This window comes from Chinchilla lanigera, unplaced genomic scaffold (genome assembly GCF_000276665.1).
Source record: "Chinchilla lanigera isolate Chin_1 unplaced genomic scaffold, ChiLan1.0 scaffold00002, whole genome shotgun sequence".
Lineage (NCBI taxonomy): Eukaryota > Metazoa > Chordata > Mammalia > Rodentia > Chinchillidae > Chinchilla > Chinchilla lanigera.
The window spans coordinates 381506-451321 of record NW_004955403.1 but is presented as its reverse complement, the minus strand read 5'-3'; the positions used below and the strand labels follow the sequence as shown (position 1 = coordinate 451321).

Sequence of the window (69816 nt, the reverse complement as noted above, 5' to 3'; positions counted from 1 at the left end):
CAGGAAGGGCAAGGTCCTTGGCAACCTGCTCAGGCCCCCTTCTGTCCCTCTCTTGGACAGAAGCGTTCTTTCCCTCATTAAATATATTCTGCTCTTAACCTCTGTTGTTCCTAAAATTCATTCTTCGATTTTAGAGAACACGAACTCGTCCCAGATACCGTTTGGGTTGGGAGTTTGTATTTTCCTGTATCACTAAGAGACCAGGGGATGATGAGACCGTCCCTCTGTTGGCGCGAACTCGAGCTGCTGTCCGGCTGCGTGCACTTGTGAATTGGCTGCTCTGTGCTGTTGGGCACCATCCCCACTGTGCGCCTCTTCCCCGCGGGCACCGGGGCGCACCAGGGGCTCTGCAGGCGCCAGGGCTGCGGCTCCGGAGCTTCTCCTCTGGCTTCTGGGACCCCTGCCCAGCCCCTGGGCCTCTGGACTCAGCCTCCTCACTGGCTGCCAGACCCTGGGACCTCTTCAGAGAGCAGTGAGCATGGCCTGGGCTCACGCCCTCCAGGTCAGGGTCAGGTCCTGGGGTCACCCCCTCCAGGGTGGGCGTCGGGGTCGGGTCCCAGGGTCACCCCCTCTAGGGTCAGGGCCGCGGTTGGGTCCCAGAAGCTGCCCTTGTGGATGCGCTCTAGGGCTGGGTGGGCTGGTGCTCCGAGGCAGCAAACCGGACACCGGAGTGCCCTTTCCTGAGCGCTCCTGTGGGCCCTCCCCACCGCACCCCCACGTGGTCGTCCCACCACCCTGCGTGGCCTGGCCCCTCTGCTCCCGACACCCTCGGAAGCTAGCCAAGCTAGCCTTGCGGGAAAACAACCGCACAGGGATCACCTGAACTCGTAGGAGTCACGAGGCGGTGCCTCCCACCCTCAGAAGCCTTTCTTCCTACTCCCTACTTTGGGGCTTAGGTTGTTAGAAATTCTTTCCTGGAACAAGGTGTTCGCCCATCTTATGGTCTGTGTCTGGATATCCCCCAAAGCCTCATGTGGTCATGGGGGGCGCTTTTCGGAGGCAGCTGAAGCTAGAGTGTGTGATTGGCGCCGGGATTAAGGGAGTGAGTGCTACACCTGCCCTGGAGCCGGTAGCCTGCCTACCGTGTAAGGGAGCTAAAGAGGCTGCGCTCCCCCCATGCCTCCTCTCCCCGGGCTTCCTCCCCGCTCCTCGCCTTCTCCTCCCCTCCCTCTTGCTCCTTGCTTTTGCTGTCTTGCACCACCATGAATGGATGCCCTCCGCCACACACCGCCCTGCCTTGGAGCCAGCCAGTTATGGACTGAGACCTCCACAAACTGAACTAAATAAGCCTTTCCCCTTCTTCCTTTTTTTTGGTAACAGAAATTGAACTCAGGACCTTGTGCTTGCCAGGCAGGTGCTGTGCCGCTGAGCTATATTCCTGGCTCTGCAGGTTTGTTTTCTTTTGTCTTTTCAGAATTCTTTGAGGACAAGGTGTCTATTTCTTTACATAGTAGCTGGAGCATAGTAAGAGCTCAAAAATGTTTGTTTAGTGAGTAAATAAATTAAGATATATTAGTCTATCCACTTTATGTGACAAGAACTTTTTAAAACTTATTTGCTCCTAAGCAAAAAAAAAAATAAATCAATAAATAAACCCACAAAAAACATATCCAGCCGGGCATGGTGGCACACGCCTGTAATCCCAGCATTCAGGAGGCAGAGGCAGGAGGATCACTGCAAGTTCAAGGCCAGCCTGAACTTCACAGTGAGAGCTTGTCTCAAAAACAAAACAAAACAACAAAAATAATTCAGTATGTATTTGATTCTTCTCAAGAGCCTGAACTTCCAGAGCACCAGAGTGGTGGGGCAGGACGTCCGACCGGGCGGAGTGTACATGGGCATCTGCTGCCGCCAGGAACTTCTGCCCTCGGCCACTGTGAAGTCAGCAAAAACTGGGGGTGAGTGGTTGGAGCCCGGGTCCTGCCAGTGGCTCCCCTTCAAACTTTCTGATCCCTTTCTTTCTTTCAGCCTGTGGTTGGTGGGGAGGTGGACAGAAACATCCGGGCTAGAGCAGGAGTCTGGATCTTGCTGTGTGGGACATCACCGGGGGAGCGCTAGCATCTGCTCACCCTGTGTCCTGAGCGGAGGATTCTGCTAATGTCAGGGTGGCCTGGGCCGCTGTTGTTTCAAAGTCTTCTGGGAGTCTAAGGACCAGAGTCCACAGAGCACTGCTGGGTCTCTGAACTGCAGAAAGGAAGTGCTGCGAGCAGTTCTGCCGGAGCCCTGACTTCTTCGGCCCTGTCCCTCCCCAAGGCAGGGACAGTGACCCTAGAGAGAGGGAGGGCCCACGGGGCCAGGGGAGCCACCCACAGGCCCTGTGCTGGAGCTCTGTGTTAAAGAGCAGTGGGCCTCCTTGGAGTCCACCGGGCTGCAGCCTGTGCCCAGGCCCCGGGGGGGCGGGGGTTTCGGGCACGGCCCCACCTCCCGGGGCGGCACAGTCTGAGGGCTGTGGGAGGTGGGCAGGTGCAGAGGAGTGGGTCGAGGCCTGGGCCTCCTGGTCTGTGCAGGGTGGCACCAGGGCAGGGTGGAGCACAGGGCAGATCGCGTGCCTGGCACGTGTGAGCCCAGGGTTCAATCTCCGGTGCCAAACAAAGTGGAATTTGTGCCGGCCCCCTAGAGCCGGCCCCAGGCAGGTCAGGGAGGCAGGGCCCAGAGGCTCCTCGGAGGCTCGTGGCCAGCGCAAGCACTGTCACGGGGCGGGTGCGTGGGGGTGACAGCGAGGCCTGGCGTCCAGAACCGCGGTCTCCAAGGTGAGGACAGGCACTGAACCGTGGAAAGATTCCCCTCATGTGGGACACAGTCCACCCTGAAGCACCGGCCGCTCAGGTCAAAGCACTCTTCACGCAGTCACCACTCTGACTTCCCCCTTGTGAACTTCGAGGACAGACCGAGCATATGTCATTGGGAAGTATGTTTGTTTTTAAGAATCCTGACTTTGCCTGGATAAAACTTGCCAACCACAGCCTCTGAGTGTGCTGCCTGTCTTGTGAAACCCAGAGGCACGGGCTGGGGCGGCAGGAGCTCAGGAGGGGCCTTGGCTGCCCTGGTTGTCTGGACGCAGCGCCCAGTGTCCTGGCAGAGGTGGGGCCTCCGCGTCCCCACAGGGCCACCTTCTGGGTAGCGCGGAGGAGGGATGAACTCCCTGGTTTGAACCCCACTCTGCACTGTCACTGGGACGGCTTCTCTGCCTGAATTCCGTAGCCTCCCTGCGTGTCCTGTCCCATTAGGAAATGGAGCTGGCAGCCCCAGGGGAGGACTCGGGACCAGCGGTGGAGAACCCTCCCGGGTGCCCACCACAGGCCCCGCCCCGCCGGGCGCAGCTGTGTGGCCGGGAGGGCTGTGCGGAGCCCTGTTCTCGGCTCTGTCAGGTACAGAGCAGGGCAGGGAGGCCCTCTGTGTGCAGCTGCCCGCATGTGCACAGCACTCCCTCCAGAAACATCTTACTCAAGAGGAAAGAAGACGACCCCGGGCCAAGGCCCTGTGTGCTGAGCAGAGGCTCCTGCCAGCAGCTGCAGAAAGAAGTAGGTCACCTCAAGGGCAGGACGGTGGGATGCAGCCCTCTGCCTCAGGTCTCCCCCCAAGCTGTGCCTCTGCCACGTGCTCCTCAGCCTGTTCCCTCAGGGCTCCGAGGCGGGTTCGGACGACAGCTGGGAGGAGCACGGCCAGGACCGGGAGGACAGCGAGGGAAGGAGGCTGCGCCCTCACGCACACGGGTCACTCAGGTGACAAGAAGAGCGGCGGGAACGGAACCAGCCCTTAAGGACAAACCCGGGGCTGAGGGCCGAAGAGAGCTGGAGGAGGGGTGAGGGGAGGCGAGAGGCGAGCCTGCAGGAAGGGGCGCTGGAGCAGCGGGGCCAAGGCAGCCCCCGAGCCGGCGGCGGCTGGCACCTGTGGCCGCGGCTGCTCAGGAGGCTGCGTGTGAGGCTGGCCGGGGCGCAGCAAGACCGGGTTAGGAAGTGCGTCAGTCTCCCACGCCCTGCTGGACGCCAGGCCTTTCCCGGGCAAGTAGTTCAGAAACCCATGCCCGGAGATCTAGAGTGACAGACCTCTGCAAGGAAAGGTGCGGGACTGGAGGAAGAGATTGGAAAGGGCACCGGAAAATGGAGAGCTGTCCGTGTTCCTGGATGGGCAGAACCAGCACCGTCAGAATGGCCACACCTCCAGAACCCGTAGACAGAGGTGAGGCAATCCCAATCAAAACACCAACAGAACCCTCACAGAACTGGAGAAAACACTCCTGAAATTCACACGGAGGCAGAAGAGACCCAGAATAGCAAAGCAATCCTGTGCAATAAGAGCAGAGCAGGACGCATCACAACGCCAGATTTGACGTTGTATTACAAAGCCACGGTGATAAAAAACAGCTTCACTGGGCGTAGTGGTGCACACCTTAGTCCCAGCACTAGGGAGGCTGAGGCAGGAGGATTGCTGTGAGTGTGAGGCCATTCTGTGAGACCCTGTCATTGTAGTCAGGGTTTTCAAGGGAATAGGTTTAATACAGGACACATGATTTATAGGATTATTTTATAACGTTCACCCAAAGAGTCAAATGCAGAAGAGAACCAGGATCTGTCCACGCACTAGAAACCCACAGAATCCAGCTGAGGGCCTGGATCTCATGGTAGTGTCCTCCACGAGTCCCACGGAAGCCCTCATGACAAAGTCTCATGCAGGCCTGTATCAAGGATCTGCACTGGGAAGGCCCAAAGGTCAGTGGTGGACGCTAGAAGGTCTGTGCCAGTGGGATGAAGGATCTGTGCCAGCAGCCTGAGGGATCTGCACTGGAGCCAGGAAGCGAGGCTTAAGGTAAGGACCAGAGCTCCCCTGAAAAGTACCACAGCATCCTCAGCGGCAGTGAGGTCCTGAGCTCCTCTGACGGTAACAGCAGAGCTCATATCTGGAGAACCAGTGCGGCTTCTGCAGCAACAGCACCCACCTTCCCTTCAGTTCTCTCTCTATCTTTGTTTTTTGTCTGTTTGAGACAGGGTCTCCCTGTGCAGTTCAGGCTGGCCTTGAGCTCACTCTGTAGCTCAGGCTTCTCTGGAACTCACAACGATCCTCCTGCCTCAGCCTCCCAAGTGCTGGGATCCCGTTCTCTTTTTATGCAACAGGTAACAATCTTCAGGTGGGCCTTCCACACCCAGCACCATGCTGACTCCGTTCAGGTGGGCGTTACGAGCTGATCATAGTTAATCCACCATACTGTCTCAGAACCAAAAAACCAAAGGGGGGGAACCCACCAAAAAAAAGCAACCCCCCTAATGAATAGCACGGTACTGGCACAAAAACAGGCATGTGGAACAGAACAGAGGCCACACCCCCAGGCACGTTCAGCCATCTGATCTTTGACAAAGGGGCTAAAAACACACACTGGAGGAAAGACAACCTCTTTAACGGTGCAGAGAAATGGGCTATCCACATGTAGAAGAATGAATATAGGCCTATATATCTCACCCCGTACTAAACTAAAATCAAAATAGAACACACAGCTAAATGTTAAAACAGGGCTGGGGATAGAGCTCAGTGGCACAAGCGCCTGCCTGGCAAGCGCAAGGTCCTGAGTTCGAGTCCTGGTACCAAAAAAAAAAATGTTAAAGCAGAAACTCTCAGTCTGCTGGAAGGAAGGTAAAACAGGTAAAACTCTTGAGAACTTTCTGAACGAACCTCAGCAGTGCAGATACTAGCACCAAGACCCAACAAATGGGATCACGTCAAATTAAAAACTTCTGCACAGCAAAGGAAACCTCCACCAGAGTGAAGAGATGACGTACAGAGTGGGAACAACTGCTTTTGTGGCTGCTCCTCAGACAGAGGATTACTATCTAGAATACATAAGTACCCCAAAAATTAGACTCCCCAAAATAAAAGGACCAATCAAAAAGTGGACAACTGGGCGGGGGTTATATAGCTCAGCGGCACAAACACCTGCCTGGCAGGAACAAGGTGCTGAGTTTGAGTCCTGGTACACACACACACACACACACAAAGTGGACAGCTGATCTAAATAAAGCATTTCCCAGAAGTACAAATGGCTCATAAACACATGAAAAAAATGCTCAGCATCTCCAGCCATTAGAGAAATGCAAATCGAAAAGACACTGAGGCTCTGGAAGAATAGCTGTTACCAAGAAATCAGAGGACAGCAGAGGCCAGCAAGGCCATGGGGAGAAAGGGCCCTTGTCCACTGTTGCAGAGGGCGTAAACTGTACAACCACTGCAGAAATTAGTGTGGGGAGTCCTCAAAAAACTAAAACTAGAAATTCTGTTTTACCCTCCTGTTCCCCTTCTAGGTATCTTCCTGAAAGAGTTACAGACATTTTACAGTGCACACCCATGCTCATAGCGGCACAGGTTTTTTTTTTGTTCGTTTATTTTCTGGTAGCCAGAATCGAACTCACAATGTTGTACTTCCCAGGCAGGCGCTGTGCCGCTCAGCTAAATCCCCAGCCATTACTGGCACAGTTTGAATAGATAAATCTTGGAAGCAGCCTGTATGTCCTTCAACAGATGAGTGGATAAAGAAAGTGTGGTGTTACAAGCAATGGAGTACTACTCTGCCATAAAGAAGGATAAACTTGAGGTATTTGTAGGAAAATGGATGCCCCTGGAGACCATAATGTTACGTGAAATAAATCAGGTGTACCAGCCTCAATATAGCATGATCTCTTTTCTTTAAAATGTCACGATCTCTCCTATATGAGAAACTCAGAGTAAAAATAAAAAGCAAAATAAAAAATAGACACTAGGAAGTAGGAGGGAGAAATAGACACTAGGAAGTAGGAGGGAGCTCTCAGCGGGAAGGGGCCGAGAGATGCGGGGAGGGGAGAGCTGCACCGCGCACGGCACGGGCTCCGCACCCGAGTGTGGCCTCTAGGCAGTGCAAGCGCGTCCTGATCACGCGAGGGCGGCCGCCCACGGGCCCTGCCGAGCGCAGCAGCGGCTCCGACAGGTCCTCCGCGCGAGGCACCCCGCGCTCCCGCTCCTGCCGCAGGGGCCACGAGCTCTTGGGGACTCAGGATTTGCTCGGATAAAACGCACGGTGTGGCCTTCCGTGTCTGGGTTCTTCCACTCCGCGCAGAGTTTTCTTCCCAAATAGTGCAGTGTGCAAATATCGATCAGGAAGCAAAGTGGGGAGAATGTCGCAGGCACACACGTTCCCACCATGTGCGTCCACCGATAAATTCTGGTACACCTGCTTTACACAGCCATTCGCCTGCCTTTTCCTGTAGATACACAACAGCACACACGCACACACGCACACACGCACACACACACATGCATGCACACGCAGGTTGGATCCTGGTCCTCACAAGTGCTGGGCATGTATTCTCCCACTAAGCTACATTCACCAGCCTTTACTTATTTATTTATTTATTTATTTGAGACGAGGTCTCACTGTGTAGCTCAAACGGGCGTTGAAATCACTGTGGAACCCAGTCTGGCCTCAGAATTGCTTTGACCCTCCTGACTCAGGCTCTTAGGGTTAGAGGCGTGCACTACCATGCTCCGCTTCACCAACCCCTTTTCATTTTATTTTGACATGGGGTCTTGTTAAATTGCTCAGGCTGGCCTCCAGTTTGTGATCCTCTTGGCTCAGCCCCTGACTACCTGTGAGTACAGTATCTGTCTTATTTTTCAAACGCATTTTGTAAAAAGAAATTTTTGTTTTTCAGGGCTAGGGATCTTCCTGCAAGAGTTACAGACATTTTACAGTGCAAGGCCTTGTGCATGCTAGGCAAAGCTCTCTGGCTGAGCTATGGCCCAGCGACCCTGTCATGGATCTTAGGCCCCTCCAGGTACTCATCCTGCAGGTCAGACAGCTATCCCGGCGCAGCAGTTGGCTCTACTCCTTACTGCCAGCAGTGTTCCTTTGTACCATTAACCCAAGAGGTGTTTATCTGCCTGTTGATAGATGTTATGATTTTTTTTTTTTTTTTTTTTTTTTTTTTTTTGTCTCTCTATGCAGTTCAGGCTCTCCTTGAGCTCACTTTGCAGCTCAGGCTGATCTTGAACTCTCAACGCTCCTCCTGCCTTAGCCTCCTGAGTGCTGGGATTACGGCCTGCGCCACCACACCCATCCCAATTTGTTGCTTTTTTTTGAGACAGGGTCTCTCTTTGCCGTTCAGGCTGACCTTGAAATCACTATGGAGCCCAGGCTGGCCTCGAACTCGCAACAACCCTCCTGCCTCAGCCTCCCAAGTGCTGGATAGCATGTGTGTGCCCCACGCCCAGTCTGTCCAAGGATAATTCGGTGACTCCCAGGCGCTGGTTATCCGCAGCAGCGCTGTGGTGACGCGGTGTGAGAGCCAGCTTGAAGGACCCGCGGCGCCCTTTGTAGCCAACGACAAAGCCTGCGGTTGCCAGGTTACAATCGGCCAGGCCCGCGGGCCTGGGGTAGCCGCCCCAGCACGCTGGAGCTGTGAGTGCCGCAGGTCATGGATATTCTGTAGGGGCCGCCTTCGCCCGGCCTTCCGGTGGTCTTTGATTTGCAAGGCCTTGGTCACAATGCTGCCGAGCAACTTTGCCCAAACTTGTCGGCCACTTGCGCGTCCCTTTTGGGAAGCTTCGGTTCACATCCTCTCCCCATTTAAACAGTGGGTCACTGGCCTCGGACGCACTTGGAAGAACTCTTTGTGTCTTCGGGCATTACGTTGTGAGACAGGCGCTGAACATGTGATTCGCCTTTTCGTTTTGTCAACAGTAGTCTCTCGGGCTGGGCGTGGTGGCACACACCTGTCATCCCAGTACTCAGGAGGCTGAGGCAGGAGGATTGCCACGAGTTCGAGGCTACCTGGAAGGCACCGGGAGACCCTGTCTCACAGAAAACTTCTTTAAAAGAGTGGAGCGGGGAGACGAGGTAGCTCCCGGAAAGCAAGTCGCAGAGATAGGCGGGGGTGGGGGGTGCCAGGCAGGAGAGAAAAGCTGGGGGATCCGCGCACTCCGCCCTCACCCCCGCCCCAGTCCCGGCCGCCCCAGGCCCTGGGTGTGGCTGGGGCACAGCGACCGGCCCCGCGTGGCACCGCCCTCGCTCTCCGCCTCTCCCTGCCTCGGCCTCCTCCCTCTTCCCGCTGCGGCTTCCGGGTCCGCGCCGCGGCCTGACCCCGCCCGGCTGTGCCCTCCGACCGGCTCCTCCGGGCCGCCGAGGGCTGGGGCTGGGGCTGGGCCGGGCCGGGCGCAGGTCGTCTCCTGGACCTTGCCCCCCCGCCAGGGCTCGCTGTGCGTGTCCTGGGCCACCGCGCGGGGCGGGCGCTCGAACGGCGCCGCGGCCTCCCCAGCCTGCCCGAGACTGACTCGGCCTCCGCGAAGGACCGGCACAGGTGGGTCCCCGCGCCGCCCAGCTTCCGGTCCGCTCCTCGGGGACCTCTGCTCCCGCCTCCGAGTTCCTTTTTCTCCGAACCCCGCGCCCTCCCGCGGAGCTCCGCCTCAGCCCATCTGTTATTTTTTTTATTTTGAGACGGAGTCTCTCAAGTCTAAGTTGACAGGCTGGGCTTGAACTTGCGATCCTCCTGCCTCAGCCTTCCAGAGCTGGGGTCGAGGCGGGTGCCTTTACACCCGGCTCCGCATTTCAGATGAAAATTTCTTTTCTCAAAATGCCTATTTTTGTTGTTTGTGAGGACGTCTGTCTGCAGGGCTTTGAGTCTCCCTGAGTGCAATCCAGGGCTTCGTGCCGGCAGCGCTGACCCGCTGGGTCTTGCCGAGCAGCGCGGGCTGGGGCCGCTCAGCAGAGGAGTGGATCTCAGGGGACTGCGGACAGCAGGACTGAAGCGCAGCTGGCTGCTGGGGAGGACTGTTCTTCCTTTTCTCCATGTGCTCGGCTTTTTGTAATTAGAAAAAATAGTTTTTATTTTTTTGTGGTACTGGGGGTTGAACCCATGGAGTGTCAAGCTACCGCCCCAGGGCTTTTTAAATTTTTCTTTGAGACAAGGTCTTGCCAGGTTGCCCAGACTGGCCTCAACCACATGATCCTCCTGCCTCAGCCTCCCGGGGAGCTGCAGATACAGGCGTGTATGACAGTGACTTCTGACGTTGGACAGTCTGTCCCCTAAGGGGTGACCCGCCCAGCTCCACCGCCCGGGGACGCACTGTGTACAGGCCTGCGGGAGACAGAGGCCGGGCCTCCTCTAGATGACCTCGGAGGACGCGCACACGCGCCACCGGCACCTCACCCTTTGAGATGGGAGCAGAGCACCTGGGCCGCCTTGACTGCTGACCCTGGCCAGGTCTGCTGGTGACGAGGCTGCAGGTGGCCTAGGAGCCCAGCTGTGAGTGTGGCCAGGCAGGAGCGAGCTGTCCCAGTGCCGGGGGCGAAGGCTTGCAGTGGCCGGCCTGTGGGCTCGCAGGGCACGCGACTGCTGGGGAGCCTTCAAGGCCGGTGCCCGGGAGATGCCTGGCCTCTTGGCTCTTGGGGCCGCTCCTAGGAGAGCTGTCCTACCTCAAGGACAGGGCTGAGGTGGGCGGCTGGCAGCTCTGACGCTAGTTTCAGAGTTTGGAGATGACAGTGCGTGTGGAGGAGGCAAAGGACACTTTGGCTTCTATTTTTTCAGCCCATGTTTGCCGTGCGCGGTGATCACGTTCCTCCCGGAGCCGGAGTGCTGACGCGGCGCAGCTCAGCCCCTCTCACTTCCCTCCCCGCCCCCTCTCTTGGTCTCCTTCCCTTTTGTAAAAGACCTGTCTGTGTTTCCTATTATTTGTCTTTTATTTTGCTCATTAATTTACTTATGCATGAGAAAACATGCAGTATTTAAGCTTGTGTGTCTGGTTTATTTAACTTAACATACATGGTCTCAAGCTGCGCCCATTTTCCTACGAGTGAGTCAAGTTTATTCTTCTTTGTGATATAGTACCCCTTTGTGTAGAAACACATTTTCTTTTTTTTTTCTTTTCAAGACAGGCTGTCACTGTGTAGTTCAGGCTGGCCTTGAACTCATTTTGTAGCCCAGGCTGGCCTCAAACTCATGGTGACTTTCCTGCCTCAGCCTCCTGAGTGCCGGGATTACAGGTATGCACCACCATGCCCAGCTTCATTGATCTGTTGACGGACACTTACACTGTGTCCAAGATTTAGCTATATGAATTGTGCTGCTGTAAACATGTATCACTGTAAAATGATGTCTTTAACTTTTTTAGGAAGATACTCGGGAGGGTCAAGTGGAATTTCCAGTTTTAGATTCTGAGGACTGTCCACGCTGATTTCCATAGTGGTTGTACACCAACAGTGTAGAAGGGTTCCTGTTTCCTCGAAGCCTCACCAACATGTATTTGATTTCGTGATGATGGCCACTTCAAAGGAGGAAAGGTTTATTTCAGCTCACAGTCTGTAGAGGTTTCAGTGCATAGCCTGAAGGCAGGGTGGCACTGCAGAGGGGCATCGCAGAGGAGAAACAGTTGGTGGTAGGCGGCAGCCAGCAGCAGCAGTGAACCTGCCTGTCCCTTTTATCCCATCCAGGCTACAGGCCTTTTGGGTGGTGCCACCTACACCCAAGGTGGGGTTCCTATCTTCAGTAAATCTACTCAGCCACACCCAGAGCCATGCTAATTCTAATTAGTGGACTAAATTAGTACCACACACCCTTAGTACCAGTATCACACATTCTAGATCCAGCTAACTCCAACAGTCCCCACCTATGAGCCGTGAGGATTTGAGGACATCTAGGCACAAGCCATAACGCCTGCTTTCTGGAGGGAGGTGGAATCTCAGTGTTGTTTTAATTTGCATTTCTCTGATGGCCAAGGAGGTTGAACATTTTTTTCATGTATTTATTGGCTATTTCTTTTTCTGAGAAGTGTCTGTTCACTTTAGTTGTCCATTTTTAATTGCATCTTTTATTTTTTTGGGGGGGTCTGATTTTATGAGTTTTTAAATATATATTCTACATATTAGTCCTCTGAACAGTAGCTATCAAAAATTTTCCCATTCTGTAGGTTGTCTCTTCACTATGTTGTGTCTTTTGCTGTGCAGAAGCTTTTTAATTTAATGTAATGCATTAATCCCAGATATTGTTAATATGTGTTTTTATGCCAGTACTACCCTGTTTTTATCACTGTAGATCTGTAATATAACTTGAAGTCCGGCACTGTGATGCCTCCTGCTTTGCTGTTGTTGCCTAATATTACTTTTGCTATTCTGGAGCTCTTCCAGTTTCCTATGGATTTTAGGAGTGTTTTGTCCAGTTCTGTGAAGAAAGCTATTGGTATTTTGATTGTGATTGCATTAAATCTATCAGTTTTGGAAATGTGGCCACTTTGACAATATTTGCTTCAAGGGATAGTTCCATTTTCTGATGTCCTCTTTGATCAGAGTACTGTAGTTTTCATTTGTAGAGGCCTTTCACTTCCTTGGTTAGGCTGATTCCTAACTATTGGGCTGGGGATTTAGCTCAGTGGCACAGCGCCTGCCTGGCAAGCGCGAGGTCCTGAGTTCGAGTCCCGGTACAGGAAAAAAAACCTAACTATTTAATTTTTCTTGATGACATAAATGGTATTTTCCTAATTTCTTTCTTACTGAGTTCATTATTGGCATACAAGAATGCTGCCGCCTCCGTCAGGAGTCCTTTCAGCTGTGCAGCAGGGGTGACACTCAAGCGCTGCAGACGTGGGTGGCGGCCCGTCTTTGCTGCCCCCTATGCTGGTGACACAGGCTTGGGGACAGCAGCTTCTCCAGGATTGGGAGCGACGCCACCTGGGCTTGGAGCTTCTATGGAAGCCATGGGATCCAGCTCAGTGTGCCTGGCCCAGGCGCCGGCGTGTGGGGGCCGGAGTCTTTGCTGGCGGGGCCCTCCCCCCCAGCCTTCCCCGCAGCTGTGTAAACACTTGTGTCAGGTGTGTTTTCGCTGAAAGCGCAGTGCTTCTGTTTCCAGGACGCGAATCCTCCAGGAGATGGGTCCCGGAAGCTCAGCCGACTCACAGAAGCCCCGCTGGCGCTGTGACTTCCTCGGCAGGGCCCACATTTCTCCCAGAAACGAAACCAAAACCGTCCTCAGGCCTCAGCTGCGCCAGTGCGAAGTGAGAGGCAGGCTGTGCGTGGGTGGGTGAGGATTTGTGTGCGTGCGGGAGAGAGGGGACACGGTCGGTCGCTGGATCAGAGCTCGCCAGAGGACAACAGGCGCCTGGAAAATCCTGGCAGACACACAGGACTGGTTTGTCCGGTTGGGGAGGACTCAGAACAGTAGGTGAAATGAAACGGGGGTGCTGGCCAGGCCAGGGCTGGGCGTAAGAGCGAGCACTGGGCTCACAGGGTCTCTTGGCCTCTTGCCGCGTAGGGGACAGCAGGGGACTCTGGAAGAAAGGAGTGCAGTGTAGGTGTGGCCCTTTGAGATGCACAGGGCTCCTCCCCCGGCCCACTGGCCCCTGCGGCCTCCAAGCTGTGGGTGGAGCACGACCGGTCCCTTTTCAGCATGGCTTTGGGCTTTCCGGTTGTAAGGTTCGTCTGCAGACGCAGCCAGGAAGCTCTCGAAGCATTTTATGTTGTATTTATTTTCACAGTACTGGGCCTTCCCACTGAGCCACACCCCCACCCCTGTTTTATTTTTTATTTTGAGACAGGGTCTCATCAAGTCATTGGGTTGCTCAGGCAGGGCTTTCACTCGGCCTCCCACAGGCACGAGCCACCATCTCTGCTCCTGAAGGCACGCAAAGTGCGACGCCTTAGTTCCTCTGCAGCGAGCAGGGTTTTCTTCACGCCCGTTTCTTTTTAGTAATTGTTAACTGAACTGATACAGGCTGCACGCGGAGGGGACAGCCAGTAATTCTGCAGTGTGCAAACGCCAGGGTTCTCTGCTGGCGGTCGGGTTGGTTGTACCGTGGGTGCGGTGAGGCAGAGTTGCCGTCCTTCATCTGAGGTTTCGCCTGTGTGGTTTCCGCTGCCACAGGCAGCTGTGACCTGAAAATATGACGTGGAAAATTCCAGAAACAAACAGTCCTCAAGCTTTTAACGGCATGCTTCTCCCAGCAGCCCGAGGGACCCCGCGCTCGCGTGTCTCGGCTCGCAGGCCGGCCCTCTCCGGAGCTTCCACACTGCACACCCCACGCCCCACTGCTGGTCACCGGGAGCTTACTCTGTCCCCGCCGGCACACAGCACTAGGTCCGCAACTTGAGGAGCAGAGGCTTATTTTGGCTCAGGATTTTAGCTTATTGTCAGCTGGCCGCAAGGCAGGAAGCGCTTGGTGGGAGCGGGGCGGTGGGGAGGAGCTGCTCACCTCCTGGGCACCGGGAAGCAGAGAAGGGAGGAGCCGGCAGGGAGAGAGACACTTCAGCCCCGCCCCAGTGGCGCCCTCCTCCCACTATGCTCTGCCCCAGAGCCCTGCCTACTGGCCTCGCTCTAGCCCCGCCTCCTAGCTCAAGCTCCGCCTCCTAAGGCCCAGCCCCCAGCCCCGTCTCCTCCCAAGATCCCACCTCCTGCCCTATCTCTCTCACCAGGCCCCGCCTCCTCTCATGGCCCTGCCTTCCTGCCAGGCCCCGCCTCCTAGCCTAGGCCCCGCCTCTCAGCCCCGCCTCTCAAGGCCCTTCCCCAAAATCCGTCCTGTAGTCCAGCCCCACCTCCTCCCAAGATCCCACCTCCTCGCTCAAGCCACCACCTCTCACCAGGCTCCGCCCCCTAGCCCAAGTCCCGCCTCCCAAGGCCCTACCTAGCCCCAAACGCTTTATCTAGTCCAGCCCCGCCTCTGAAGATCCCACCTCCTTGCCCAGGCCCCGCCCCCACCCAGGCCCTGCCCCTCATCAAGGCCCCTCCCCCTCTCCCAGGCCCCGCCCCTAGCCCAGGCCCCGCCCACCCAAGATCCTGCCTCCTCGCCCAGGCCCCGCCCCCTCCCCAGGCCCCGCCTCTGCCCAAGCCCCCTGTAGACTCTGAACCCGAGTTCGGCCCTCCTCGTCCCCTGCTCTCGCCAAGGCCGGGCCGTGAGGGCTCTGCGGCCGTGGAGTTCTCCCGACCCTCTTCCCCCTGGGTTGCGGGTGCAGACAGGCTTGGGGCTGTGTTCTCGCTGTGTTCAGCTGCTGTGTGGTCTTGTGCTTGCTCGGACTTCAGCCTGTCTCCCCAGCGTCCTGCAGGAAGAGCTCCGTGTGAGGGCTGCGTGCCCCGGGGTGCACCCCCCGCAGACAGGGGCCCTGCGCAGGGCCTCGGGGTCTGCAGAGCCTCTACAGACCTTAGCAGGTATTGCAGTATTCCGTTCTTATCCAGTCAGTCCTTATGGTTTTTCTTTTGCTTTTTTTTTTGGTACGGAGTATCGAACTCGCGACCTTGTGTTTGCCAGGCAGGGGCTGTGCCGCTGAGCGATCTCCCCCGCCCCTTTCCTATGTTTAATGGCCTCTTATTTTATTTTTATTTCTTGCGTATTTCCTTTTTTTTTTTTTTTTTTTTTTGCTTTGTTTCTCTGAGAAGAGAAACGACCGAAATCCGCAGTGAGCCTCCTGCCTCAGCCTCCTGAGTTCTGGGGTTGCAGTCCCAGAACTGCCTCCACACCCGGCTGTATGCAAATTTAATAGGGACAGGACTGTGACACTTGTGTGGAGTAGAAAAGGCAAACTGCCTGTTCAGGAAGGGGCCCTCGGGTTAATGCTCTGTGGCCCCGGGGATGGAGTGTAGGGTGTTGAGGAACATCCACCTTTCAGAGAAACGTGAAGTAGTCACGTACCAGTTTTTCTGCTTTAGCTGAACGATCGTTTTGGCAAGTGTCATCTCCAGTTCCAGGCAGTGCTGTTGAAGTGGGCGTGGTGAGCGGCCTCGCCAGCACTGGGCGCAGCTGTCCGTCTGCGTGTGCTGAGAGTGACCGCGGGCAAGGTGGAGCCGGGCTGTGTTCAGGTGTTTTTTCCGATTGTGTGGGAATCTGAATTTTGTCTCTCGAACAGAGAAAATGCTGGGCCAGAGCACAAGAGCTGGTTCAGTGTGCATTGTAGCTATGAAACAGTGGCCATAATTTGTAATTTAAATGTCACAGAAAAAGATGTAGAGTCCCCTGGCCCGTGCACCCACCCTGGGCAGAGGAGGTTGCCCGCCCCACCCCGCCCTCCCGATACCGATACCGCAGGACCTCCACCGAGCTGTGGCCACGCAGCAGTGTGTTGTAGCAGTCTGAGGAGGCTGGCCGTGGTGACTGATACCCCAGCTCCTCAGGAGGCTGAGGCAGGAGGAGCACAAGTTTGAACCCAGCCTGGACAGCTTAGAAGACCTTCAAAACGAAAAGGGCTGAGGGTGCAGCTCAGTGCCCGGGATGCATCCTCAGCGCCGCGAAGCAGGCAGACAAGACAACTTGATGAAGCTGTGAAGGGGCTGGGGCCGGGCCGGCTGGCGTGGGTGGGGTTGAAGTGCGCGGCACCTGTGCACGCACGCACGGAGGCGGCTGCGGGCGGCCCCCAGGCCGTGACGCAGGTCTCTCGGTCTGGTCTTGCAGCCTCTGACTCACTGGGTTTTCCTCTTCCTCCCCCGTCACAACCGTGGCGTCATCTCTGTGATTTCCCCGCCCTCTGTGTCCCGAGTACTCTGGGGCTTTTGGGGCTGAGCTGTCCCCACTCTCACTTCTCCCTCGGTGCCTCTGGTTCCGATCAGTCCGGTGGGCTTGGTCGCTGAGGCAGCCTCTCCGGTCTCCAGGTTCCGGCCAATGAAGGAGGGAGAGTGAGTGCCGGGGAGTTAACGCCCCTCAGCGAGGCGCCCTCGCCAGGACCGAGTACCATGAAGCGGGGCTGCGCAGATGGAGCTGGTGCTCGCCCGGGCCACTGCTGAGGGCCGGCAGCCCCTGCCCGCCACCCTCGCCATGGCGCTGCCCGCCGAGCTCATCCACCGGGTGGAGGAGGCGCTGGACGAGGAGGAGAAGGAGATGCTGGCCTTCCTGTGCCGCGACCTCGCGGTGGACCTGCCGCCCAGCAACACCTGCGATCTGCTGGCGGCGCTGAGTGAGAAAGGCCGGCTGTCCCGTCTGGGCCTGGCCGAGCTGCTCTACAGGGTGCAGCGCTTCGACCTGCTCAAGCGGGTGCTGAGGATGGACCGGGCGGCCCTGGAGACCCACCTGCACAGGCACCCTGGCCTCGTGTCCAGCTACAGGTGACACCAGCATCCCCTTGAGACAGGCGGGGGCGGGGGCCTCGGAGAGAGCAGCCTCATTGCTTCCTCTTCTCCGGTCTCAGCTTCTGGCGGATATCCAGGCTGGCCTTGAGCTCACCACTCACCCAGAGTGGCCTCAAACTCTAGATCCCCCTGCCTCAGCCTCCCAATTGCTAGGGTTATTGGCGCCTAGGAAAGTGGCAGGGTTTGAATTCTTAGGCCACTCTTGCTTGGAGGAACTGGGTAGAAATTGTTAATGAAAGGGGGTGGGGCAGATGGTGTATGTTTGTCTCAAGGACAGACTACAGGAAAGGAAGAAAGGCAGGAACAGCCGAGAACGGAACTTGCCAGCCCCCAGCGGGACTGCCGAGGTCTGTGGGCTCACTCTCGGGGTGCTGTCCGTTCCCAGCACTGAGGAAGGAAGTCTGACAGCATCTTCCTGACTCTGTGGCGCTCTGCAACCCCGAGTCCCCGCTGGCCCACGCTGCTGAGCCAGCGCAGCGCGGTGGGCGCCTCGGTTGCCCACCCTGGGTTACATGGCTCTGAAATGTGCCCCCCATGTGGCGTCCTACAGAGACTGGGGTGGGGGCGGGAGGAACCCTGCCCTGTTGTTGCTGTTTCTTCTCTCCGCCTCCTGTGGCCCCCATGGGAGGCGTAGGACAGGCTGCTGGGGGCCCCTGGAGGTAGTTCTCTCTGTGGCAGCCCCAGGACGGAGGGATTGTAGTCCTTGTTACCCAGGCCCATCTGGCGGAGTCACCTTTGCTATCTGGAGGCCAGGTCGGGAGCTCTCTGGGCGGTGTCCTCTGTGGCTCCCTGCCATCCGCTGGGCAGGGGTTTGTGAAGTGCTAGGGCAGCCTGCGTGATTCCTGTCCTGAGACTCAGGGTATCTGCTGGACAGCGGCCTTCCCAGCATGGTGACAGCGCTGACCCAGGCCTGCCCCTGTGGGCGTGGCCGAGGTGGCCAAGTCAGGAGGGCCGTCCGGGCCTGGCCGTGCTGGGTCGGAGTCCCTGGGGAGGTTCCTGGTGTTTCTTTGCTTTACAGTCGCATGACCCAAAGTATGTCCCCCAGGACAAGGCCCTGGAGAATTCCAGTTCTGTCTTTTGACTTAGTGCCCTGGGTCCTTTGTTTATTTGCTGTAACTCCGGGGGAAGAGAGGGCTTCTGTCCTCCGAGTTATTTTCAGGGCCCTGGTTGGAAGGTAAGGTGAGGACTCTTTCCAGGGCTCAGACTCCCAGTGTGGAGCAACGCAGGCTCGGGGTCTGAGCCTCCTATTTTTCATCATCATCATCATCATCATCATTATTAGTCTTTTTGAGACAGGGTCTCGCCCTGCAGTTCAGGCTGGCCTTGAGCTCACTTTGTAGCCCAGGCTGGTTTTGAACTAGCAACGATCCTCCTGCCTCAGCCTCCTGAGTGCTGGGATTACAGGCATGCACCACCACGCCTGGCTCTGAGCTTGCTAAAGGGGTCTGTCCGCCCCCAGGGTGCTGATGATGGAGATTGGCGAGGAGCTGCACAAGTCTGACCTGTCTGCGCTGACTTTCCTCATGAGGGACCACACGGGCCGCGGCCAGACGGCCAAGCACAAGGTGAGTTTTCTCTCCTTGGCTCGGTTCCCAGGGCTGTCGGAAGTGGGTGCTGCTCCCGGGGGTGCAGAGGGGAAGCAGCGCGGGTCGGACATCTGCCGTGGGTTTTCTTGGCATCTGCGGCAAGAGGAGTGGGAAGAGGTGCTGCCATCTCCCTGTGTGGCCTCCGTGTTCGTCTCATTCTCGGACCTTGGCCCCCTTCTGAAGCTCTCTCAAGCCTGGCTTGTGCGCCGGTTTCTTCCACTGGCCCGGCAGACCCCTCGCAGGGTCCGGTGGGCCCCGCTTGTGCTGAGCAGGGACGGACAGGGTGCAGCGTTGTGTGCCTCCTCAGTGAGCACCAGGCCGGCTTGGTCACCAGGCTGGCGTGAGGCCGGGTGGGGGTGCACAGTGCTGATGGAGCCCTGCACAGGGAAATGGCTCAAGACAGCTTTGGGGCTGGGATGCGGAGAGGGCGGGGGTCTCGGGGGTTGCGGGGGCTGATGGTGCACTTGACCCCACAAAGCACTGCTGGAAGGGCCAAGAGCATCCGTACTTCCCGGACACCAGGGTTGGTGCCGCAGGCCAGCCTGCCTCTGAGGAGCCTGGCTCGGGAATCTCAGCTCCTCCGTAGAATTCCATTCTCTTTTTTTTTTGTTTTGTTTTTCTTCCGGTACCGGGAACCGAACTCACGACCTTGCACTTGCCAGGCAGGCGCTTTTGCCGCTGAGCTAAATCCCCAGCCCCTAGAATTCCATTCTCAAGTCTGCAGATGAAGGCAGCTGCTCCCATGTCAAATGTAAAGGAGAAAGAAAATGACTCACTTGTTGGTTTCTGCTAATCAGCTTCTCTTTTTGGTACCGGGAGTTGAACTCAGGAACTTGTGCTTACCAGGCAGGCACTTGTGCCACTGAGCTATATCCCCACATATCACTTGTGCCACTGAACTATAAATTTAAAAAACATTTAAATAATGTTTTATTTTAAAAAAAAATAAAGATAGCACTTCAGTGACCCAAATGAAACACAGAGGGACTACAGCCTAAAGACGTGGCTGTTTCCGGAACAGCTCTTTCCCTGTCCCTGTGACCCAGTGTAAACGTAGAGCAGATCTAAACCTGAAATCCTGCCTCTCCAGAATCCTGAGTCCCAGTAAGTTGCAATGTCCGGCATGGATTAAAATAGTTTGAGAGGTTTACAGATGTAGAACTAGGGTTTTTCTCTGAAATCCTTCCCGCTAGCGACCTTTGCTTCCCCTTTTTGGGGAAACCCTTAGTTTTGAGTTCAACACCCACTTGAAAGAGCTCATTCGTGGGACACCTTGACAATACAAAACAGTTCCTGTGTCTCTCCCCGGCTGGCTGGTGACCAGGGGACTTGAGTGGAGTCCAGGAGGGCAGTCTGCTCAGGGGAGAGCACCGGGGTCAGGGTCTCTGCGGGTCCTGCCGGGGCTCCTCTGGTCACATTCTCTTGCTGTTGTAAATCGCAAGGCCTGGAGTTTGTGTTGGGGGGTCATTAGCTGCACTGACATTTGCTTCTTGTTGGTGGCTCTCTTAGAGTTTCTTGGAACTTGTGATTGAACTGGAGAAATTGGATCTGGTTGCTCCAGATCAGTTGGACTTATTAGAGAAATGCCTAAAGAACATCCACAGACTGGACCTGAAGAAAAAAATCGAGAAGTACAAACAGTCTGGTAAGAGCAGCTCTTGCCTCTCAGTAGCGCAGAGCAAGTGCTCTGCACAGCGGCATGGCTGGTGAACATAGACTGATAGGGAGCGGGGCGGGACGCAGCCCGATGTCCAGAGCCCACCAGCCTGTGGCTGCGGGTCTCGTCCCTTTACATCTTCATGCCCCAGGTCTGCGACTCTGTTGCCCAAAATTGCAGTCCTGAATGTTAGCCTTTTGAAAAGAGTGAATATTCACAGGCTGGAGAGGCTGTGGACACTTAGGGCTTTTTCGTGGTGAATGCTATAAGTGTTTGGCCTGGCGACTGGCATGCAGCTCTGGGCGGGTCAGCAGGGCCCCATAGCTGCCCTGAGGTCTCCAGTTTCACTGACCCGACTCCCACAAAAGGGCACCGGTGACCCTCTCAGCCTCCTCCTCACAACACCAGCCGTTGTCTTCCGGCCTCCGCCTCAGCGTGGACTGTCAGCTCCCTGTCACCATGTGGTCACAGGCAGAGGGCGTGGCCGAGGCCAGCTGGTGTAGAGGCTGCCTTGTGCCCGCACACTGACGTGCCTGCTGGACACCCAAGGTGGGAATGGCACTTCTAGTCCATTCTTGCTGTGTGGTGGAGGAGTCAGCCGCTGCTTTGAATTCAGTTAGGGGTTGGGAAGTTTAGGGTATTTTAAAAGCCTGGTTGAACTTGGAGTGCCCACTGTTGAAGATTCATGTGGTAATAATTTATAAATCTTCGCTCAGTACCTGTCTTTTGCTTTATAGCTCAAGGAGAACGAACAAGTTACATGAACTCTCTCCAAGCCTCTTTCCCGAACTTGAGCCTCACAGATCTGTCACATAATTTAAGGGTGAGTGTGAAGCAAACACCTGGAATCCCAGCGTGAAGCTGTTTCACAGCTGTGATAAAAATAGACAGTCTCACAGAATGTATTTTAACTGAGAAAATTATGTCTGAAGTATATTTATGAAAATGTGTAAATTTCCTGTTATTATGAAATTAATAAATGCTTGTTGAGCTTCTCGGTGGCTAGTTTTTGTTGCTGAGTGATGAAACAAGTTTTTTTCATTTATGAACAGAAATATCACATCGTCACTTGTGGTTGTGATAGTAGTGAGTAGTTCAAGGTGTCATCAGAATTGTCCTGTGGTTAATATTTATCTTGGGAAAAGAGAGTGTGAGTGTGATAGGACCCTCTGTATAAAGTTAGCAGCAACAGCAGCAGCAACCTTATCCCTTATGTACATGATCGCTCAGCACCGTGAACACGAAGTCCTTCATAAACATCCAGTTTCTGCATTTCTGTAATTACTTAGCTTCACCTATGCCACGTGTGGGCCCGATTCTTGACAATCACGATCTGTGGATAACCACTTCTGAGGGCAGCGTGGAGGAGCCAGCTGACCCTTTCTCCCCTCATGCGGTGGGCCTTATATAAGGGACACACGCCGTTGCTATAGCAACTGCTATTGCTATATATCCTCTGTATAAAGTTACTTGAAATTTGTAGTGAGGACTTAGAGAACAGCTTCACAGTTAAATCATAAACACTTCCATGAAAGCAGGTGATGAAACGCTAACTTCTCTTCTAAATGATTTCTTGGAGAATCTGAGGTGTGAAGGACACCTCTGGGCTGCAGGGCTTCAGAGCTGGCGGGGGCTCAGGGTCGCACTGTCTCACCCACTTGCTGAGCAAAACGAGGTGCTGAGGCCTAAGGGGTGGCCAGTGCTCTCCACCCACCTGGCCAGCTGGGCCCAGGCCCTGCCCCTCACCCACTCCACAGCGGACCTCAGGAGCCGCCATTGCCAGGAGATGTGGCCCTCCCAGATCGTGAGACAAAGAGATTTCAGGATTCAAATCCAGATTTCCCAAGCTCTCTCTGCTATTTATCTAATGTAAACTTACAGCCATACCTCGTTAAAACCTGCCACACGAAGGTGAGAATATTCACTGTCCGCAGCCTGTTGGGAGCCCATGTGCCTTGTGAACCCATTCTCCTTAAACCTGCTCGCTCTGTGTAATACATAACCTGACCATTTATTTAGTAAGCAGGCACAGAGATGTGTGAACTCGGTAACTTTCTCACAAGCTTTAGGACCTGAATACCTACTCACTAACTCATATGAGACTGCAGGAATGCCTCAAAAATTGCTGTGGGCGTGGTGTCACACACGTCTACAGCCTCATAACCTGGGAGGCTGGGGCAGGAGGATCACAAATTCAACCCTAGCCTGGGCAGTTTTGCAACTTAGTGAGAGCTTGTCTCAAAATAAAAAAATATAAAAGGGCCAAGAACGTAGCTTAATGTGAAGGCCCTGTGTTCAGTACCTAGTATGGAAAAAAAATTGCAGTGGCATCAAATGCCACAGGATACAAAGATATTCTGGAAGAAGTTGCATGACTGCAATATAAGGCTTCTGAAGTGTACCTTTGATTGGCTTTTTGTTCAGTTTAACAGCATCTGCAAGTGACTGGAGTCCATGATTGGAATTCCGGGAGAAAAGTGGTTGGGTGCTGGGAGAACAGTTTTTATTTAACATGATCAGCCTCTGGCTGAGTCAGTTACCGCTGCAAAGAGCACTTGCGTGTCTCTGTAACAGACTCCCACACGCAGCTGCCCTCCACGGGGCGTGTGCTGCACTCTCGGCTTGGGCGGCTGCAGAGGATTGCTGTGCTTTGAAAGCCGGGCGTGTCGTGGGCAGCAGTCTGTGGCGTGTGTCCCTTATATAAGGCCCACCGTGTGAGGGGAGAAAGGCTCAGCTGGCTGCTCCACGCTGCCCTCAGAAGTAGTTATCCACAGATCGTGACTGTCAAGAATCGGGCCCGCATGTGGCACAGGTGAAGCTAAGTAATTACAGAAATGCAGAAATTGGATGTTTACGAAGGACTTCGTGTTCACGGTGCTGAGCGATGGTGTACATAAGGGATAAGGTTGCTGCTGCTGTTGTCCTCATCTGAGGTTAAACAGTGAGCTCAAGGTGCCCAGCGAGGACATGGCCGCCTCGCGATTCAGAGCCAGGTGGTCTGGCCTGGAGCACACGGTCTCAGCCACGCTGCCCTGTGCCCTTGTCCGGGGAGCAGATTCAGTGTTGGCCTCCTGATCCAAGGGCTTACTCCAGCCTGGAGCAGCGACTGCGGCTTCCTGCATCATGCCGCCTGGCTTTGTCGAGTGGTTTTGAGGTGTCCTAATGTGACAGTTTAGCACTTGCACTTTTTCTTCGTATTTTCATTCTGGAAATAGTTATCTTCCTCTCTGGCTGTATGATATGGGCTTTACAGAGTTAGCAGTTGTGCTGTCCTCAGATGACTGAGCTGGAAAGTGATGCTCTTTTTTCTTTCCTGAGTGAGAATGCCACTGACCAAAACAAAAAAGTGTCCCGGGGGTGGCGGTGGCGCCCGCCTGCAATCCCAGCACTCAGGAGGCTGAGGCAGGAGGATTGTCGTGAGTTCGAGACCAGCCTGGGCTACAAAGTGAGCTCAAGGCCAGCCTGGACTGCGTAGTGAGACCCTGTCTCAAAAAGACAAAAAAGAGAATGTCACTGAGATGTTTAAAGAGCTGTGCTGTCAGGTCTCTTTGAGGAAACTAACCAAGTGCAACCTTATTCTTTGTATTTGAAGCTGCAGAATGGAAGAAACAAAGCAGCAGGACTTGAGACACATCATCAAAGTAAGAACAATGTTTCTGACTGTCCATTCTTCATAAATGTGTGAGGATTCAACTACAGAATGCTGTAGTTTCACAGCTCCCTATTTCCTTTGTCTACATATAGCTCTGAAGTATTTTCATGGCATTTCCAGCTCCCTGCTGCATTAGCTTATTTAAATTTAGAGCAGGCATGGTGGCTTATGCCTGTAATCCCAGCACTTGGGAGGCTGAGGCAGGAGGATCACTGCGAGTTTGAGGCCAGCCTGGGCGATAAAGTGAGCATAGGAGACTCTGTCTCAAAAAAAAAAAAAGCTTATTTAAATTGAGACGCCATCTCCCAACAGTCTCCTCACTCTATTCTTAGGCCGCGTGACACTGACAGGGAGCGGTGCCCAGGCCCTGTTTAACAAGGGCTGTTTAATCCAGCCACGATCACAAACCGTGTATCTAGCAGCAGAAGGAAGAAAAGTTAACAGTCCTTGCTTGATAGCTCATTTAATAAAAGTGGATGCCCTACAGAAGACGTCCTCGCCTCCCTAAAAGAAAGAAAACAATACAAAAACCCCTCGTCATCTTGGCCGTACGGCCTCTTGGAGTTGTCATTGTGGGCCCCACGGCGTCATCGTTCAGAGCCCCCTTCTTTGCTTGTCCTGAGGCCTCAGTGCAGGACAGCGGGGATCCCGGTGGGGTCTGCCTGTGCAGCGTGGGTCTCGGCGTCCTGAGTCACACCACGAGTGCAGCTGCCGGCTGGGACCCCGGGCCTTGGCCTGTGCGCCAGTGAGGCACCTGCGAATGGCAGCGTCTGTTGGAGCGGCCCTGTGTGGCTCCTGCCGCCGTTCCTGCCTCATACTCTGCCCTCCAGCAAGCGCTGTTGACAGGCAAAGTAGTTCCTGAAGTGACAGCGCATTTCTCAAAGTGCAGGTAAGGCGCTGAGAATTAGCCAGCTGAAGGCTGCAGGAGAGGCAGCTGGTTGGTATGCCTAGGGATGAAAAAAAACACTGCTCTTTGCTTGGAGCTCCAGGTCCCAGGGGCGGGGGGAGGGGGGGACATCACCACACGGAGGGAGTGAAGCCCCAGCCCTGCTGTCATGCTCAGCCTGGGCCGAATTCCTTTTTAACAGATGAAAAAGTTCTGGAAAATTGGCTTTTATCTAATAGAAGTTTAAAATAATCAAGCTGAGTATTCACAGTAATTTGGACTTCCAAGTATATTCCACCTGAAGATCAAGATGTGGTCCTGACTGCTTGATAAGGTCTGCTGGGTGCTGTGCACTCAGAGAGACGCATTGTGTGGGTTATTTTGTGGATTGTTTGTTCCGTTAATGTGTGATTCTTAAAATACAAAGAGATAAAGCACATTATTTCTTAATGTCGTACATCAGGGAATCCACTGCTGATGTCTCCCCCACAGACTCCTAGTCAGTACACACATTTGTGCCGTGCTACCTGCGGAGGCCCGGGACACCAAAACCCCGCAGGTGCACAAGGCCCGGGCATGAACCCTGTCGTGCTGTGCAGGCCCTCGCTAGGCTGCGCCCAGCCCCAGGGCGGGGTGGGTGCTGGGGCTGTTGTGGGCGCTATTGAGTGCTTGCTGGAGGGCAGAGTATGAGGCGGGGACGTCCGCGGGGCTGTGCAGTTCCTTCCCTGTGTGTTCTCCATCCGCCTTGGTTCAGCCATGCACGGATGCAGAGCTCGGGACTGTCAGATAAGCACGTCATATCCGTGTGTGGCATCATATGCTGCAGGCATTGAGTAACCCACCTTTTATCTTAATGTGCCCTGCATATCTTTTCATACCAAAGACATAAAGATCTCATGCCCTTCTTAATACTGCATAGTATTCGCTGTACTACAGCTGACTTAGTTCGTTTCATGCTTGTGGATGTTTAGGTTCTTTCTAGTCTGGGGCCTTATAAACAGTCACTCAGTAGGTCTCTTTTTAGCAGGGGTGCTTGAGACAAAGGCTCCCTGTGTAGCTCAGGGTGGCCGAGTTCTGGCAACAATCGTCCTGCCTCAGCCCCTGGAGCTGAGATTAAGGGCATGCACCCCCATGGCTGGCTGCAGTAGCCATCTAGACGTGCATTTTCCCACTCCTGCCCTTTTCGGCTCCTTAAGCCCTCCGGGGCAGAATGCCAGCTTGGAGGAGAGCACCGCTGCACTTGGAGAAGACTGTTGCAATCGGCTCAGTATTAGCTCTGCAAGTGCTCATTTTCCCCGAGCCTGAGCGGTACGGAAATTTTCTTTGCCTATTTTTAGACATTATTTTTCATTTTGCACCAGTCTCATAAGACAGCAGAAAGCCATCAGTTTAGTGATTACTAAGCCCAAGATGAAGAGAGTAACTGAGATGGCCGCGCAGGGCGCAGGTGAGAGCCCCCCTGCGTCCCTCTCACCACGGTTCCTGCGGCCCTGCCAGCGAGGGGAGCCATTTTTTTCCGCACGGTGTCCCTTCTTGTCGCTGACCATGTTTGTACCATCTCCCCGTGTCCCTGGGTACGGAAGCCCTGACCATCTGCTCTGAGAGCCTCGGACCGCTTGAGCTCTGCTGTCTGAGACTTTGGGTGTAGGAAGTCATCCATGTTGTTGAGCAGTGCAATTACTGAATTCACCTGTTGGGTTAAAAACTTGCTGGGACCTCAGTCCCCCTGGAGGAGGGTGAGGGAGAGGCCTCCTTCCCTTGCTATTCAAGCAGTTTCTCTACATAGCCCTGCATAGTGTAGGCCCCTGGGGTTGATTGGTGGATTGATTGATTATTGCAGAGACAGGGTCTTACTGAATAGTCCAGGCTGGCCTCGAATGCTCAGTGATCCCCTTGCCTCAGCCTCTTGAGTGCTGGGGTTACAGGCATGTGCCACCGTACCAGGCCACCATGCCCAGCCACCATGCCCGGCCCTGGGTTGTGTCTGTGCTGTGTGTATCAGGAGGGAGAGGACCACTGAAGGGAGGCGGCCGGAGACAGCTGTGGCGTGACGGGCAGCCGGCGGCCCGGCTCAGGCTCGCTCCTGCTCTGTAACAGTGCTTCCTTCTCTCCCCAGAGCCCACGAAGATGTCTGTTCAGGAGTCTGGAGCCTTCTTGCCTCAGGTGCGGGATAAATGAGCTGCTTTGGTATTGCATTGTTCCCGGTGTCTGCAGGACAGTGGGTTCTGATACAAACTGTACTGGCAACAGTACAAGAAGCCCCGAGAGCTCGCTTGGCAGGGGCCGTAAGCGTAAGGGAGAGAATGCGGGTACAGCGGGTGTCGGGGTGTCGGGGCGGGCGCGGGCGGGTCCCGCAGCGTCCCTGCCCTCACTGAGGGCCTGTGGAAAGCGAGCAGACGTGCAGGCTTGTTCTTCAGTGGCAGTTGTAAAAAGCAGCCGCAGGAGGTCCCCGTTTGTGCTGTTTGGAAAGATGCTGCTGTTTCTACCTCAGGTCACGGTGGAAACGCAGTTTCCCCTGGCTGTCTTTTCTACAGCTGAGACAGTTTCCTTCAAACTCCAGTAGACACGGCAATCCTGTGGCCAGTTTGTCTTAAGCAGCAACTGCTTAGTTTGCCCTAACAGAAACCACACTGATGGGAGAGGTCGCTGAGCAGACGCGGGGCTGTGCGCCGCACTTGGGGGCCGGAGTCACGGCTTGCCTGCCGGCGGGGATGCCTCAGGGGCATGGGGACAGGCGGTGGCAGGGGGCCTGTGGAGTGGGGCTCTCTGGGGTCTGTAGCAGTCCTTGTCTTTCTTTCCAGTACCCGCCGCCTGTGGAGAGATACCGGATGCGGAGCAGGCCTCTGGGCATCTGCCTGATCATCGATTGCATCGGCAACGCCTCAGGTAGGCGTGCACGCTGTGGTGACCGACCCCCTGTCCCGCAGCACGGTCCGAGCCCAGTCAGGGCGTCTGTGCGGCTCTGTTGGGAGGTGCCGGAGAGAGCAGTGCACAGCGAGCTGAGCAGGCGGTGTCGTTGGTCCCAGCTTTCCACGCGGTGGCAGGAGGTGTCCTGGGTCCCTGGATGGCATCCTGGGGGCTTTGTGGCTCCCGGGGGCATTGGGCGGCCCTTTGCTTCACTCCGCAGCCTCTGACAGCCGTGCTTGGGACAGTGAAACCTGACACACGGGTTCTGGGGGCTTGGAGTTGCTCAGGCCACGTGCCCCCTGGTCTGTGTCCTCGGCTCTGTGGTTGCTCTGCGTGGATCTTTCACTCAGCTGCGGCTGCGCGTCTGACTGCCTGACCTCGGTGAGGCGTCAGCGGGCACTGAGGAGTCCAGGCGTGAGCGTTTATTCTGCTTAATCACTGACCTCTCTGAGGGTTGATCATTCTGGTTCAGAGTTCTCAGCTCCTCACCATTCTGTCAAGAGTTAGGGGCCGGGGATGTAGCTCAGCAGTACAAGTGCCTGCCTGGCAAGCGCAAGGTCCTGAGTTTGATTCCCGGTACCAAAAAAACAAAAACAAAAAGAGTTAGAACAATCTTTTAGGCACACTTAAAATTTTACCGCGGGAGTTTTTTGTTTGTTTGTTTTGATTTTCCTGGTGATACCAGGGGTGGAACCCAGGGGCACCATACCACTGAGCTACGTATGTCCTGTGAGCCCCGTATTCTGGGAGGCTGAGAGAGGAGGAGTGCAATGAAAGCCCAGCCTGGGCAAGTTAGTGATGCCCTGTCAAAAGAAAGCAAAAGAGAAGGAAGGGAAGGGGAAGAAAAGGGGAAAGGAAAGGAACACAAGCGGGCTGAAAGGCGGGATATAGCTCAGTGTGAAGGTCCTGGGTTCAAGTCCATGGACTGCAAAAGTGAGTCCCCTGCTTTCTCGGGGACCTTTTTGGTTGGAGGTGAGACGTGAGTCTTCTCGGCTGTGGGTAGACGTCCTTTCCTCGGTAGCTGTTGCCTCCTTGTAAGGACAAGGAGCTGTCTTCTCGCCGGGTTGCTTCCTGTTTGGAGGAGGCTGTGGCATGGCCTCTTTCTTCAGCATAACTCATCTGCTTTTCCTGCACTCGGTGCCCCGTTGTGTTCAGAGAACCTGGAGATAAATCCACGAACGAGAGGCTCTGTTGTCTGTGGCCGACCTCAGTGTCCACCTCGCCTCTGTTGAGCCTCGCGGGCCGCCGCTGGGACGTGTGTCTCTCTGTGTCTGGGAAGGAGCATGGTCAGAGGTGGGGGCCGGGCCGAGCTGCACAGGTTGGAGGTGCGGCCGCCCGGCCTGGCCGTCCAGGCCCAGTCCCCCTGTGGGGTGCTCAGCCGCAGGGCACCCTGCTGGGGTGCAGCGGGGAGCCTGCCGCGGAGTTCTGCATTGGCCGCGCACACCCTTCTTGTGTCCTGATCCCATCTGAGTTGTCACCCGCTATGCAAGCGCTCATGTGGCTTTGTGCGGGGCGCCTGGGATCTGATCGGAGGCTGGCCGGGGACCAGGGAGCTGCGTCTCAGGCCTCCTGTGGCTCTTCACGGCACCCTGCCCGGGGTCTCGTCCTTGTGCTCCTCCTGGCCCTGCTTAGCTCCTGTGTCCCTGCAGTGCCCACCGCGCCCCTCACTGCTCTGAGCGCCTGTGTCCCCGTGAGTCTACCTGTGCACGTGACGTTTCAGTTGTACACACCGCGTCCCCCGGGGAGGACGGGGACTTCACCTGCGTGCCATGACCTGCGTCCCGTCCCAGAGCTCCGTGAGGTGGTGAAGGGACCTGGTGACGCGCGTGCAAGGGCACAGTGAGTGGGAGGAACACCGTGCCCAGTGGTTCCCTCCTGTCGTCCCGCTCTGCAGCTGGCTCTGGGCCTCTGTCCCGAGCAGGGTGACCGCTCCAGCCGTGGCACCTCACCCCTACCCGCTGACCCTGGGTCCTTCTCTGGGGCGCGCTGTGTTGGGTTCTGCCGTTGCCCCGCTAATCAGGACTGGGCCCCGTCAGTGCTTGCACAGACTGGCAGAGCCTTCCCTTGTCTCTTGTCTAGACACCCGCCAATGGAGCTGCTCACAGAGCGTCAGGCAGCAGCGCACCCTCGTGAGGTCACAGGGAACTCGAACTCAGTGAGGCGGGGACGTGCCCGGTGTTAGCTTTGAGGGCTTTTCCCCAGCTGTCCCGAGCCTGCAGGCCGAGAGTGGCCTTCCGGGCAGCCCTGCACTCGCTGGGTGTTTCGAAAACTGTCATTTCAAGAGGTTTTTTTCTGAGGAAAGGTAGAATTTCCCCAGCGAGGTCAGGGCGGGAGCGGGGTTTCCGGCATGTGTACAGGGGAAGCAGGACTTCTGCTTTGCATTCAAGTTTTATTTCTCACATTCAGCACTGAGTTGTTCTCTTGTCTGTGGGCAGAGAAGGCGGCAAAGCAGCCCGGACCCCCAAGCCCTCTGTCCTCCGGCCGTGGGACCCCCAGGCCAAGCCCTCTCTCCTCTGGCTGGGACTGGGCGGGCTGCATCTCCCTTAGTGTCGGTCTGTTCTGTGGGAGCAGCCCTCACAGTGTGTGAGCATGTACACGTCCCACCGGAGCCTCCGCCACCTTTCTGGGAGTGAGGCTCAGATGTCAGCCTGTCATGGGGCTGTCACTCAAGTGCCACCGTCCCAGTGAGTCCTGGGTCACTGTCCTGAGAGTCAGCTGGGGCTGCGTGTGAGCCCTCGCCAGCTGGAAGGAAGGCAGCGGATGCAGCCCCGCCGGGAGGAAAGGGCAATGTGCTGCCAGTGGCGTGCGCCAGCGGGCAGCTCTGGTCCTGTGCCGAGTGACCGCGTGTCACCAGGGTCTCGCCGGTCCTGTTCACACCCACCTGGGTCTGGTGCTCTCGGCCTGTGGTGGCGTCTGCTGCTTTGGGGCTCCATCTCCATCTCCGGCCTTCTTCCTTCCTGTCTGCTGGGCAGCGACTTCCTGTGCCAGCCCAGGCCCTGGGCCCTCTCCTGCTCTTCTGAGAGCAGCGACTCCTAGGAGGAGGCAGCAGAGGAGCCGGGCCGGCGGCTCAGGCCCCAGGTTCCCAAGACCTGCTCCGTCTTCACTTGCACCACACTGCTGCCCGCTCACAGCTGCGACAGGGACAGGCCAGCTGGAACCTCCCCGGGTGGTAGGTGAGGGAGGCATGTGTCCTGAAGCGGGAGCAGGAGCTGGGGACAAGTGGCCGGCTTGGAACCTGTGTCCCTGTGTGCCTCTGCTGGAGGACCGGACGCGTGTGGTGAGGGACGAGGCCCAGCAAGACGCGTCTGGAGTGAGCCGCGGCCGGGGCCTGGGTCCTCCTTGTCCTGCCCTGTGTCCACCTGTGTGGTGTGGGGTGCCGCAGCCTTGCTGTGCCCGGGAGGCCGCCGGGCCTTCCTGCCACTCGGAGTGGGGAGGCCATGTGTGTCATTTCCTGTGTCATCCGCAGCCTCGGATCTTGTCCCCCACACCCTGGTGACGGTGCTGAGGGTGGACCTGGGACACTGGCCGCCCCCTCAATCTGTGTGTTGTTACAGGACACAGGGGTTCATTCTTCCACCCTTAACAGTGGCAGAGCAGAGAGGCAGGGGGCACCGAGCCTGTTGTCTTGGCTGGTGGTGAAGTCACCAGAGCTCGGTCTCCTGGTCCACATTCGAGGAGAGGGACATGCTGTAGGTCTCATGCGGAGGAGTCTTCAATCTGCTGCCTCTGCTGGGCTCAGGGCCACAGTCCAGCCCAGGGCAGAAAGTTCTGGTAGAGCCCATGCCACAGGTCCCGCTCATAGCCCGGTGGGTTAAACCATAACACGCAGCTCTCCCTTGTTGAGTGTGCATGTGCGTGTGCATGCATGTGCCGTGGGTTACTGTGGTGGATTGACCACTGGTGGGCAACTTGTAACACCCAGCTGAACTGAACCAGCGTGGAGCTGGGCGTGGGAGGCCCAGCTGAGGACTGTTGCCAGCAGCATAAGAGATGCAACTGGAGAAGAAGAGAGGCTGTTGGGAGCTGGTGGAAGCTGTAAGGAGCTGTTGGTTCTCTTGGAGGAGCTTGCCATGTTGGCTTTCCTGATGAACTTGGCTGTACTCATTGTCTGAGGAGCTCGGGACCTTATCACTGAGAATGGCTTCAGTTCACTTTGGGGGAGCTCTGGTCCTCACTCTGAGCACTGCTTCCTGGCTCTGGAGGGGAAGATGGTGCACTGCCCGTCTCCTGGAGAAGCTTGTTATGTTGGCTTTCCTGATGGGGACTCGGCTCTCCTCATCTTCGGAGGAGCTGGGGACCTCACTGTCGCTGAGGATGGCTGTGGTACCTTTCGGGGGAGCTCTGGTTCTTACTTTGAGCATTGCTTCCTGGCTCCAGTGCAGATCCCTTAGCCTGCTAGCACAGATCCTTCATCCCACTGGCCCAGACTTTCTAGATTCTACCACTGACCTTTGGGCCTTCCCAGCACAGATCTGTGAAACAGGCCTGCATGAGACATTGTCATGGGCTCTAGGACTTCAGCTGGACTCACGTAGGATATTGCCATAGGATCCAGGCCCTCAGCTGTATTCTTTGGTCTTGAGCATGGACAGATTTCCTGTACTCTCTTGTATGTGATTCCTTGGGTGACTGTTATAAATAATCTTACAAAATACATGTCCTATGTTATATTGTTTCACCTTGCAAAAAACCTCAAACCAACACAGTTACTCACCCGAGGGCTCTACCACTGAGCTACATTCCCAGCCCACTCTGGGCCTGAGCTTTCAATTTTTCTGCCTCAGCCTCCGGTGTAGCTGGTGCTGTAGGTGTGCAACATCACGCTGAGCTATCCCAGCCTTTCCTTTACCCCAGGTTGTGTTCCTTTTTTTTTTTTTAACCTGTTATCTTTTTCCTGGTTCCTATTGAGAATCTAGGACAGAGCTTGAGATTTCTTTCGCTCACTCTTGCAGTTGCCCTGTGGTTGGTCAGGTGTGCCGTGCGGACGGCTGACCCTGCTGATCGAGGCTGTGGCCTGACTTGCTCGTGATGCTGTACCAGTCTTGTTGCTGTTGGTGCTGCCTTAGATGTTTTCCCTTGGTCTGTTCCTGCGATTCCACAGCGCACGTCCAGTTGTGGGGGAAGTTGTGTTTCTGTACTGAGCACTGTTTGGTTGGGAGAATGCAGGTGGACTTCGGGGTGACCACACCCAGGACAGGAGGAGGGGCTGGCGCTAGAAGCGGGACGTGGGCCCACATCCAGAGGAGTGGACTGAGTCTGACGGGGCCCTGAGCTGGACATGCTTGTTGAATCGCTGAGCTTAGGACCGAGCATGGATCCTGCCCAGACCTGGCGGCACCTTCGGAAATTGAAGGAGTAGAAATGTGGTCAAAAGGGTGTCCCCCCACCCCAGCCCCGTGGTCCTAGACACTGAACCCAGGGCCTTGTCAGCCCAGTGCTCTCCCACCCACCTATGTCCACAGCCATTTTTATTTTCTCTCTCTTTTTTGTTTAGTTTTTTTGAGACAGGGTCTCACTATGCAGTTTAGGCTGAACTTGAACTCACTACGTAGCCCAGGCTGGCCTCAAACTCATGGGAATACTCCTGCCTCAGCTTCCCATCTCATTTTTCCTTTTGAGACAGGGTCTCACTAAGTTGCCCATGCTACCACAAGCTTCACTCCGGCTTCAGCCCTTGAGTGGCTGGGATTACAACTTTGTGCGCCATGCCAGGGACATGGGTTTGAGTGGGGAAGAGAATAACTTTCTGTTTTCTACTAGAAAAGATATAAATAAACTTAGAGGAGGCCATGCATATTTCTCTTGGAGGAAGACAGATGGTGGGCTTGGGGTCTCTCTGTGGCTCTGAAACGTCAGAAGATGGACAGAGGGGTTTAGACATAGACTCTCCTGGCCTTGCCCCGCCTCTCCAGGTGGTCAGTTGGGATTTGTGGGTGCCGGGAGACTCTGGGGATGCTGTGGGGCATCTCAGCTTCCGTCACCCAGGAAGCAGAGTGCGGGGACCAAGAGGTGCCAACATATGGGGCGCATGACCCCTGCTGCCCCTTGGGTCTGACGTTGGTGTGTCCTGCTGTTCTGAGAAAGAGCCCCGCTTTGCTCTGTGAGCAGCAGAAACCAGCTCAGTTCCTCCTGGCTTGGTGGCCCTGGAGTGGGCGGCAGCTGCATGACCACACCCGCTGGTGGCACCGGAGGTGTGGAGCAGGGGCCTGGGTCACGCCTTTCACGTGGCAGGTCACGGCTGTCTCTGGGAGACCCTGAGGGGACAGTGGGCCACACGCTGCTGGGACACAAGACTGGCCCCTCTGGGCCCACTCACCGCTGCTGCTCTCTGGAATTGTTTCCTGCAGAAGTCCTTCAAGACACCTTCTCCTCCTTGGGCTTCAAGGTCCAGTGCTTCTTGGGCCTTCCTGTGGACGACATGGTCCGGGTGCTGCGCCAGGTGGCCTCCTCATCCCAGCACCGGGGCCACGACAGCTTCGTGTGTGTCCTAGTGAGCCGCGGGGACTCCCACAGGGTGTTCGGCGTGGACCCAGCCCAGGCGGTGCTGCCCCTGGAGCGGGTCCGGACGATGTTCACGGGGGATGCCTGCCCTGCCCTCGTTGGGAAGCCGAAGCTCTTCTTCATCCAGAGCTATGTGGTGTCGGAGGCCCAGCCAGGTGCCAGCAGCTTCCTGGAGGTGGACGGGCCAGCGCTGACCAGTGTGGAGTCCATGGAGCCGTGGCCACTGCCCCACACACTGCACCAGGAGGCCGACGTCCTGTGGAGCCAGTGCATGGCCCAGGCGTGCCTGCTGGAGCAGCCTGGTGCCTCGCCCTCCCTGTACCTGCAGGGCCTCTGCCAGCAGCTGCTGCAGGACAGGTGAGCATGGGGTGGCTGGTGCCCAGCTGCCGGAGTGTGGTGCTGCTGCCAACTGTGCCACGTGTGATGCCCTCAGGAACCCAGGCATGCGCCATCCCCCGGGGCTGCCTCAGTCCTCATGGAGACTGCACAGCACAGTCAGCGTGGAGTTTGGACATTTCGCTTCAAAATTCAGTCATTTTAACTGTTTTTCCTGTACAGTAGCAGTGCCCACTCCTTACAGAAAAACCTAAGTGAGAACACTGAAAAGAGGACGCAGTGAGCAGCTTGTCTTAGTCACGTCTCCTCCCTGGCACACAGAACCCGATACCGCAGTTCAGAGAGGAGAGGGTTACTTGGCGCATGGCTTCCGCCCATGGCCAGCTGGCAGGGGAAGTCAGCGTGGCGGGTCTGGCGGCAGAGCCGCTCACATTACGGCAGCCAGGCAGCAGGGAGAGAGGCCAGGACGGGAGGGAGACGAGCTCGTCCTGGTTCCACCTCCCGACGGCAAGGGAGCTCTCAGCCTCCAGACGCTTCCACGAGCCCTGGCTGTGAGCACGGTCCTGCTCTAAACCACAACCCAGCGCCGAGCCAGTCCCTGCCCCGTGCCTCGCTGTGCTGCCTCCCAGACCTTCTCCTTTTGCACAGGGCTTTTCATTCTTAGCTTTTTCCTGGCATTTCCGGGATGGGGCCACCGAGCCCAGGGACACCCCATCTCCAGCCGGCTGCACCTGACCAGCCCTGGTCACCACGTGGTGTCAGCTTGCTTGCTCTGGCCATGTCTTTGAGGCCTCGCTGTGTCCTCGAGAGCTGACGGCTCGATGGGTGGGAGTGGCGTGCACTGTCCAGGCGTGCGTCCCGTGGTGAGGGCTGCTGCTGGCGTCCGATGTTTATGACGAGAGCGCTTTTCTGAGGGAATTGTCAGCATCCTGCTTGAGTCACGGTATCCCCCACGTGGACGGTTGATGACCGGTGCAGTGGCCCCCAGTCGTCTCTGAGCTCTTGTCCGGTGCATTCTGGGTGTGGCTGGGCCCAGCGCTGGGCCTTGCGCTCTCTCCCCAGCCCCTCTGGTGGCTCGGCCGGCCAGGCCTTTCTGGATCTCCTTGCGTCGCAGTAGTGTCTGCTGGTTGCCACCCAGCAGGTGAGACCCAGTGCTGCCCTTGGGCGGCGGGAGCGTCCACACCTGACGCAGCAGCTATGGTCTGTCTCTGCATTCGCATGCATTCCGCTCTGCCCTCCTGTTTCTTCCAGAACATGCCCGCTGCTTGACCTGCACGTCGAGCTCAACCGCAGAGTGTATGAGTGGAACAGCCTGGCTCCTGCCCAGCAGAGGTACCGCCTCTGCCTGCAGCACACACTGAGGAAGACGCTCGTCCTGGCCTCCACCTGATGCCCAGGCCTCTCCTGGCCATGCAGCTCCCTCTCCAGAGAGCAGCGGTCGCAGAGAGCACCCATGAGCAGGGTGCGCAGTGCAGAGCTCACGAGGGGCTCACAGGGATGGAGCTGGACTGGAATCTGGCCTCGCACCGTTTCCTCTCTGAGGAAGCTATGGCCTCTGTGGCTGAAACACCCAGAGGGGAGAGAGAACACAGAGGAGAGGGGAGAGGAGAGGAGAGGAGGGGAGAGGAGAAGATAGGGGATAGAGAGGAGAGGAGAGGAGAGAGGATAGAGAGGGGAGAAGATAGGGGATAGAGAGGAGAGGAAAGGAGAGAGGATAGAGAGGAGAGGAGATAGGGGATAGAAAGGGAAGGGGAGGGGAGGGGAGAGAAAGGGAGGGGAGGAGAGGAGAGGGGACGGAGTGGGTGGGCAGGTAGAAAGAGGAGATGGGGAGGGAGCAGGATTGTGTATTATTATTTATTCATTGCTGTATTCTCGAAAGCGGAGGCCCGAGTGTGTTTGCACGACAGCTGAGGCTGGAGAGGGCGGGGTGCAGCCCCTGTAGAGTCGCCCTGCCCTGCACTTTGCTGACGTTGGGCTCTGCTCCTGGGAGCCAGCACCACGCTGTGGGCACTTGGGGACTGGGAGAGGCCACTCTGGCCCCGCTTGGCCATCCTCACAGGGCCACTGCAGGGGCCGACAGCCCAGCGCCCGACTCTTCCCAGTGACCTGCTCCCGTCACAGACGGCTGGGAGGGGCTGGAAGGTGAGGGCTTCTGGCCTGACCCAGCCCCAGCCTGGGGGCTCCAGCCGCAGCGCCCTCACCAGGGTGCCTGCTTTTCCAGTGCTCCCTCCTCCGAGCCATACCTCCTGTGGTCTCACCTGCTGGTCTGCTCTGTTTTACAGCATAATTAGAAAACCTTCCTCTTTTGCGGGGTTACTGAGGGTTGAACCTGGGCTTTTGCACTGAGCTGCATCCCCAGTCCTTTTTTATTTTTCATTTTCAGACAGTCTTACTAAGTTCCCAGGCTGGGCTGGAACTAGCAATCCTCCTGCCTCAGCCTCCCGAGTGCTGGGATTATGGTCATGCGCCACCAAGCCTGGCTAAGACATTTCTATAAGGTAATAGTCCTAAATAGAAAAAAGAAGAGTACACTAAAATAATTCAAACTGTTATAACCTGAAACTGATACTTAGCCACTGATACTAGGAGCATGGTAATGACAAGATATCCACTGGTTAGAAATTTTACGTAGCCATTCAGGTTATATTTGCAAGGTCCTTTCTTCCATCCTGTTGATTACAATGTGGACGTGATGGCCGGAGCTCTTGCTGCCATCTGGATCTGTGAAGATAAGGTGGCGTGGTAGAGGCAGCTGCATGCTGGGGAGGAGAATGTTTCCTGGCTGCTGAGCAAGATGAACACACTGCCCTGGCACACACTCTGGGCTTGGCATGGGAGGAGCAGTCCCGTTTCTCTGAGCACAGCCGGTCCAGCTGGCGTGTTGTTATTTGGTTAAGGTGTATGGAATATTCGTGCATAGTATAAGCCCATAAGAAACTGTTCTACGGGTGATTACTTTTAAATGTCTGATTATCACTTAAAATGCACGTGTGTGGAAGTCTGGATCCAGCACCTATGGTGTGGGTACCGTGGGCGTCCTGGATGGGTTTCCTGCCAGTGCCAAGGGCTCACTCATGAGCCAGCACGACCAACCCACGCTGCTGGTGAGGAGCAGAATGCGCGTCTCAGCTAAGACTGCTTTTCACGTTCTAGTTAGTGAAGAGGTCTGGATGAGCTCGGTGTTTGCTGTGTGTGGGGCCTGCAAACCTGTGCTGACATCATAGCCACAGAGAGATTCTTTCTGTATCTATCTGAGGTTTGAAAGCTACGGGAGCAGGGGTTTCCTGTGCGTCCGCTGGGGGCGCTAGTGCTGCGGCGCAAGGAGGCAGCGGGTGTGGCCGTCCTGAGCGTCCCGTTGCCCACGTGGCTGGGCAGAGGGGCGGCTGTGTCTCCGTGCTCTGTCACACGCTCTGAGACCTGACGATTCTCCCCATAGTGTTCACTTTTCTTGGACTTTTATTTATTCATACTGTCATCAGAATGTCAAGCGCTTGATATTTAATTATTTGCTATTGTGTAATTTTTAGTAAAACTTGATGTTATGAAATATATTTTCATAAATAAATATTAATATGATAGTAAATCTGTTGTTGTATCAGTGTTCAATACGTTTGTGTGTTGTTTTGTTTTTCTCTTTTTGAGATAGGATCTTGCCATGCAGTTCAGGCTGGCCTTGAGCTCACTCTCTAGCCCAGGCTGGTCTCGAACTCGCAATGATCCTCCTGCCTCAGCCTCCCGAGTGCTGGGATTACATTCGTGCACCACCATGCAAGGCATGTTTATGTGGATAAGTAAACAAATAAACGTTCGGGTGAAAGTCTGACCCGCTGTGAATGCTTAAGCGTATCAGCAAACTCATTTCTTACTCTGCACTCTGTTGGGCGGTGATGCTCCTGGAGACATCGGGTGCAACGTGGACAGCTGGGGAGGTGACTGGCGTGGGGAAGTCGCCCGAGTCCCCACATCACAGACACGGCTCTGAGTCAGAGCCATGGGAGCCGGGCTCATCAGCAAAGCTGTGTGGACGGAGTTGTGCAGGAGGCGAGGCCTTGCCCTCCGTTCCTGTTTCCCCTGTAGCCATCTGGGCTGCAGTGGGCCCGAAGGTACAAAGGTACAAGCGCAGACCGCCCCCTGAGTGAATGAGCCCCCTGCACCACTTTCTTCTCTTTCCTTTCTTACGTCACTAAAGCTGCAGGGCCCACAAGGCCCCGTTTTTCTGGCTCTGTTACACTTTAAATAAACAAATATGAGAAAACTGTTACAAGCTCACCTGCAGAGAGTGGAGGTCACCCCAGGGACGGCAGTGGACAGAGGCAACGCCAGGAGAGTCATAAAGAACCAATGGTGCAGGGCTGCGAGAGGAGATGGGGACCCCGGGAAATCACTGGGATGAACTTGAGCAAGCCAGGAACCAGGTGAAACCCAGAAATACCAATATTTAGGAAAACAAGTAACAGAAGGAACGCACAGCAGGAGGGGAGAGGAAATCACCTTTTTGTAGGAACCCACAGCCTGAGCAGAAGGTGGTCTGAACTCAGTCACAGGACTAGGGTTGGGAGATGCGATTCCAGCATTTCCACGAGGGATCAGCGCCGGGTGGAGCCACCTGGGAGCCCTCTCAGGCCTCTGCAGTCTGTGCAGGACGCAGAGTTGGTCAGGGCCAGCAGGAAGAGCCCTTTAAGAAGAGCCCTTTGCCTCAGTCTGTGGAACGTGAAGACCCTAGTCTTCATAGCTCCAAAACCACAGCTGCTTCTCTGCGGGCAGCCCCCTCTCCAGGAGCCAGGAAATAGTGAGTGACACCGGGAAGTCACAGGGAAGGGGAAGTGCCCCGGTGGCTGAATCACAGAGACCGGACTCGGGCTGGGCCGGCTCAGCACGGCCGCTGGACTGCGTGGCACCCTCCCGGTGGGGAGCACGTGCAGCCAGGTGCAGGGACACACACACACACGCGCACGCACACGCACACGCGCACGCACACACACGGCAGTCTGAACTGTGACAGGAGGAGAACTCGGTGCTGTGAGGTTTGCAGGGAGAGGCGGACGGCTGCGTGCTCTGTTTCTCATCTGAGCTCAGGCCCAGTGTGCCCACTGCCTCTGCCCCATGCAGGGCTTTCGGAGTAAACATGGCAGAGCCTGGCCAGCCACACCTCCAGGAGCTGGGCTGGTCCTCTGCAGTGTGGCCTGCAGCCAGACTTGGGCACAGACGATGCAAGTGAAGGTAGGTGCACAGCCCAGATTCTTTCTGTGCTTTGTTCACAGGTAGGAATGACCAAGCTGCTGAGTGTGATCCAGTCCCACCTCTGGCCACCCTGCCCTCACACATCGGTAACCACTGAGGGGTGGAGCTCAGCCTAAAGACTGCCCCAGACGGTTTCTCCTACTCACACAGAGGCTGAGCAGAATTCTGAACTGAAAACGGTATTCACAGCCCTGCCTATATCAGACAGAGCCCAGCAGTAGAAGTCCCTGGGAGATGGCTGTCTCCATTATAAATACCCCATGGTAAGGAATATATTTTTCATTTGTTTTGTTCCGTGTGTGTGTGTGTGTGTGTGTGTGTGTGTGTGTGTGTGTGACTGCCTTTGGTTAGCTAGTTTTCTTTCTGTTACATTGCACTAACCAGCTTTTCCACTGCTGGGACAAAATATTTAACACACACCATGTAAAGAAGAGAGGGTTAACTGGCTCCTGGTCTCAGCAGTCTCAGTCCTCGGCCGGCGAGTTCTGAGGTGGCAAGGTCACGGTGGAGGGTGTTGTGGAGAAAGGCTGCTCACTTCATAATGGTCAGGAAAACATTGTCAGAGAGGAAGGGGCCGGGGACCAGACGAGCTCCCAAGGTCATGCCACCCGGCCTGCCCAGGCACACGCAGAAGCGTGCCTCACTAATCCTCTAAGTGGGTCTAAAGCCAATCAAGTGGACAAGCTTAATTATCACATTTCACTCCTTGCCAGAAAAAAAACATTTTTTTTTTGAGACAGGGTCTCGCTATGTAGTGCAGGCTAGTTCTGAACTTGCTTATGTAGCCCACGCTGGCCTCGAACTCACAGTGATCCTCCTGCCTCAGCCTCCCAAGTGCTGGGATTATAGGTGTGTGCCCAGCTACTCCTTGTCAGTTTGATGCCAAAGTACATCTCCTTAAATCATACTTAATTTCCAAATAAGAAAATAACCAGTTTATAATTCTGCCTAATGTGAGACAACTATCCTGTATACAACTGAAAGTGTATTAATCCCTTCCCCAAAGTCTCAGCAGCTCTAGCATTTTTCAAAAATTCAAGTGCAACTTCTCTTCTGAGTCTCAAAGCAAACTGTTAACTATAAATCTTTGTGAAAATAAAAAATAAATTATTCCCACCATAAAATGACACAGGTGAACATTCCCTTTCCAGAAAGGAGGAATGGGGACCAGAAAATAATTAGACCAAAGCGTGACTGAAACCCGGTGGGGTGAACAGGAAGTCTTTTGCTCTATGTCCAGGAACTGCAAAACAGTGGTTTTTTTTTTTTTTTTTTAATTTAAAGAGAAAAGAACAAAAACAAAATAACAAACAAAACAACACAAAAACTATAAAAATGATACAGAATTTCAAAACAAGGTGATAGAAAATCAACAATAGTTGTTGTATTACTTATTGTTATCTTCAAAGTAGTTGCTCAGATTACCAGATATAGGTATGCAAGATTGATCAAACAATTAAACATTAACTGTTCCTTTCAATAAACCAATCAAAACTAGTAGTACAATTATCTTAGCTATATATATATTTCCCTTCCTCCTTTCCCTCATTCCAGTTGTTCTTTCCTATTGAGTAGTTTCTTTCCCTTTCACAATATCTATTGTACCTTTCAGTTTTATTTACTCTTTCAGGTTCTTACACTAGGGAAATGATATGGTGTTTACACATAAGTGTGATTTATTTCACTTATGAGTATGGTCTCTAGTTGCATCCATTTGCCTATAAAAGTCTAGAGTTTATCTTTCTTTGTAGCTGAGTAATATTCCATTGTATAAAAATACTACATTTTTCCTATCCACTCCTCAGTTGATGGGCATTTGGGTTGTTTCCAAGATTTAGCTATGACAAATTGTGCTGCTACAAACATGGGTGCACATATATTGCTGTGGTATGATGTTTTTAATTCTTCGGGGAAAATACTCAGAAAGGGAATGGCTGGGTTAAATGGGACCTCTAATCCTAATTTTTTGAAGAATCTCCAGACTGATTTCCAAAGCTGGTGCACCAGTCTACACTCCTACCAACACTGGAGAAGGTTCCTTTTTCTCTATAGCCCCTCCAGCATTTGTTGTTGGTTGATTGCTTGATGGTAGCCCTTCTTAGGGGGTGAGGTGAAATCTCAGAGTTGCTCTAATTTGCATTTCTTGAATGACCAATGATGTTGAACATTTTTTTTCATGTATTCATTTGCTATTTGTATTTCTTCATCTGAGAAGTGTGTATTCACTTGAAATGCCCATTTTTGGGTTGGGTCTTTGAATTTGGGGGATCTGATTTTTTTCAATTCTTTATATGTTCTAGATATAAGTCCTTTGTCTGAGGGATAGTTAGCTAAAATGTTTTCCCACTCTGTGGGTTGTCTTTTCACTCTATTGGTGATTTCTTTTGAAGTACAAAAGCTTTTTAATAGGATGAGATCCCAGTTGTTGATTCTTTGAAGTGTTTTCTGTGCACTTTGGGTTTTGTTCATGAAGACTGTGCCTACCCCTGTGTCTTCAAGATTTCGACCTACTTTCTCTTCCAGTAGATTTAGTGTTTCTGCTTTAATATTTAAATCTTTGATCCAGTTTGACTTAGTTAGTGCATGGTGACAGACGTGGGTCTACTTTTAGTCTTCAGCATGTGGAGAGCCAGTTTTTCTGGGACCATTTATTAAAAAGGCTCTTTCTTCCAGCAAACTTGTTTGGCCCCTTTATCAAAGATAAGGTGGCTGAGTGTGTTTGTAGTTGTGTCCACATCTTCTAATCTGTTCCATTGGTCCTCAGGTCTGTTCTTTTGCTAGTACCATGCTGATGTTATCACACTAGCTTTGTAGCCTAATTTTAAGTCAGGGTTTGTGATACTTCCTGCCTTGCCTTAGTTGGCCAGGATTGCCTTTGCCGTTCTAGGTCTCTTCTGGTTCCAGATGAATTTTAGGACTGTTTTCTTTAGTTCTGTGATGTATGCTAATGGTATTTTGATCGGGATTGCATTAAATCTGTGTAACAATTTTGGAAGTATGACTATTTTCACTGTTTGTTCTTCTTATGGAAAACACTGTGATACGTGTTGAGTTCCGGAGGGCTTAGGCAGCCCAGCCCCAGTGGCCTTGCAAGTAGCAGCCCTCACAGATTCTCTCTTGGGCTGGCTCTGGTCACTGCCTGTGGCTTTCCTCAGCAGGCCTTCCCTGTTCCTGGCGTCCCAAACCACAGCACCTTTTGCTTTGTTCCCACAGCTGCATGCACCCACTTCTCAGAGGCACATTTCCTGGTCCTCCAGGCCTTCTTCTGAAACCTGGATGGAAGCCTCCATTGCATTCTGCATGCCCAGAAAAACAGCATCAGGTGGATGACACCAAGGACTGGCATCTGCAGGACCAGTAGCCAGGTCCCATTAGATCGTGGCTACAGAGGCCTCCAGGTTCTGAATGACTGAGTATGGTGAAATAAATCCTGGGAAATCAATCCCCTAGGAGAGACCCAGGGACTTTCTTCTCAAGTGAAAGTTTTAAACTTTTGTTCCTTGAGCCTTCAATGCTTGGGATCTTGCTGATTTCTGAAACGCCCTCAAGGTATGTGTTTTAGTTAGTTTTCTCATTGCTGAGACAAAATACCCAACACCCAAAGTTAGAGGAGGAAAGGTCTATTTAGCTCACAGTGTGTAGAGGTTTCAGCCCATAGCTGGTTGGCTGCAAAGCAGGGCGGTGCATGGCGGGGGCAACAGTTCACAGCAGTGGAAGACAGCAAAAGCAAGAAGAGGGAGACCAGACTCTGTCTCTTACATTGTATGCAGGGAACCTGCCCTGGGTGGGGTATAGCACTCATACCCTTAATCTAGGCAGAACTATGCCAAACCAGTCAGTGGAGTTACTTCCTAACCACACACTCTTAATGCCAGCATACTACACTTTAGATTCAGCCACCTCTGAAAAAGCCAAATGACTTCATGAGATTTTGGGGGAACATAAGACACAAGCCATAACAGCATAATACCCAAGGTTATGCCTCTGTGGCGCACTCAGAAATTTGCTTTATTCTCTAGATGGCTCTCAAGTCACCCAAACTTAACTGCTACACATATTTTCCTATAGCAAGGATGTTTCTTTCTTTCTTTCTTTTTTTTTTTTTTCCTCTGGTACCGGGAACCGAACTCACGACCTTGTGCTTGCCAGGCAGGCACTTTGCCGCTGAGCTAAATCCCCAGCCCCAGCAAGGGTGTTTCGTAGGATTTTCTAACTTTGTATTTCTGTTGCTTTATTAGTTGGGTTAGGGTTCTGTCACTTCTGGTCTAGATTTCATTACCTTTTTTTTTTTTTTTAAGGAGAAACAGTTTATTTAGCTCACTTTTTGTAGAGGTTCGAGTTCACAGTCAGCTGGCTGCAAGGCAGAGTGGAACATGGCAAAGGGCAACAGTTCATGGATGCAGAAGACAGCAAAAGCAAGCAAGCACAGAAAGACAGTCCATTTCCTTTTTTCTTCCCTTATACCTGCCCATCTCACCCTCCCTAATGCGTTAATATTGTCCCTTAGGCATTGGGCCGAACAGGCCTGCAATCTCCCAAATGAGTGCATGGCAAGCTTAAATAAAAGAGCCAACTGGCATGATTTTAGGGCTTCAGGAGGATCAGAACCCTCTAACAGAATTTGACTTTTTTTTTCTTTTTTGGGTACCAGGAGTCAAACTAATGACCTCAGGCTTGCCAGGCAAGCACTTATGCCACTGAGCTATATCCCTGGCCCTCTAACAGAATTTGAGATTCTCTGGGGGCTAAAGCAAAGATTGTTGGGAGGTGCTGAAGCTGGAAAGTAATTATGTGTGCAGCACGAAGCCAGCCTGAGAACAGGGGAGCTCCTCGAAGCACATAAACAAGCCCTAGTAGCTTGTTAAGTGATTGCTGGGCAGAGAGGCTGAACTAATCAACCTCTCAAGGGTATAAAATAAACGCTCTGCTGTTCTTGGGAAGTTCCCCTTCTCTGCTCAGGAGACAGGACCTCCGCCTGATCCCAGCTTCTTGTCTCTTGTCTATTTTTTCCTCATTCTCACCACCGTTCCTTTCCAGGGTAACCCAATGGATCCTTACGAAAGGTCTTCTCTGGCAGGACTGTATTTATTTCATTATCAAAACAAAGGAGGGGACTACTGAGGAAAGGTGGGAATCTGAGCAGGACCAATCAAGGACCTTGGAAGTCCACTCAAGGGCTTCTCAAAGGAAGATGTTATGTTAATGTAGGAGACCTATGTTATCTAGGAAGGTCTCCACCCAGGAGTGAGATGCCTGCGCTACAGTGTTTATCTAGTTAATGGAGGTTGGAGCCTGGTGTCCTTAGCTGTGACCTTGTCTTGTCCTTTGAGTCGTCATGGCCTCACAGGCCACTACAGGCCTCAGCTCAGACAGTGACTCACAGGGATTCACATGCTATGAGTCTGTTGCCCATCTCCCAACAAAGGGCCTAGGAGTTAGACAGACTCACAAGCAAACACGGAAAGTCCACTGGTTAATTTAAATCCTGCTCAGAGCCACTTTGTCGTGGTCTCCATTACCTCCCATTTTTTCTTGTGCATTTATATTATAACTAATTCCTAACTTTTCCCTTAGCATACACTGCATTATTACTTTCCCTTTTCCTGGGTTAGTGACATAGAAAAATTCTTCTGAAACAAGTTTTAAGTTTCATATATATATATATATATGTATATATATATATATATTTGTTTGTTAATTTTTTTTATTTTTTCTTTTATTATTTTAAAGAGTAAAAGGATAGCATAGCAATGGGGGGCTTACCAAATTACAGACAAAGTGGTAGGAAATTATCAATGGTTATTGTTTTACATATTGTTATCTACAAGATAGTTTCTCACGAAAACAAATAGACAAATAATAGTGAGGTACAGACAAAAGGGGTAGGTTATTATCAATGGTTGTTGTACTATACTTTGGTATCTTCAAAGTGGCTTCTAAAGAAAATAAATAGAGCTATACATGAGCGACCAATTGAATATTCATTGACTATTCTCAATGGTTGTTGTAGGAAACACATAGTAATAAACATACATCCATTTACAAAATAGCATAGGAACAATACAAACATTACAGAGTTGTGGACAGATTAGTAGGAAATTATCAGTGGCTGCTGTAATACATGGTGGTATCTTCAAAGTGGTTTCTCAGGAAGACAGAGATACGCAAGAAGGATCTAACAAGTAGTTACAGTCTAAGGGGTATGAAAAATAGCAGATTACCTCCTTACCAGTGACTCCTTTCACTGAGGTGTGATGGCTGGAAGGAAGGCCAGGATTGAAAAGAAGGACTGAGAGACTTGCACCTGTGTTTAGCAACAGGCTGTTTTTTTGTTCCTCTATAGTCATGATTACCCAGGGCTCCTCCATGGAGATGACAGTCTGGCCAGAGGGAGAAGGCAGAGTACGCCCTGGGCTCCCTCATTCCTGTTGGACTAACTGGTAGCATGGGTCTGAGCTCTGGGGCCTCTGTTTCAGAGGGCAGACCAATCTCCAGTGGTCACCTTTGCATTCAGGGCGTGGCCCAGGAGGCTTCTTAGGGCAGTTCCTCTTGAGGTGGCCTGGCTTTAACAGTGGTAGCAGATGAATGCAGTCTTTGAGTTCTTCTTGGGATCCTGAGAATCAGACTTCAGGTCTGTTTCCCTTAGTGCTGCAGCAAAAGCAACTGCTTTTTCTCTGTCTCTTGGTTTTCTCTCCCTGGCCTCCTCCTCATCACGGCTATAGAATACTGAGGAGGCAATTCTTACTAACATCTCAAGTGAGGCATCTGGGGCGAAAGCCATTTTTTGTAGCTTTTTCTCTCCAGCCTCCCAGCGCATTGGGACCCTGCAACCAGTTGGTGTCCTCTCCCCAACCGTCAGCACAGGCAGCAGGAATCTCAGTGCAGACCTCTCTGGGGCTCCACATTCTCCTCGACCACAGCCTGTACTGTCAAGGGGAAGAATGGCTTCCAGGGGGTCTCCCCAGGTATTGCACAAGGTCCTCCTGGTTTCCAGCTTCCGAACGGCTCTTGTGACCCCAGTCAACTAGATCTCTGAGTCTTCGGGTGTAGCCTGTATTCTCGTGTTCTCTGAGCCCTTGTTCAGCAGCTGCTCCTCCGCTGACTCTGGACCTTTCTGGTTCTCAACGGCAGGGGCAAGAGCGACCCATTGTGTGGCGTGTATTCCCAGGGGTTTCTCCATGTCAAGATGATTCACACAAGTCCCGGGTGGGCCTCTGCTGCCGGCGTGTGGTGGGCCAATTGTGTCATTGTTTCTCTGTGCCATGATAGTTCTCAACTGTGCGGTGGTGCCTGGTTTTGTGCGGTGGTGGCTGGTTTGGTGTGGTGGACACTGGGTGGCCTCCCAGGTGCCTGCGAGGCTAGGGGCCAGCCCAAAGGCCAGCCCTCCCCATTGTGAGGCATCCTGGGTGCCTGTGTGGCTGGGGTCCAGCCCAAAGGCCTTCACTCCCCTCCACAATGCTTCCTGGGTGCAGGCGGCCTACCTCCTGGGCTGTTAATATTATTGATATTTATTCTATCCTCACAAAGCAGTGGTAGGGGTTGAATCTAGTACTTAGAATAGACTGAGTGGGTGCTTTTACACTGAGACAACACAGCACAGGGCATGTCTTTTTTAATTTTATTTTATTTTATTTTATTTTATTTTATTTTGTCTTTTTGAGACAGGGTCTCGATATACAGCTCAGGCTGGCCTTGAGCTCACCTTGAAGCCCAGGTTGGTCTCAAACTCACAATGATCCTCCTGCCTCAGCCTCCTGAGTGCTGGGATTACATGTGTGCACCACCACACCTGGCTAGGGCATGTCACAGTAAGAAAGCCACTTACTAAAAGAGATCCCCACACAATGGTGAGAATACCCATCCCAACTGATCTTCAAACCCTAACATAAAACACAAAAATAAAAAAACAAGTCAGCATGATGCCTCTAAAAATCTGTAATGTCCCCAGAACTGATCACTCTGATATTCTAGTGGGTAAAATTCCAAACAAAAAATTTTAAAACTGAGTTAAATGATCAATGAGATAAAAAAAGATATAAATAAGTGGCTGAATGAATTAAGGAAGACAGGTATGTAAAACCATTAAATAAAGAGATAGAGGTTCTGAAAAAGAAACACAAATCCTAGAAATGAAACTTTTAATTAGACAAATAAAAAGCTCCATTAAAAGTGTCAGCAGAAGGCTAGATGAACAGAAGACAGAGCATCAGGGCTTAAAAAAGAGGTGGCTGCAGAGAACATGCAGACAGTAATAAAGAAAAGAGAACTGGAATCACGAAACAGGCTGGACACGGTGGCACACCTGTAATCCCAGCACTTTGGGAGGTTGAGGTAGGAGAATCTCAGGTTCAAGTCTGGCTTGGGCAATTTAGCAAGACCTTGTTTTAAAATAAAAAATAACAAAAGTCCATGGGTGTAGTTCATTGTGAAAGCCCTGGGTTCAGTCTCTAGTACTGGAAAAAAATCAATGAACAGAATGTTCAAGAGCTCTTGGACAAACTAAAAGACCACATGCAAGACTCACTGGCTTTGAAGAGGGTAAAGAAATACAAGCTAATGTCACAGAAAATCTACACACTGAAAGTATAGCAGAAAATTGCCCAAACCTAGAGAATAGAACCCCAAATAGACATGACCAAAAAAGAAACTCTCCACAACATGTCATAGTCAAATTGCCAAAAATTCAGAACAAAGAATTTTAAAAGCTGTAAGAGAAAAACACCAAATTACTTATAATAGGAATTCCATAAGAATAACAGCCCATTTCTCTATAGAACTTCAAAGTCCAAGAGGGCTTAGAATGATGCATGTCAAACCCTGAAAAAAAATAACTGCCAACCTAGATTGCTATATCTTGGAAGGTTATCCTTCACAATCACAAAATAAAAGCCTTCCAAGAGAAGTACAGAATGAAGAAATTAATAACCCCTATGCTAGCATTACAGAAAATATGTAAAGAAGTCTTAAACACAGAGGAAGAAGAGAATTGCAACCACAAGGGCAAGGGAAAGAATAAGTCCTTTTGAAAGTGTAGATAAATGAGTGAAAATCAGGAATGCAAAAAAACCAAAAAAAAAAAAAAACCCAAAAGGTCAAGCGAGGTGGCTCACACCTGTAATCTCAGCACTCAGGAGGCTGAGGCAGGAGGATCACTGCAAGTTTGAGACCAGCCTCGGCTACAAAGTGAGCTCAAGGCCAGCCTGAACTGAATAGCGAGACCCTGTCTCAAAAAGACAAAAAAAAAAAGGAATGAATTAAACAGTAGAAAAACAACAAAATGACAGGAGTTAGTACATGTCTTTCAATAATAACACTTAAGTCTATGGTCTTAATTCTCCAATTAAAACACAAATTGGCAGTTTTCATAAAAAGAAGATTCAATCATATGTTGCCTGCAAGAAACACATCTCCTCTGCCTGCAAGAAACACATCTCCTCTGCACACAGACTGAAAATGGAATGATAGAAAACAATACCCAGAACAATGAGAGCACAAAAGCAAGTAGAAATGGTCATATTTATATCTAACAAAGTATTCTTTTTTTTTTTTTTTTGGTCTTTTTGAGACAGAGTCTCACTGTGCAGTTCAGGCCAGCTATGAGCTCACTTTGTAGCTCAGGCTGGTCTGGAACTTGCAAGGATCGGCCTGCCTCAGCCTCTGGAGTGCTGGGATTACAGGCATGTGCCCCCACACCCAGCTTACCAAAGTATTCTTGATGCTAAAATGAATCGTAAGAGATAAAAAGTTCTTCCATGTCTTTTTGTAGCTTAATAGCCAATTATTTAATCCCTGAACAGTACTCCATTGAATGACTGTACCATGTAAAAACATTTATGTTCAGATTGTTGTGTGGAGGGCTGGGGATTTAGCTCAGCGGCAAAGCGCCTGCCTGGCAAGCGCAAGGTTGTGAGTTCGGTTCCCGGTACCGGAGAAAAACCAAAAAAAAAAACAAACAAAAAAAAAACAAAACAGATTGTTGTGTGGAATAAGCTGGCAGCACATTTGAATACATGCCTAAAAGAGTGATTGGTGAGTTGTATCTTGTAAGAAAATGCAAAACTACGTTCTTCAGTGCGGTACTATTTTGCAGAATTCACGTTGCCGCCTCCTTGTCAACATTTGGCATTCAGTGTTTTCAGTTTTCCTTGGGAGCTGATGGAGTTGGTTGTTGGTCATGTGTCTGAGGGTGGGACAGAGCCAGAGTGCCTCAGGCAGTCAAGCGACCTCAGTATTGAAAAAAGTATTGGGCCTGGACAATTACAGTCGTTAGTTGCTAGGCAGCATTACCTCTCATGATACTAACTTTGCAAGTGTATAAAATGAGCACCCCTACTGTGGAATTCAGTCCTCATGCTCATCAGGCAAGAGGTAACTCTGCCTGACCCCAGCTCTTGTCTCTTGTCTTTATTTTTCATACCCACTGCCGTTTCTCTCTTGGGTACACCAAGAGACCAACGATGCTCCCTACATATGGCGCCTGAACAGGGACACCCGGTGAGAGAAAATAAGTGGGCAGTGGGTATACTTCCCAAGAGCTTGCAGCAGAAGTGGGGAAGCACATTTGTGAAAGCTAGTGTCCAGCACTGGAGTGCATGGTACTTGCACATCAGGTGTAAAGCATGGGGATGTATGTTCTCTAGGGCTAGAAGATATACAGGCTTCAAAGAAGCCAAAAGAGAAAGGGCTATTGAAATGCAAGTAGAGGCTCAAGACTCCCGGGGTATAGGTCTGTAGAAGTGTTTGTTGCATGTTTGACTCTGTAAAAGCCCCACCACAGACATCAAAGGTTCTAATTTAATTCCCAGTTCCCACCCCTGCCATGTGGATAGCTCTTCATGTTTACCATTTCTGGAATGTATGGTTGTAAACGCCCTGCCCTTCCTGAACTCCCAAAATGTATTGTTCTTCTCTCGAATGCTCTACCCCTCCCGGATTCTCAGAATGTACTGCTCTTCTCTTAAAAAATACTCTCATTGTTACAGATGTGACATGTGTTTGCCAAACAGGATGTGGTTTTAGGGTTTAAAAACTGCTCTCCTCCCTGGATGGGGACTGGTCTGATCCTTCCCTGTACGGAGGCTCTCAGTCAGTCCCTGGCCAGGAATAAAGGCTCGTCCTAAATTCCAATTGGTGGTCCGTGCGTCTTGGTGTTTGTCGGTCAGTACCATTTGGTTCGTTTCTGGTTGTGAGTCCAGAACAGACTCCTCTATTCAATTTTCTGGACGTTGGTTTGGAGGGGTTTTGTAATCGTAAGGGATTTGGCTCAGAATGTTATGTTAAAATCAAGTCCGGAGCCTAAGGGGGATATGGAGGGCGGAGAAATGGCTCTGCTGATAGAGCCTGAGCCCTCTAGCCTGGTCCAATTTAAGAAGGAAAGAGTGGTGGGGAACAAAAGGGACTTTTCCCCGCCAGAGAGGTGTTTCCCTGTGACCCCTGACTCACAGCACTCCATGGAACTGCCTGAGCCACAGGCGGCTATTCCGGCCTTCTCAGCTCAGAGAAATTTTGCTGCATCACAGGTTGGAACTTCTGCCTCTCTGAGAGTAGAGCCATTTTCTCTGTCTCCCTTGCAATTAGCGTTAAAAGAAGTCAGGTGGGAGGGGAGCCCATGGAGGGTTTTCAGAATATCTACCCTGTTACTGAAGTTCAAGTCCCCCAAAATCTGGGACAAGTTATACGTTGCTATGAAGCTATACCTCTTAAAACTTTAAAAGAATTAAAACAAGCAGGTGCTACTTACGGTCGTACTGCTCCCTTTACCTTGAGTTTACTGGAAATTCTAGGACAATAGATTATGGCCCCAAATGATTGGAAAGGAATAGCTAAAGCATGTTGAAGTCCAGGAGACTATCTGATGTGGAAAGGAAACTTCCTTGAATATGGCACTGACCAGGCAGCTCAGAATGCCATTCACAACACAGCCATTACAAAAGATGTGCTAACTGGGGAAGGTGCCTTTGCTACCACAAACAATCAACTGACCTTTGAACTGCCAGCATACGAACAAACCAAGATGGCTGCCATGAGGGCTGGGAGGGAGCTTCCTTCTAAGGGAGAGGCAGCCCTCAGTTTGGCTTCTATTCATCAGGGCTCTGAGGAAGCTTTTCAAAATTTCATCGAGCTCTTATCACAGGCTAGTGAGAGGATTATAAACAATACAGAAGCCAGCAAACTAGTAGTTCAGCAGCTCGCCTTTGAAAATGTAAATAAATGGTGCAAAGAGGCTTTAAGAGCCCAAAAAGGCGGGCCACACTGCTGGATATGATTTGGATCTGCGCAGGTATCGGCCCCTCATATGTATGGGGGCTACTTTGGCCGCAGCTGTTACTCAGGTTATTCATCTGCAGCCTGGAGGAAAGGGTGAAAACAAGGCCATTTGTTTTCGTTGTGGAAACAAGAGGCACCTTGTCTGGAATTGCTGTGCTACACCTATAAGGGCAGCACAGCCGTTATCTGTAACTAAAGCTTGCAGTCCTTGTACCAAGTGTCAGCGAGGGTATCACTGGAGTAATCAGTGTTGATCTAGAACTGCCGGGAAAAGTCGGCCCTTTCAGGGAAACCCCCATTGGAGATTGCCTCAGCCCCATCAAACAATGGGGGCCGCCCGGGGGCTGCAGTGGGGGACGAGGTGCTGGGCGCACTCAGGTACCCGGCATGCGCTCCCTCCGGTCTCTTCCCCTGCGCACAGGACGCCCAGGGCCCCCATGGTTGGCAGCTGTGTGGTGGGGAACACCCTCCTGCCTCGTTCTCCTCTGCCAGGCTCCTGTCGCACACGAGCCCAGGCTGCAGGGTGGGCCGCTGCAGGCCGAGCTGCCGCGACGTGGGGGTGCAAGTGAACCGGCGATGCGAGGCGTCCGTACAGTGCACGCCCGGGCGGCAGACGCCGCTGCACAGGGTCAGGGACCCAGGAGTGCCAGCCCCCCCCCCACCCTTCCCCGTGCGTTCCCGCTGCCCCATTGGCTGCCTGGAGGAGGCCCCGGTGAGCACACAGGGCCCTGTGGCACCAGAGAATGAGGGGGCAGAAGGAAGGCGTCCCCACCGCCAAAGGCCAGGCAGGAGCGACAGGAGGCTCAATCTGGCGAGGCAGCCCCACAGCCCGCGCTGCAGGAGTTGGGGCGGCCCCTGGCAGCGGGGAGGGCCAGGGATGGCGGGGACACAATCGCCACTGTGTGGGAAAGATCACAGCCGGGTGCAGAACCAAGCAAGAAGCACTTGCGCCTCCAGCAGATATATGGCTATTATCACTGTAAGGACTGCAACATCCGCTGGGAGAGTGCATTCGTTTGGTGTGTCCAGGGCACAAATAAGGTTCATTTTAAGCAGTTTTGCAGAATGTGTCAAAAGGCTTACAACCCTTACCGAGTGAAGGATATCACCTGCCAAAGTTGTAAAAGAACTAAATGTTCATGCCCAGTAAGACTTCGCCATGTGGACCCCAAACACTCCCATCGTCAAGACCTGCGTGAGAGGTGCAGGAGCAGGCGCCTGTCCTGTGATGGCACGGTGCTCAGAATCTGGCCAAGAATCGAGTATCAGGCGGCCAGAGTGAGAGCCCAGGGCTAGCGCTACAACTACTGCGCCAAGAAAAACTTGTGCACCTCGGCCTTGCAGCCTGCCCGCCTTGCAGCCTGCCCGCCAGCGTTTGCCTGGGGAGGGGGAAGGAATGTGGGCAGACAGCCGTTCCAGGTACTAAGACAATGCAGCCGCTGCTAGCAGCTCTCCTGTCCCTGAGCGGGTGGAGCGGAGGCTTTGACCTTGGCACCTCCTCCAGATTCTTACTAACTCCTAAAATGGAGCCTGGAACTATTCCTACTGGAGTCTATGGACCTCGCCTCAGGGCACAGTGGGACTCCCGGTAGGCCACAGCAGTCTTATTTTAAAAGGTCTTCAGGTTTTGCCTGAGGCTGACCACCCCTTTGCTGCCTGCCACCGAAACTCCCAGAGTGCTTTCTGTCCTCTGTGGCGCGGGTTCTGCTGGGTTCCAGCCCTTCACCCTGTTCGCAGCACTCTGGGAGGCCAAGGTGGGGCATGTGCTTAGCAATTCGAGAACAGTCTGTCAGCACAACACGGTGAGACCCCATCTGAAAAAAGAGGAGAGAAAGGAAAGCGGCCAGACATCGAAGTTTGACAGATGTATTCAAGCTGGAGATCAGAATCTTCTGGAGACCCCAAAGCGAGTGATGTTTAAGATGGAGGTGTTGACGAGAGCACAGTCACCAGACCCGGGGCTGCAGAAGATGGGACACCCTGGGATGGGACTGCACGAAATAGCAACTCTGCTCTCCTTCTACTCCTCTCTTGTGTCCTTCTCCCTTCCCCTCCACCTCCTCCCCTTCCCTCCTCTCCCCTCCCCTCCCCTCCTGTCTTTCTCCTTTGAGATGGGGTCTCACTGTGCTGCCAGGCTGGTCTCAAACTCCTGAACACACGTGATCCCCTCATTGCGGCCTCCCCAGTGCTGGACGTGTGCCGCTGCGCCTGGCAACTTCCTCTCCCAAGGCATAGATCTTTACTGCACAAAACTAAAGAAACTCAGATGGGATCAGAGGACTTATATTATCTGTCACTGTATCACTATTATTTAAGCTTTATTGCAATGTTTTCTTTCTTCAAGAAAATGTCTTCCTCTGTCTCTAAACAGCCATGTACTTCATAAAGAATACAGACCTAACGTGTGCAGCGCACTGCTTCTCTGATTAAGATGAAGTCCAGTACAGAGGATACCATAGTTTACAACCGGTGGAAACATTGGTTTATGAAATTCCTGACTCCCTAGGCTCACTTGAGTGCATCCTACCTAGAATCACCCTTTGGGCTGGAGTCCAGGGTTGTGCTTCCATGCCTGTGAGATAAAGGCCTGCCCGGCTCAGGTCCACAGCCTGAAGCTAAGGGTGCACAGCCCTCCCTCTTGGTACTGTGCTCAGCTGTCCTTTGAAGTTGTTTGCACAGCTTCATGTGCAGGAGACCACATGCTATTCTGCTACTCAGTGGAAATGCGTTTGGGGTGTAAGAGCTCCAAGCAGTCCCCAGGTCAGAGAGATGCACTGTGTCCTCTCCACTCCTGTGTTTCCACTGGGAGCATCAGGGTAAACTGAGTCTCAGCAAAAACTCCACGCAGATCTCCGAGGTGACTTGCAAAAGTTGGAGTCGAGCTTTCTGGGTCGTTGGATTTTGTAGTGGGGTCACAGTGACTTTTATTCATTTCTAGGAAACTGTGAAGCTCAGAACTGAGGCTGCACTCCGCAAGTCCTCCTTCCCTGGCATCGGTCCCACTTCTGTCTCCTGAACTCAGGCGGCCATGGCCTGTCAAGGTCAGAGTCTGGGCTCCAGTTCAGATGAAGACAACAGTGTGAGGTTTCGGAGAAGCTTTGGTGCATCCACTCGAGCCTGGAGGCCCAGGACATGGAGGCCTTGAAGTTCCTCTGCAAAGATCTGGTCTCCAAGCAGAGGACCGGGTCAGCCTGGATCTGTTTCAACTCCTCCACAAGGAGTCGCTGCTCAGCGAGAAGGAGCCCCTCCTCCTGGCTGAGCTCCTGTCCACCATCAGGGAGAGCTTGCTGCTGCGGCACCTTGGATATGCCTGGGAGTGGGTGCAGCAGCTGTTGCGCACCCACAGGGGGTGTCACGATTCAGGTGAGGAGGCGTCTTTTTGATCTGCGGTACACTCTGGCCTTTCGCTTTGAAAGGAAGCTGGCTAAGATCTTTTCCTCCCCTCCCTCCTGGGAGGGACAGCCAGGAGATTCTCAGCCAGGAGGCCCCTCGGTTTCACCTGCTGGAAAGCCAAACAGTCAGGAGTCAGCAGACCCCGGGCGCAGACTCCGCCTGGACGCAGCTTCCCTGTGTTCAGCTTCCCCTCTGCCTGTGTCACGACTCCTCTTCCTCGGGGACTCACCATGTGTCTTCCTGTCTCCAGAGCCTGAAGAAGGGCTAACAAATACTTGGAGTCCAATAAGCAAAGAGAAAAGAGTTATGCATTTCTAGGGAGGGGAGCCACATTATTCACAGCTGTCCAGGTAACATTCTGAGAGTTTCAGGTGTGAATTCGGAGAGGTAAAATGCAGCATAGGAATTTTGCCCAAGAAGTTACACTGTGGACTTCAGGCTCTCCTGGGCCGGACTTGGCCACAGTGTTTGAAGTCTCCTGATCTGTGTCTCCACCAGAGAGCCACGTCAAGGGGTGTTTTGCGGCCCTGGCATTCAAGCTGGCACCAGGGTGAATTCCAGGAGTCCTCAAGTCTGGCACTGGACATGTGAAGACTGCCTGGAACATGAGGAGTCGATGTGCCGTTGGGGAAATGCTCTGTTTCCTGGGCACGGACAGGCCTGGCAGGAGAGATGGCAGGGGCTGCCTTCCTTTTCTGGGTGAGGGTGATGGTCACGGTGGGTGCCCCTTGCTGTGCGCTGTGAGGGAGCCCAGCTTCTCCACTGGATCAGGACAGGGGGAGGCAGCGATTGTGTTTATGTCTTCCTGGTGTAGACCAAGGCTGGAGCTGGGCTCAGGGCCTGCGATTTTAATGCAAACAAGCGGCAGACCTAGAAGGTCAGTGTTTGTTTTTGAACCTGTAAGGTGAGGTTCATGATTACGCACTCCTACTGTGTGTGCATCCTCTAGATGACAGTAGTAGTTGTGCACGCCAGGATTTGCTCTGTGGCTTCATCGTCATTTTGGGTGTGTCTCAGAAACCTGCTCTACCAGCTGTCAGAAGCCAGCAATGCAAAGAAGCTGAACGACATGGCCTTATGCTTTGGGACTGCATTCCCAGAACCCAAATGGTGAGTGGGCGGCAGAGGGGCTGGGTGGGCGCTGCCTCTCCACGGCAGTCAGGAGACACGGGAGGGCCGGGGATACAGCTCGGTGGCACAGCACCTGCCTGGCAAGCACAAGGTCCTGAGTTTGATTCACTGTACTGAAGGAAAAAAAAGCAGACACGGGGGGTCATGTTCTGCCGGGGCAGTGGCCTCAGCCTGGGGGTCAGGGGCACCTGGACTCTGGTCTTGGCTCTGCTACCGTGATCAAATATTTCTGAGTCTGTTTTCTCCTATGTCTGCTTGTAGAGAAGAGCGGCTTCCCCTCCACTGCAGCAGGAGAGGGAGGACGGCTAGGCAAGCACTAGCAGGGCCGCATTCACACTGCAACTCTGTGAGGAAATGCGGATGCTGGAGGCTGTGAACACGGGGGGTGGGTTGTGTGTTCAACATTTCAACATCAGCTTCTGTGACAGTCTTGAGGGCTCTAGGTGTCCGTGTCTGCTGACAGCAGTGTCTCCACTGTGGGTTTCTGTGAAGATATAGACATAGTTTACATATACATCTTTCATTTTTTTTACTTACCCACTTTCAAGATAACAGGTTTTTGTCATTCCCTAAAGATGACCAATTATGAATATATGTGTAAAGCTGAACCCATGAGTGTAAATATACTTGAGGGGTTTCAATCATTACAGTTATTGTCCTCACTGAAGTTCAGTGTTATCAACCCCCCCCCCGTGATTGAGCCCAAGGCCTTTGCACCGAGCCACATCCCCAGCCCTTTTTTGTTTTACAGGGAGCAGGTTTCTCTAAGTTGCTGTATTGCCAGAGCTGGGCTTGAATTTGCAATCCTCCTGCCTCAGCCTCCCAGAGTTCTGGGATTACAAGCATGCACCACCATGAACTGCTCCCTTTTGTAACTGGTGGGAGCCTCTTCAAGTTGGTAACTCAGTCATTTTGAAGTGACACTGGTAGTGTTTGAACGCTTTGCTGTCTGAAAAAACTGTTTCCTTTTGTCAGCTTTTTGTTCAGTCCTAGATTCCTTCCCTTGTTGAAAAAGCATTGGTTTCTTTTAATGAGAAATGTTATTTCAGTGCACAAACTAGGTGCTGCAGATGCTCCTGGTCTCTGGTTTGATCACGACGTTGATCCCAGATTGGAAAGAGCTAGGAAATGGATGTTTTAATATATGTGTATTAATATATGTGTATTTAATATATGTATTAATATGTGTAGTTAATGTGTATTAATATATGTGTATTTAATATGTGTATTAATATATGTGTATTTAATATATGTGTATTAAATTTAAGGTCACCTCGAGTTAATACTTTCAATTTAGATTCAAGTCTGTTAGGCTTTGACCTAATCTCTTCTGTATTATACCTGTATTTCTCCACACTGAGAATCCTGGCTCTCATTCACAGGGAGTGATAAAATGGAATGTCACATAACCTTATTTTATCTCATGTTTCACATACTAAGGCCTCACAATATCGACACTGATGCTAGTATCACCAGAATGCTTAGTCCTCACAGCTGGCAAGTTATTTTACATATTACACCCACTCTTCCCCCATGCTTCAGTTGAAGTATACATTTTCAGAAATGCTATGAGTGATCGACAGTACCGTGAATGTTTAAATTACAACGAAACTGCAGTAAGAGACACATTGCCATGAATCCCTCTTAAAACTCTCCCCCTCACTTCAAACACACTTATTCCTTTGATTTTGCTACTTTCTGAAGCAGCTCTGGAGTCCTCCTTCCTGTGTCTTTAGCTGGGCTGTTGTGGCTGATGTGACACTGTGACACAGTGTCCTGAACTGATACAAAATGTTCCCTTTCACGGTCCATTTTGCTTTGGGGGAGAAGCAGAGGTTGCACCATGTCAGATCCAGTGAATACAGCGGACGACACACCGCAACTTATTTAATGTTTATTTTTATTACTTCATGATGGGTAGCTTTATTGCTAGTATTCAGAATCCTCAGGAAATGACTTCTTCTCAGAGATTTTCCAGGTGGAGCTGGCTTTCGGGTTTTGAATCTGGTGCAAGATCTTACCTGTTCAGTTTACTGGGGATGAAGTTGGTGCCCATTTGGCTGAGCCCCTCGTTCTTCGGCACTGGCCTGCACTGTTGTTTATGATCCTCAAGCTCGGGGCTGGGGGTTTAGCCAGTGGCACAGCACCTGCCTGGCAAGTGCAAGGTCATGAGCTTGATTCCTGGCACCGGGAAACAAAACAAAACAAAACAAAAAAGATCCTCAAGCTCAGTCTTGGAATACCAGAAGGAACAACTGACTAGAACAATTATGTCACCTTCGCTAAAGTAGTACAATTAGCAGTAACAGTAGCATCGAACACAGCCTAGAAAATGACAAACGGTGGTTAACTATTAATTTTCCACCTTTAACCATATGAATTGTATTTGTATTTTTTTTCTTTTGTTTTTGTTTTTGTTTTTTTTCTGGTACTGGGAATTGAACTCACGACCTCGCACTTGCCAGGCAGGCGCTGTGATGCTGAGCCAAATCCCCAGCCCTGAATTGTATTTGTAGTTATGTAATAAAACTTAAAACCCAGGATTTTATGTAGTAATTATGCCCTCAATGTGGTGATTTTACCCTCAGAGGAGAAAATTTAAAAAGAGGGGGAAAAAGAATAGAGAAATAAAAGAAGAGGAAGAAATCAGAAGCAAGGCTGGAGGACAGTAGAAGATTACAAGAATTTTGGGGAACTGGTGAAGATGACAGGAGGGAAAGAAAATGAAGAAATAAAAGCAATAACTGTTAGGCTTCTGGCACAGAAAAGAACCAAACAAAGCAAAGAAAGAAGACATGGAGAGCAGGCAGCATGCAATACTGGACTCCTCTGGGGCTAGACCAGGGAGCTGGGGCTTAGAAAGACTCTGGCTAGGGGCAGAGCTTAAGGGGCAGGCTTAGTGATGTGTCAGGAGCTGACTGGGGTTTTCTTTGTGCGTGCAGGAAGGGCACAAGGAAGTTTTACGCTGGGCTGAGGGGAGGAGAAAGGGGAGGTGGTTATTGGGAAGATGAGCCGTTGTTTGGGGCTTCAGCCATGTTAGACCACCACCGCCACAGTAATTCAGCAACTCATACCCAGGCAGGAACCCATCATTCCCACCTTGTGGTTGTTAAGAAGGGTGATGACTCTGAGACTGCTTCCTGCTGAATGGGGCATCGATTTGGGGGTGGGGAGAACTGACAGGATGATGGTCCATGTCCATAGAGAAGCTAGTGCTAGGTGTCTCAACCAGGACAAGTTCCTCGTTCATGAAGGCGCGCATCTAAGATTGAAGAAATCTTGAAAACAGTTTAAAAATACAAGGTGTTATGAGAAGGCAAATAATTATCATGAATAACGGGCCCAAGAGAGGGAGGAGGAAGGGGGTTCATGATCCAAAGCGTTTATCCCACCATGACCAAGGCGTAGAAGTGTAGCCATACTCCAGCTGTTATAACATCTATTTTTTTTAGTTTTTAATTTTTTTTTTTTTTTTTCCAGTAATGGGAATTGAACCTTACACTTGCCAGGCAGGCACTGTGCCACTGAGCTAAATCCCCAGCCCATTATAAAATCTAGTACCCTGCAGTTGTGGAGCACAATTGCCATCAGGGAGTTCATTTGCTTTTGAAAGATGGCCTGTTTTCTTAATTTTACTTTTCAATTAGGAGAGAGATCAGCTATGGTGTCATTTAAGGCCTGCTGACTATGGTTAGTTAAGGCCTTGATATGTATAACACTCCCTTTAGACAAGATCTGGTGGTTCTCAGTAACAGCAATCTAGGGTCGGCTTTAGCCCAAGTGGTTACTTCCTCACGCTGGACTTTTCATCTGTCAGTAACAGGAATCTAGCATATTTATTGTTGGTTTTTTTTGTATGATTACTTGGAGTTTAGTACTCTCAAGCCAAGAATAAACCAATTTTGGGGAGAAATCAGTATTATTATGGCATTGCTTTATACATCTTGTATACTTTTCTGTTGGATGTTTAAGACCAAGTTATAGTGAGACCTGTAAAATTAATTTCTTGCTATCTATCAAGGTCAGATAAATCTCGAGATTTATCCTGGAACCATGTACAGTGACTCATTTCTGTGAGTGTCAGCCCTCTGGATGAGTCATGGTCATTGCCTGACCAAGTTGCTGTTTTTGAAAGCTTGGGAAACTTTTTCTGCTGGTGGCTCTGATTAGGCACAGTATACACCGTAGCATCACTTTCCTCCGTGGTCCCACAGTCTTGCTGATCAGAAGACTCCATGAGTTAGTGATACGATCCTGCAGCAGAGGTTCTCTCATGTTCCGAGTCTTTATTGACCTCAGAGGCCAAGAACCAAATACTAGCTGTCCTCTTAGCCCACCTGTCTTTCTAATTTGGTCTCCAAACCTCAGTTGTTGAACATCCAGAAGATTAATGGCATTATATTGTAATGGGAGCAGTGAACTCAATTATCAAAATTTTATCTGAGTATGAAGCACCTTGAACTATAAAGTATAGCCTGAGAACTGTTACTTCTTTCCTATCATGGATGTGTTAGTAGTCGAATACCTGAATGTTAACAGACAACAGTTATATAATCTTTTTTTTTTTTTCCAGTACTGGGCACTGAACTCATGACCTCACGCTTGCCAGGCAGGCACTGTGCTTCTGAGCTAAATCCCCAGCCAGTTATATATATTTTCTCACAGAGAAAATTTGAAGTAAAAAATCATGCATACTACTGTAACATAACAGGCACGATAACATTTTTGAAGCACAGAATAGGCCTTTTAGTCCTCATCCCTACCTACTACGTAAGGAGCTTTTACCCAACTTGTCCTTAAACAGGATATCATTGAACAAGTTTGCAACACTGTCTGGGCTGTTTACTATCTAAGCATCTCTAAATGTAGTGGCATACACATAGAATGTACATCACGTAAGTTTTTGTTAAAAGCTTAACATTTAAATGATGACCTCATGTTGGTCTGAAGTGAACCTCTTAATACAAGTATGTGAAGCACGAAAGAAAGGCAGACATCTGAATCTGAAAGAAAATGTCTATCACTTTTATAAACAATCCCAGTTCTCCATTTTAGAATATCGTACATTTGGAAAGCATGAATGCATTTAATGCACCATGAAATTGACAATAATGAATTCTTATTTTGCTTTTTAATCAAGCTTTGTACCAATAACATCTTTTAATCAAAAAACCATATTATCTTATTTTTGAAAACTTTCCCTTCTGACAATGGCCAGTGTAAACATAGTATGTGGGAAAGAGAGGTCCAGAGGTCTGGTTGACAGCCGTGGCGGAGGAGCGAGTCTGAGCACACTCGACTCATCATGTCCTCGGCACACCAAGTGAGTCGCCCTGCCTAGGCTGTCCCGCTCTGACCTCTTACTTCTGCACAGCCCCCGGCCAAAACTACCTCCTCCAAACCATGCCCCTAGCCCACCTCCATTGCTACGCCTCTAGCCTGCTCAATAAAATGCCTGGTACTTCCGCAATAAAGTGGATCTGCGCCATCAGCCTGGTCTCCAGTGTCTTCTTTGCACCGTGTCACCGCTTACCACTGGCCCAGGTCCCTCGACCCAAGGAAGTTCAACCTCAATAGTACAATAATATATTTTGGTTTCTTTTTTGTCTTTTTGAGGCAGGGTCTATCTATTCAGTTCATGCTGGCCTTAAGCTCACTTTGTAGCCTAGGCTGGCCTTGAACTTGCAATGATCCTCCTGCCTCAGCCTCCCGAGTGCTGGGATTACAAGGATGTGCCACCACACCCGGCCAATAATATATTTTGAACAATATTTATTGGGTTGTCTCCCATAAGGCTATGGAGATTATTGGGGCTTCCTATTAATGAACAAGGACTGGAGAAATGTTTCCAGGCCGCCGCTTTCTTATTCATCAATTGGAGTCCTGTCCAACAGTTTCTCCCTACCAAAAGGGATTTTTATTTAATTATCTTAACAATTTCTTTATGTCCTATGAACACCCAATCATAATATTTGACACATTAATATTGAACAATGAGAGACTCTCAAGTCATAACACAGAAACAACATATATAACATTTATAAAAACCATTGTTGACATCATTTTGACCAGCGGGCAACCTTGGTAGAAGCATACCCTTAACTTACACAACATTTATCTATAAGTCAAATTAAATTACAAGCAACTGTTTCAAAAATCAAAAAATAGCCGGGTGTGGTGACACACGCCTGTAATCCCAGCACTTGGGAGGTTGAGACAGGAGGATTGTTTCGAGTTGGAGACCAGCCTGAGCTACAAAGAGAGCTCAAGGCCAGCCTGTACTGCATAGTGAGACCCTGCCTCAGAAAAACAAACAAACAAACAAAAAATACACAAAAAAAGATTTATTCAGCTCAAATAAAATAGCTGTTTACAGATTGGACAGAGACAAACAAAAACACACACACAAGACAATTTGCTTATAAAATCAGACTGCACTCAAACATATTTTTGGTCAACTTGAATTATAATAATTTTAAACAATGTTTCAAGTTTGTAATTATAAAGGCTAGTCAGAATTTTTATTTTTATCGTTTGTAGGTCAGTTAGCACAGATCTCATAAGAAGAATTTGGAAAAATTAAAACTTTTTATCTATAACTAATATATATTTAGTACTTTATTTTGTCTTATGAATACCAGCAACTTTCATGTTCCTTTCTTTACGTAGCTTTTACCTTAGTCGTTTTCACGCACTCTGTCACCTGCTTTGACCTTTTTTCTTTTAATAGTGTTTTTATATTTTTAGATTTAAAGGGCTAGAGAAAGAGATAGAGAGGGAGAAGGAGTTTTTATATTTTTAGATTTAAAGGGCTGTCCATCAGTTTGATGGACAGCTCTGCTCCCAGGAACACAGCAGGGCTAAAGTCACAACTGCATGGTTTCTAGGAGTCCCTGGGGTTTACTGCTGCGCCTGGCCCCTTGGGGTTTGAGGACTTGGGGGATATCAGCAGAGGGCCCCTGAAAACTCAGGAAGAACACTGTGTGTGGCCCCCATGTCTATAAGAAAAGAGAGCGTTTCACCTGAGATGTACAGTGACACTCAAGGCTCCAAGAAGGATTATACTAATATATTAAAATATTCCCTTGACCCTCATGTCTGTTTTTGTGCCAGTGCTATGGTGTTTTTATCACTATGGGTTTGTAATATAACTTGAAATATGGGATTGTGATGATTCCTGCTTTGCTCTTGTTGCTCAGAATTAGACATAGTTTACATATACATCTTTCATTTTTAATTTTTTGAAACTATTATGAATAAAATTGTTCTCTTGATTTCTTTCTCAATGGGTTCACTGTTGAAATACAGGAATGCTATTGACCTTTATGTATTGCTTTTCTTATGTAAATACCTTTTGTTTATTTTTCTTTTTTTTTGGTACCGGGAATCGAACTTGGGCTTTCTTTTTTCTTCTTTCTTTTTTGTGTTGCTATTATATCAGTTTGAGTCCTGATAGTCATTTTCAAAGTAATGTTTTTGGGATCTTTATTTGGCTATTACCTGGCATATTAATTAAGCACCATAACTCCCGAGATAGTACTTGGTAGAGTGCATAGTGATTTTAGGGAATTAGTAAAATTATAAACATAACATAACAAGACAAGAACATAAGACGGCATATAACAATAACAAAACATTTATAAATTCACCTTTGCCTGGGTGTGTGTGCGGACATCTGTGAGCAAAGCTCACAAGCCTCCAGTTACTTTTGATGGCTGCTTTTGAAGATTTCTGTCTTGGGTCACTGCAAGCCAGAGGTGATTTTGTTTTCCTCTCTGTGATTTTATTTCCAGCTGCCCAGGAAGCGCCATCTCCTACAGACAGGGCGACGAAGTCCCTGCATCAAGGAGAGGAAGAAGTGTTTTCCCAATTAGGTGGTTTTTTTTGTTTGTTTGTTTGTTTTGTCTTTTTTGAGACAGGGTCTCGCCAAGCAGTTCAGGCTGACCTTGAGCTCACTTTGTAGCCCAGGCTGGTCTCGAATTCGCAACAATCCTCCTGCCTCAGCCTCCCGAGTGCTGGGATTACAGGCGTGCACCACCACGCCTGGCTCCAATCAGGTGTTAAACAATTCCTTCAGGTAGGCTCAGGAATATGCTGGTCAACACTCAACCACTGACTCTACCTTCCACCCTCAATCTTCAAAACAGAAAGATGAGGAAGGGAGGAAGGGAAAGGCGGGGAGGGAGGGAGGGAGGGAGAGAGAGACTGAGAGATTTCCCCTGGGCCACTCTGATGTGGGCTGAGATCAGCTTGGCTGCATGAGTGAGCTGGCCACAGGGCTGCACAGGGCCCAAGGTTTGGGCCGCGCTCTGCTGTCGTAACAAGGGTGCAGGCCATGCAGCTGAGGATGAGCTCCTGGCCTCTGTAGTGCTCTCCAGGCAAGGGCGGGTTGAGGGAGCATGGCGGGGACTCACTGTCCCACCCGCGGCTGTGAGCCGGGGCCGCGGCCTCTTCCCTCGCACCTGCCCCTATGCAGCCTACTCAGGTGTCTCCATTTTGCCAACATCTCAATGTTTGGTTTAGTAAAATTTTTTATTTTAATTTTGTTTAAAATTGATAAAATACATATAACACAATTAACCATTTTAACCTTTAATTGTTTTGTGGCAAAATGCACACAACACGTACAGTTTACCATCTTAACCATTTAAAATGTTTAATTATGATGAAACACACATAAAGTTTACCAACATCTCCAGAACTTTTTCATCTTCCCAAGGGAAACTTTGTACCCAATAAAAATAACTGCGGTCCTCCTCCGGTGCTGGGTGTCTGCGTGTGCTTTTGGCCATATGTGAGTCTGCTTTGGAGAGTGTTCACTCCAGACCTGAGGCCATCTTCTCACTGGGTTGTTGGTAGCGGTTTTATTTTTTATTATTCAAAAAGTCTGTTACAGTTCCTTCACTATTTTCATATTTTTACACTTAGAATATTAAAACATGGAAATAATTTCAATCTTACAGAAAATTTGAGAGAATGTGAATAATTCAAACAACCCGGAAGCTGTTTACACCATTCTCCTACCTTCTACTGATGTTTCACACCATGTTTTGTGATCTCTCTGTCTCTGACTCTGTCTCTGTCTCTGTGTCTCTGTCTCTCTCTCTCTAAACGCACACACACACACACACACACACACACACACACACACACACAGAAACACATACACAATTGCCTTAAATGATTCCATGTAGTTAAAAATTCCCACTGGGATTTATATTGTTTCTATTGAGAAATAAAGTTAGAAAAGCAATGTCTCAGTTTCCAGAGGAATCAGATCAGTCCAGAACCCTGCCATCTAAATGTATACATTCTTCGATGTATCTGAATACACCAAATAGATATCACTTGGTGCTTTTGTTATCTTGGTAAATCTTTGTTTAACCTTTTTTCTCATTTCTAATGTGAAAGGGAAGATGCTTTTGTGTATACCCTGGCTTTGTCAATTTTAAACATACATAGTTTGTTTTTTAACTCTGGAAATTGAGATTCTCCACTGAAACCAGGTTGGCTCCGTCTTTTCATGAGTATCTGGCACTCTGCCTTGGAATGAATCCATTCATTCCAAACCAGGGCCAGGATCTTGAGGACTCTTGGCCTCTGGCACTCGGAGTAGGTCCTGCAAGAGAAGACCCGGCTGACTTTCCTGCAAAGGTTGCTTCTCCTTTGACCTGGCTGTACTGTCACTGATGAGCTCGGGGTTCCTTTACTCAATTCAGGGAGAAATCCTAGGTTGGCAAAGTGCTGCTCCCTCAGTGTTAGTTGTTCTGGACTCTGAGCGCTGGTGGCTTCCTTCCCTTGCTGCCAGAGACTCTTGGCTCACGGTGCCCTTGGTGTCACGGCCCTCAGTGTGACAGCACTCCGTAGCTCCTGGTGTGCCAGCAGCCCTTGACGGCTCAGGCTCAGAGCCCTTCCAGCCTCCCTGGTGCTCTCGGCCCTGTTCTGGGTCTTGGGCACAGCCCCCAAAACCTACAGCACCACTCCGCTGGCCTCTGCCACCATGGCCAAGCACGTCTGCACAGCCCTTGGTCTCCCTGTCTGCAGAACTGTTCGTCACCTTGACGTTGCAGGTACCTTTTAGGACAGCCTACTCCACCCTCTCTACCCGAGGTCAGGGCCATGAGTAGGTGCTAGCACCTTTGCAGTGAGGCTTCCTGCACCTGTGCTGCAGCTCAGGGGGTGGCCTGACCTCAGGAGGGTGACACAGAGCAGGACGGTCAGCAGGTGGGTTTTCTTGGAGACTTTGGGAGGTGGGCCAGGGCCAGGGCCACCTGGAGCTGCAGAGTGGAGCAGTCACGTGGGATGAGCCCATGTTCAAGCCTGCCGTGGCCCAGGCCACTGTCCCCTGACACACCTCAGCCGTGGCTATGGTGACAGCACCTCAGAACCAAACTTGGGGAGATGCTCAGTTTGATGGACAGTTCTGCTCCCAGGAACACAGCAGGGCTAAAGTCACAACTGCATGGTTTCCAGGAGTCCCTGGGGCTGCCCTGCCGCGCCTGGCCCCTTGGGGTTTGAGGACTTGGGGGACATCAGCAGAAGGCCCGTGTGTCTCCCCACAGTCTTCTAGCAGCTGGTCAGAAGTGGCAGGGCTCGGCAGCTGAGGCAGGAGCGTTCAGCTGGATCGCGGCCTTTGGGAAAAGGGAAGGGGTGGGCCTCGTTTCTGCCTCACTGGGACTTGAACCTTGGACACTAAATTTAGATGATATAGCAGCCGCAAAACCGAGTGCAGAGCACTCAGAAGCATTGTAACTTTGGGAACTGCATGACACGATTATTTCTAGTGGCTTGTGGTTTATTTACTTGTGTTTTCTTCTGAACCTAGGGCCTCGTGCATGCTACCACATGCATTATCACTGAGCTATACCCGCAGCCCCGAGGAGTTTAGACTACAGTATAATCCCAGCTACTTGAGAGGCTGAGGCTAGAGGATCAGGAGTTAGAGCCCAGCCTGGGAACATGGCAAGGCCCATTCTCTAACAACAGACAACCAGGGAACACCGTGGGTTAGAAATGGGCATTAAGCGATACACCCCAACCTGGTGGTACGTGCCTGTGATCCAACCACTTGTGAGGCTGAGGCTGAAGCACTGCAAGTTTAAGATCAGCCTGGCAATTTAGTGAGACTGTTTCAAAATTTAAAAAGGGCTAAGCTGTAATTCAGTGGTAGCAGCTTGCCTGGGAGGCCCTGGGTTCAGTCCCAGTACAGAGGGTTGGGGGGTGACTTCTCTTAGAGTGGACCCACTGGAGTAGCAGGGTAGAAACAGCTACTGCCCTAGTGGAGATCCCGACTAAGGAGTCCTGTCCCCCCGTCAAGGAGGGAGGTGTGTACAGGATGGGCCGGAAGCACAGGGGCACCGTGTCATCATCAGCAACTTCTGCGTGAAGGGACTGCGTGAGAACGGGGACACACACGGATGCTGGTGAGTGCAGTGGCGCGTCACAGGCTGGCGGGTCTGAAAGCCCTCTTTCATTCTCACGGTTCCTTTCTGCACCTTTGGCTCCTACGCAGAGGGTGAGGGCAGTGTCGTAAATGTTTCAGGGCCTCGTGTGTGTCCTTGAGGAGACGCCCGTCTGCTAAGTGACCAGAGTCCCTGACTGCTCACAGTGCTGTGGCTGGAGGCGGCCGTGCTGGGCAGCCTTGGACAACAGGGCCTGAGCTCTTGTCCTGCTCCTCTCTGGTTCTGTGGCCCTGAGGAGTCAGAGGACCTTGGCTCCCTTGTCTGTGAAATGGGCCAAAACACAGGTGGCTGCTGACTCCTAGGATGGCTGTGATGCTACTTTGGCTTTAAGAGAAGGCAGGTGAATTGTATGATTTTATTATGAAAGTAGAAAGTTCAAAGCTCTAAGCTACTCGCAGTGCAGTTTTTACCGTTAGCGCTGATTCCTGGCTTCACTGACTGTGCTTCTCTCGTGTCCGTGTCCCGCTCTCTCCCTCCCTTCGGAGTCCCTGAGGCGTGTGTTCCAGTGGCTGGCTTCACCGGGCACTTGCACGAGGATGTGACTAACCAAGGCACGCAGAGGATTCTGTGGGAGCAGAGGAGTCACCTGGGCCATGCTGACGGGGACTGCTTTGTGTTCTGCATTCTGACCCGTGGAGAGTTTGGGGGTGTCTACTCCTCAGACAGGGTCTTTGTCCCCCTCCGGGAGATCACGTCTCACTTCACAGCCCGGCAGTGTCGGGGGCTGGCTCATAAACCGAAGCTCTTTTTCATCCAGGCCTGTCAAGGTGAAGCGGAGCACCCTTCCGTGCTCACTGAAGCAGCTGCTGATGCTGTGAATCCTGAGGGTGTGTCCCCTTCCCTCCACAGTAGTATTCCAGATGAGGCAGATTTCTTGCTCAGTCTGGCTACTCTCCCTGGCTATGTGTCCTTTCAGCACGCGGAGAAAGGTACCCAGTATATTGAGTCTCTGTGCAATCATCTGAAGAACCTGGTTGCAAGGTAAGAGTTTTTTATGGGGGGCAGGGGGATACTGGAAATCGAACTCAGGACCTTGCACTTGCCAGGCAGGTGCTGTGCTGCTGAGCTATATACCTGGCCCCAAGAAATTTTGAGTTGTTCAACCATTTACCAGTTCATCCATCCATCCATCCATCCATCCATCTACCATCCATCAGCCATCTATCCATCCATCCTCCTACCTGTTTATCTGTCCATCATTATCCATCCATTCACCTACCCACTCGTCTACTGGTTCACCTACCTGCTTATTTATGCATCCATCCATCCACGCACCCATTTACCATCCATCCACGCACCCATTTACCATCCATCCACGCACCCATTTACCATCCATCCACCCACCCATCTACCATCCATCCACCCACCCATTTACCATTCATCCATGCACCCATTTACCATCCATCCACCCACCCGTTTACCATCCATCCACCCACCAGTTTACCATCCATCCACGCACCCGTTTACCATCCATTCACGCACCCATCTATCATCCATCCACCCACCCATCTACCATCCATCCACCCACCCATTTACCATCCATCCACACACCCGTTTACCATCCATCCACCCACCCGTTTACCATCCATCCACGCACCCGTTTACCATCCATCCACCCACCCGTTTACCATCCATCCACCCACCCATCTACCATCCATCCACCCACCCATTTACCATCCACCCACCCACCTATTTACCATCCAACCACCCACCCATCTACCCTCCATCCACCCACCCATCTAC

At 51.7% G+C, this 69816-nt stretch overlaps 2 protein-coding genes across 10 annotated transcripts in view; both read left to right on the top strand.

Annotated features, from left to right (window-relative positions):
- Window positions 1-9107: 9107 nt before the first annotated feature.
- Window positions 9108-36230, top strand: Cflar (CASP8 and FADD-like apoptosis regulator). Of its 9 annotated transcripts, none has more exons than XM_005373203.2 (10): window positions 9108-9317; window positions 16581-17030; window positions 18514-18619; window positions 20150-20285; window positions 21035-21120; window positions 23890-23938; window positions 26952-26998; window positions 27637-27721; window positions 34090-34600; window positions 35831-36230. In XM_005373203.2, exons 2-10 carry the CDS (start codon window positions 16681-16683, stop codon window positions 35967-35969), a joined length of 1509 nt encoding a protein of 502 aa, XP_005373260.1. In that variant the 5' UTR covers window positions 9108-9317; window positions 16581-16680; the 3' UTR covers window positions 35970-36230. The 9 variants fall into 9 exon arrangements, with proteins under 9 accessions (XP_005373260.1, XP_013367193.1, XP_005373262.1 ...); XM_013511739.1 differs by lacking the exon at window positions 9108-9317 and adding an exon at window positions 12856-13024; XM_005373205.2 differs by lacking the exon at window positions 9108-9317 and adding an exon at window positions 12857-13002.
- Window positions 36231-55030: 18800 nt separating this feature from the next.
- LOC102022153 overlaps window positions 55031-69816 on the top strand; it is a 17007-nt gene continuing 2221 nt past the window's right edge. Inside the window, 4 exon segments of the mRNA XM_013511757.1 lie at window positions 55031-55277; window positions 55280-55450; window positions 67929-68034; window positions 68923-69054. Coding sequence (XP_013367211.1) covers window positions 55220-55277; window positions 55280-55450; window positions 67929-68034; window positions 68923-69054 — 467 coding nt within the window. The 5' untranslated portion in view covers window positions 55031-55219.

What these genes read in the sequence shown, in the direction of transcription:
- Cflar (XM_005373203.2), top strand. Translation starts at nt 16,681, where the DNA reads ATGGAGCTGGTGCTCGCCCGGGCCACTGCTGAGGGCCGGCAGCCCCTG. An exon ending in CTGGAGCCTTCTTGCCTCAG is followed by an intron (nt 26,999 to 27,636) that starts GTGCGGGATAAA and finishes CTTTCTTTCCAG; the next exon opens with TACCCGCCGCCTGTGGAGAG. An exon ending in TTGCATCGGCAACGCCTCAG is followed by an intron (nt 27,722 to 34,089) that starts GTAGGCGTGCAC and finishes TGTTTCCTGCAG; the next exon opens with AAGTCCTTCAAGACACCTTC.